This window comes from Pongo abelii, chromosome 15 (genome assembly GCF_028885655.2).
Source record: "Pongo abelii isolate AG06213 chromosome 15, NHGRI_mPonAbe1-v2.0_pri, whole genome shotgun sequence".
Taxonomy (NCBI): domain Eukaryota; kingdom Metazoa; phylum Chordata; class Mammalia; order Primates; family Hominidae; genus Pongo; species Pongo abelii.
The window spans coordinates 99,265,860-99,337,948 of NC_072000.2; the positions used below are offsets into that span (position 1 = coordinate 99,265,860).

General features: G+C 47.7%; 1 long non-coding RNA gene across 1 annotated transcript; it reads right to left on the reverse strand.

Annotated features, from left to right (window-relative positions):
• Positions 1 to 28,755: 28,755 nt before the first annotated feature.
• LOC129049971 (uncharacterized) lies at positions 28,756 to 46,776 on the reverse strand. The gene is made up of 4 exons (XR_008513447.2): positions 46,654 to 46,776; positions 29,910 to 30,129; positions 29,713 to 29,766; positions 28,756 to 29,001 (listed from the first exon to the last, which is right to left on the reverse strand). It is a non-coding gene; the product is annotated as an uncharacterized LOC129049971 (long non-coding RNA).
• Between the last annotated feature and the right edge of the window lie 25,313 nt (positions 46,777 to 72,089).

Below are 72,089 nucleotides of genomic sequence, written 5' to 3' on the forward strand. Positions count from 1 at the left end.
CCTCCTGTGCTCCTGACCTCACTATCTCAGGAGATAGCTTCGTCTACTCTTGGATAACTTTACTGTTAGAAAGTAATTCTTTAGATCGACTCTAAAATGACTCTCAGTAGCATTTCTAGCAACTTTTGGCTACCCAGAGAATGCTGCACCCAGTTCAACCTTCTCAGGACTGGTCTTTGACTATTTTAAATACATTACTTTTGGGATTTCTTTTTTTTTTTTTTTTTTTTAACATATGAGTTTTCTCTTCTTGAAGTTAATCATTTCCAGATATTCCTCCAGCTGCCCTCATGTGATTCCATCTCAAGTCCCTGGCTCCCTCTTCTCTGCACCTTTCCAGGCTGCCAGTGCTTTTCTTTTTTCTTTTTTTTTGAGACAGAGTATCACCAGGCTGGAGTGCAGTGGTGAGATCTCACTGCAACCTCTGCCTCCCAGGTTCAAGCTTTTCTCTTGCCTCAGCCTCCCGAGTAGCTGGGACTATAGGCACGCGCCACCGCACCTAGCTTATTTTTGTATTTTCAGTAGAGATTAGGTTTCACCATGTTGGCCCGGATGATCTCAATCTCTTGACTTCATGATCCACCTTGGCCTCCCAAAGTGTTGGGATTACAGGCGTGAGCCACCAGGCCTGGCCCAGTGCTTCTCTTAAATAGCAGAGCTCAGACTTGGAGACAATTCTCCAAGAATAATAAAAACAAGGTTGAGTGGGAGAAAATAACCTCCTTCATTTAAAATGTTGTATATCCATTTATGCAACCTGAGCAGGCATTAGCTCCCTTAGCCGATACCTTAAAACCAGAATCACCTTGAATTAACTGTTGGCCAAAACCATTTTTCTACACGCAAGTTATTACCAAATTCTAACTTCTTATCTTGTCTTTGAGTGGTTCAGACAACTGGCTTCTTTTCAGCTGGTAGACTTTCTCTCCAACTGTTCACTTCCCTTCATTCATAAACTCAATACATATTTATTAAGTAATTACTGTGTAGCAGACCTTAGAGTTATAGGAGACGACACACCCCATTGCAGCCCATTCTCCATGGCGAAGATTCATGAATTTTGCTTCCAGAAAATTAAATGAATCTGAATCAATTTATTAATTCATCCATTTTACAAGCATATATTGAAACTCTACTGTGGGCAGATACTTCCTCCACTCCCTTTTGTCCACTCCCGTGGGTGAGGAGCAGTAGAGGAGAGGGAGGGGGAGCAGAGCCTGGGCTTTTGGTGAAAGTCACATTCACTGACCAGAACCCAGAGCCAGCTCCCAAGCCTGAGAGTCTCCCAGCAAGACGCCTTCCTCTGTGGCCCCAAGAATGTGACACCCAGACCCTTGCTGGCCCTTCCACCACTTCAAGGGGCACTGCTGAACCCTGCGAGAGCAGGGAAAGCCTTGTCAGTGTCTCTGGGAGAGAAGTTGTGCTCAAATCTGAGACTTCCCTTCCAGCCTCTCTGCCACTTAGCACAGGAGGTTGGAGCTGCCAGGGACAACGTCCCATAGGACACACGTGGAAAATGAGGTGTGTAAACACCATGCAGTGAGGCTGGGGCAGGGGGCCTCAGCTCACTTTTCCCCCCAAGTCAAAGCTTCCTGCGTGGAGGTTGTGGAAGGGCCAGGGGTGGGATACGGATGTGGGCCTCCCTCTTGGGCTGGACATGGACAGCAGCCCTGAAGAGCCAGAGTGGTCCAGGAAAGTGAAGGGCTCCCACAGGAGATGGTGAGCTCTGAGCATGGGAGAAGACCTCACAGAAGTGGGAAAGACCAGCAACAGGAAGCTACTGCACAAGGACAGTGACCAGAATCCCAGGCGCGGGCTCTGGGACACACTGGGGAGGACTGAGCAGGTGGCCAGGCAGATCAGAGAGTAACGTGTTGGAAGAGACACAGTCACCTCTTGTCTAGGAAAAGTTCTGCTTGGACCCACTCTCTCCTGCTACCCTATGCAGCCCCTCTGTGGCCCAGGCCACCTGTGGTCAGCTCTCCATGCATCGTTCTCGGCAGCTTAGCACCTTGCTGCGAAAGGGCAGGACACAGGTCTGCAAAACTGCCTGGCAGCTTGTAAGAAATGCAGAACCTCAGGCCTCACACTGGACCTACCAAATCAGAATTTGCATTTTGTTTTGTTTTGTTTTGTTTGGGACGGAGTCTTGCTCTGTCGACCAGGCTGGAGTGCAGTGGCGTGACCTCGGCTCACTGCAGCTTCCACCTCTTGGGTTCAAGTGATTCTCCTGCCTCAGCCTCCTGAGTAGCTGGGATCATAGGCATGTGCCACTATGCCTGGCTAATTTTTGTATTTTTAGTAGAGACCGGGTTTCACTATGTTGGCCAGGCTGGTCTCAAACTTCTGACCTCAGGTGATCTTCCCACCTCGACCTCCCAGAGTGCTAGGATTACAGGCATGAGCCACCACATCCGGCCAAAATTTGCATTTTCACAAGATCCCAGGTGTGCACTGAAGTCTGAAAAACTCTGCACTGGAATGTCAGTTCTGGGAGGGTCGGGAGCAGGTCTGTCTCATTCACATCATGCGTGTTAAAGTTGGAGAAGTACTGGGCTAGCAGCAACTGTACCTGCGTGACTTGGGCATGGCATTCAAACTCTTTGTGCCTCCATGACCTCATCTATAAAATGAGAGTGATGACAATAGCTCATGTCTCAGTGGAGTTGTTGGGATGATTAAATGAGTTGATATATAAGAAGAGTTGGCTCCCGGTAATCATTATATAAGTGCTAACTATTACCAGTACCTCCAGCCCACCCTGCTGCGTTTTTCTAAACCTTCCTGGCCACAGAGCTAATAGACTCATGGTTTGGCTTTGATTAGGTGCCTATTTGGTTTTGGCATCCATTGTTTCTTTTTGTTTGTATCCATATATTACAATGATATAACATACAACTAAGGAAATTATAGGGCCGAGTGCAGAGGGTGGTACATTGCCCACCCCTTTACCAACCAGCTCTTCTCTTCCTTATGTGCTCATACTCTTTACTAGTTAATGCGTTTGTCAAATATTTATTGAGCAACTATTGCATGCTGGGCATCATTACAAGTGCCTGACTTACAGCAATGAACAAAGCAGAATCCCTACTCCTTATCCTTATGAATTTTCGAGTCTTAACAAAAGGAGACAGAAACAAAGGTATAACAGATAAACAGACAAGATAATTTAGTGTAGACTCAGGGTGATATGCTGCTATTTTTCACTCATACATCAGATGTATTTTGTGTGTTGTTGCAAAGCCTTCACCTTACCACCCTTTTTAATGTCTTCAGAATACTTTATAAACAAACACGATAAGATTTATGAAGCCCAGTGAGTGTCAGGGCTAGTGATAGATTTCAGGCTATCCACGTGACGTCACTTGAACACAGAGGTCTCTGGGGCTGGACATCTTAGAGAGTGTGTAGCTGCCCCTTGCCTTCTCAGCTTTCCATATCAGACAGTTCGGGTTGGTTTTTTTTATCCCTTCTCAGAGCACACACGAGGTTATCTTTGTTCTCTCTCACACATACAGACACGCAAATGTCAGGAAAGAAAATTATGAATTAATGTGCTCCCAGAGCAGCAGTCAACCAGTCAGGGTTAGGGGTTGATGTCTCAGTACCCCAGCACCCCATCCTTTGTGGTTTTTGTTTGTTTGTTTGTTTTTGAGATAGAGTCTCACTCTGTAACCCAGGCTGGAGTGCAATGTCTCGATCTCGGCTCACTGCAATCTCCCTCTCCCAGCTTCAAGCGACTCTCCTACCTCAGCCTCCCAAGTAGCTGGGATTACAGGCATGCACCACCACGCCCGGCTAATTTTTTTGTGTTTTTAGTAGAGACGGGTTTCACCATGTTGGCCAGTTTGGTCTCAAACTCCCGACCTCGGGTGATCCACCCGCCTCAGTCTCCCAAAGTGCTGGGATTACAGGCGTGAGCCACTGCACCCGGCCCCATCCTTTGTTAAGGGCAGTCCTCAGTGCAAATTCTACTCTGCCACCAGAGTCCCCAGCACGATCCAAAACGGTAACTGGTTGATAACACACACTTTTATAGGCCATCTTCCCTTCCCAGCCTCCCTTTCCCACTTCCCCACTGGTGTTCCCTGGAATCACCTCCCAGAGAAACAACAGGGTTTGCTTCTAAGGCAACCTGTGCTAAGATGCCTCCCTCAGAGATAATTGTGAGGGTTGAATGGGGGTGTCTGGGACAGTGCTGGCATTGCTTTTACTTTGAGGGACAAAGAGGAAAGTCAAACAGCCTTTCCCAAGGTGTTTTTTTTTTTTTTTTTCTCTCTCTCTCTCTCTCTCTCTCTCTCTCTTAGGCTGCCAAGATCCCAAACTCTCTAATCAGGCAGTGGTGTATAGGTTAAGGTTTATTATACATTTTACTGGTATGAAAGATGTGTAGCACACAATTTACAAATAATAAAACATACAGTACTCTATTGTAAATGCCACGCAGCCAGTTAATTCTCATAGAATGCTTCCATTGATTTTTGTTGAACTCACATATCTACGGCCAGTCTATGGTTACAATTGAAGCATGAGTGTACTTCTGTCAGGAATGTTGGATGATGTTTTCATTTATGTTAACAAGGAAGACAAAAGTGAAACAATGAAGACTTCACTCGTTCATTAACTAATGATATGAACAACTTCTTTGCTGACTCAGGTAATAGTTTTCAAAGGCTGGGAGATTTCTTAGATTTGGGGGCTATTCACAATGTAACAGCTGTAGCCATGACACACGTAAGTTTGTTCTACTTCACATTTCTGACGTCTAGACGATCAACACAGCAATATAAATTAAGCCCTGATTTGTAGCATTTGCCAATTTTTATGGAGTAAATAGTCCCACTGTGGCTGATTTCAGGCTATCCACGTGATGTTACTTGAACACAGAGTTGGGAAGAGAGGCGCTGTAGCACATCCTTACATATTTCCATCATATAGAGACAATAAGTCACTGTCTCTATAGCTTAGGTACTAGTAAAAGCTTAAGTACTAGCAAAATAATTAGAAAATGATGAGTTCTGAGTATTTATTACCTTTGGGGTTTCTTTTAAGTCACTAAGCTATTTTTTAAGGAAAGTTTTAGGTTCACAGCAAAATTTCACAGAAAGTAGAGATTTCCCATATACCTGCCCTCCCCACACATGTATAGACTCCCCAAGTTCCAGGCCAGAGTAGAACATTTGTTACCATTCATGACCCTCCACTGATACATCATGATCACCCAAATTCCATCCTTTATCATACAGTTCACTCTTGGTGGTTTACATTCCATGGGTTTTGGCAAATGTTTGATAACGTGTATCCACCATTGTAGTATCATACAAGAGTTCCCCTGGTACCTTTGTTTCTACTATAAGTTGTTTACTTGTAAATTTACATGATTTAATTGTTAATGTTGACTTTGTTTAACGACTGGCTTGCAAAGTTCCTAAAATTTTAACAGTTGGTTCTCAGGGGCCAGTGACTGCTGGCTTCAGGACACCCCTGCCACTGGGTCTCCTTGGGGAACCTGAGGTCCCCAGGCTAACCTGTAAGGCAGTTTCATCTCTTCCAGGCAAAGCTGGAGCTGCTCTAGCAGCTCTAAACTCAGAAGACCCACCTTCTAACTGGGTGGGACTAGGTCTCACCCTTTCCATTTGCATCCTTCCCTGTGGAAGGCAGGACTCTCTATTCTACGTCTTTCCACCAGAGCTGCAAGCCATGAGGTGCCTGTTAAGAACGTCTAGCTTAGGTATGGGCACAAGACCTGGGACCCCACATAGGCAGCTGCACACATGGTCTAGCGACAAGGGTGGCTTCTCCAGCCTTTTATTCCTGCAGGGTGTGGATGTTCAGGTAACTGCTATCATGCTTTTGGATGGGAGGCCCTGAGAAGTTTACAATAAAAATCAAAGACAATTTTCCACTGAGGAGGAGTCATTTTCACTGGAGAGCCATGGCCTAAAGTTTCTCAGTCCATGGGCTTAACTAGCACAGCTATTATTTATTGCCCTCCAGAGAGATTTGCCCAAAGTGTGCTGCCTTAAAGAGACAGCCAGTCAGGTACAGTGGCTCACGCCTGTAATCCCAGCACTTTGGGAGGCCAAGGCAGGTGGATCACTTAAGGTCAGGAGTTCGAGATCAGCCTGGGCAATATTGGAAACCCCGCCTCTAATAAAAATACAAAAATTAGTAGGGCATGGTGGTGGGTGTCTGTAATCTCAGCTACTCAGAGGCTGAGGCACGAGAATCACTTGAACTTGGGAGGCAGAGGTTGCAGTGAGCCAAGATTGTGCCACCACACTCCAGCCTGGGTGACAGAGTGAAACACTGTATCAAACAAACAAACAAACAAACAATAATAATAATGATAAAACCTAAAACAAATAAAAAAGAGACAGCCACACTGAGCTTAACTTGGCTGGACGCGTAAGAGAACCTCCTGAACACTCTGATGTCCCAGGTTCCCAGTGTTGGGGACTGGGGATTCAAAGACAGTAGATCTCATAGCCTTCGTGGATGGGCAATTCCAGAACAGGGAGATTTGTCACACCACAGTGGGAAGCACAGAAGAGGCACCAACCCAGACCAATCCTGAAATAAGGAAAACATCCTGGAGAAAGAAACCTATTTACTTATTTAACAAGCGATCATGTAGCATTTGCAACATGTTATGTACTATTCTAAATACTTTACAAATATTGATACATCTAAACCTCATAAGTAGGTGCTATTAAACCTATTTTATAAATGAATAACTGAAGCCCCAGAAGGGTATGTAACAGGATTTGAATCCGGGCAGTCTGGATCCAGGGTCAGGGCTCCAAACTATGATGCTATCCTATCCATGAAGGCAGCTGAGAAGACGGAGCAGTCAGGGACTGACTTCTGGCTGGGACAGCAGGTGTGGGGAGATAGGAGGGAGTGATGAGAATTCAGACTGGAGTGATCAGTGGGGGCCAGATTTTACACACACACACCTGTGCACAATGCACACACATGAACATGCACACACATGCACAAACACACGTGCACAATCATGCATGCACATGCACACATACAACTGTGCACATGCATATACACATGAACACACAAATACATGCAACATGAAACACACATCATGAGGTTTCCACTTTAGAATACTCAGTCTAGTGGTTTGCGGGGGAACATGGGGAAGTTGCTTCTCTCTGGATCACGGCTTCCTCATCTGAAAAATGGGGGACCTGATTTTCCCGTAATGAATGGGAAAATTCTTTGTAAACTGTAAAGCTAAAAGCATGTAAGCCATGTTTTCAAACCCCATGTCCTTGTCAAAAGATTAAAATATGAAAGTTACCAACATAGCTCGCAACAGCCTATGTCAGCACAGGGAGGTGGTGGTAAAATGTGTGTGTGTATCTGCGTGTAGCAAATGAAGAAACTGGGTCCCAAAAAAGGATAAGAAGAATGTCTAGGGGCACCCAATAAGTTTGTGTCTGATCTGGCATTTAAATCCGGGTCTTTTCGACTCAAGGCCTCATTGGGTACCTGCGTGATATCTACAGTGTTTTTAAGCAAGAGCCAAGGTTAAACACATTTTTCCCAGGCCATTCGTCTCCAGTGACCACGTGACCTACCCACTCCAAGGGCAGAGCTAGTGAACACTTCCAGCAGATCTCACAGGACAACAATCTAAAATCCATTAGCCACAGGCACCCTTTGTCCTCTTCAAAATAAAGGGATGTGCATTATTCATAGCTTGACAAGTGGTAAAATGCCCTTGGCCTATTCCTTCTTCCTGCACCCCTTCTTGCCTTTTCTGTTCCTACTTGCAAGAGAGCTTTTCCCCAGAGTGAGTACACTGACATCAGAACAAGGGAGGCAGCTCAGCAGAGGCTTGGATACTGGCCCGGATGTCTGGGTTCCATTCCTGGCCCCACCACTTCTAAGCTATTAAATAGGCAGAAACTAATTGCCCTTGGGTAACCAATGAAAAATGCCTAGCCCAGTGCCGGGGAAGAGGGTGTGCTCAATATGTGCTGAGAAATGAAAAGTGTTGGGGGCAGGTGTGGAGCCATGGCCCTCTGCGGTGGGACAGCTGTGCAAAGGGGGCAATGAATATTAGCGTCATCCAACTTCCAAGAAACAGATGCTGCAGGAAACAGAGCCAAAGAGGTGACCCTGTGATCCACAGGTCCCGATGCTTGGATGGTGACAGAATGGACAGAACAGCAGCCATGGGTTTGGAAAGGTCAGTGGAGCCGGAAAGACCTGGGCTCGAGTTCCAGCTCTGTGACCTCACCAAACTCACATAGCCTCTCTGAGCATCAGTTTCCTCTTCCAGGAAATTGAGATAATTGCATTGACTTCTGAACTGTTATGAGAGCTGCAGGCTCCATGGAAAGGCAGAGCGCACAGTAGATGCTCAATAAACAGCAGTTGCTGCAGTTGCTGCTGTTGATGGGACATTTCTCCCAACTGAGGCAGAAAACCTACCCAGCCAGATCCCAGGAAAACTCCAGACTGCCTGCAGGGAAGAAAAGCTTCCAGCGCCTCCCCTCCAGCCGGCCCTTGAGGCTTCACTTACCTTTCTGAAAATTAAATTAAAATTCAACAGTAGCGCCATTGTGGCTTATGCATAGTCTTTAATATCCACCGCTGACAGGATGGAATTAGCTGCATTTTTTTGTTTGGGTTTTTATTTCTTGCTCCAACTTTCATTCTCCCCCACAGGGTGTAAGCTGGTGTTTAATCCCATCCCCAGAGCACTGGGCCACTCTTAAGTAGGACGGGCGGGCGGGCGGGCGGCCTTGGCCCCCAGGCAGACCAAGGTGAGTGCTGGGTGGACGTGGGTGGAGGGCACCTTCTGTTGATCTTCCCCTGCCATCCAAGTTGGCCAACACAGGTTCTGCAGGCACAAGAGAATCAGTGCAGAATTATCGCTAAGCCTCCAGATCATCATCCTCATTAGAGGTAACCGGAGCCCAGCTGGCCTGAACATAGCTCTAAACCCCACTAAGACGGGACGCGCTCGGGAAGAATATGCTGAATGTAATTTAATCATCCTGGAAACAAGTCTGCATTCTTTTTTGTCTTTGGCCCAAAGGAGAGGTAATTCCCGATGCAGTCAGAGAAGTGGAACCATGCCGACTCGAGAGAAAGGCCTGGATTGGGTGGACAAGAAGGCTTGGTAGAATTTAGAGGCTCTGCTCTGCTTCTTCTGGATGAAATAAACTCCCAATCACCCACACCCAAATCAAGGCCTCTGCCAGCTTTTCAGAACCTTCCAGAACTTTCCAGAAACTTCATATGAATTAGTGAACGGAGTCTCTTTCTCCAGGTTGATGAAGCCTGCACTCTCATGGCATAGCAAGTGGAGAAGAGGCTGATTCCAACCCCACACCGCTCCCTTCAGGGCAGCCCGAGGTAGAAGGCTCCCTGCCTCCCCTCCCACAGCAGCCGCCTCTGTAGATTGCCCCATCCCTCCCTTGGCGGATGGTTTCCTGAGCTCTGAACATCTGCCATCGCCATCTGCAAGCCTGCCTTGCCAGCTTACCTTTCACCCATCCTCACCTGTGCACTTTCTCTGCTCCAGCCCCACCAGCCATCCCTGCCTGCACCCACACGCCAGGTGGTCCCAGCACAGGGATAACCTTAGGTCCCATGCAAATGGTGCTTCGCAGCTTACAAAACACTTCTGCATCCTTCACCTCTCTGGATTCTCCCACAGCCCCACGAGACAGGCAGGATGGAATTATGATGCCTGTTTCTCCGATGGGAAGATGGAGACTCAGAGATGCGAAATGGCTTTATTCAAACCATATGGCCGCTCAGGACTAGGGCTGGGCTGGGAACCCCGGCCTTCTGGCTCTGAGTCCAGGCACCCATCCTGCTTCCACCAAGGCTTTAGAGGCTGAATGGTGTCCCCCAACCACGCCCCCATTCCCTAAATTTATCTACTGAAGTTCTAACCCCCAGGACTGTATTTGGAGATAGGGTCTTTAAAGAGGTGTGTATTAGTCCATTTTCACGCTGCTGATAAAGACATACCCGAGACCGGGTAATTTATAAAGAACAGAGGTTTAATGGATTTACAGTTCCACATGGCTGGGGAGGCCTCACAATCATGGTGGAAGGTGAAAGCCGTGTCTCACATGACGGCAGGCAAGAGAGAGAATGAAAGCCAAGTGAAAGGGGAAACCCCTTAAAAACCATCAGATCTCATGAAACTTTTTCACTAACCTAGAAAAGTATGGGGGAAACCACCCCCATGATTCAGTGATCTCCCCCTGGGTCCCTCCCACAACACATGAGAATTATGGGAGCTGCAATTCAAGATGAGATTTGAGTGGGGACACAGTTAAACCATATCAAGGTGATTAAGTTAACATGAGGTCATTAGGGCGGGCTGTAATCCAATCTGACTGTTGTCCTTATAAGAAGAGGAGATTAGGACAGGCAGACATACACACACACACACACACACACACACACACACACGAGAACACATGAGGACAGAGGGAGAAGGCAACCACCTGCAAGCCAAGGAGAGAGGCCTGAGAAGGAACCAGCCCTGCTGACACCTTGATTCTGACTTCCAGCCTCTGCAACTGTGAGCAAACGCATCTCTGCTGTTTGGCCCTCCCCTCCTCCACCCTGGGGCTGAGGTACTCTGTTAGGGCTGTTCTGGCAGACTAACCGAAAGGCCCTGTCCACTCAGCCCCTAGCCCTCTGTGCAGCCTGCACTGTTTCCACCTGCCCCCACCACCCTTGCCTGCTCTCAGCATCCCCTTGCGGCTTAGCAGGCACCTGCTGCCCACCCAGTGGGACTGAGATCTGGGACTGTGGTGGTGTGGTTATCAGTGAGGCACACATGTGAGAGTGCTTGGGGCTCCTTGAGCCAACTTTTAGGATCTTTAGGATCTTCCTTCTCATAAACTTGTCTTGTCGTTATAACTGATGCTATGATATCAGCTTCGTGTATTTCAGGAACACTAGAAATCCTTGCATCTGGGGAACATGCTTTTGGAAGAACTTTTTGTATATTTTGTATATAACTTATATGCGCAAATGTGCACGTGGACGCACTTCATAAATTGTTATAAAACATAAGTGCATCTATTGAAAATTACATATATATGCCAAGATGCAAGGTAACTGTATTTTCACCCTATATATAAGCTAGCTTTTTTTCTGAAACAGTCTCACTCTGTCACTCAGGCTGGAGTACAGTGGTGAGATCTCAGCTCACTGCAGCCTCAACCTCCTAAGATCAAGTGATCCTCCCACCTAACCCTCCTGAGTAGCCGCGACTATAGATGTGTGCCACCATACCCAGCTACTTTTTGTACTTTTTGTAGAGATGGGGTCTTGCTATGTTGCCCAGGCTGGTCTCGAACTGCTGGGCTCAAGCAATCCGCCCAGCTTGGCCTCCCAAAGTGCCGGGATTACAGGCATGCACACCACACCCAGCCCCTAAACTAGCTTTTTTATTCAGCCTATATTTATCATCAGAATGTGGACATATCAAAGAAAGGCATTTCCTTCTAATCTTCTTTTCCAGAAACCTATAGAAATGCCACCCAAAGAGGCTAAATGACTATAATATTGATCACATCCTGACCTTGATATTTACAACATCCTCCTTTAACATGTTTTGAGGCCTGCATGCACCACCCTTACATTGAGCAGAAATCTTCAAAAACCAGCAAGCTCACTTTCAGCAGCCACTTTTCTTGAATGGTCCCTCTCATGTGGGTGTGTCCCCCATGGCCCTGAGCACTTGGGGAAGAGTAAACAGCAGGTGCTTCATAAAGACGGATGCTGTTCTCCAGGCCTGTGTCTGGCCTGCCAGGTCACTTGGGCAACCCTGGGGAAATCCACTGGTGCCTCCAAGCAACAGCCCAAGACGGAGGAGGTGCCCTGGCTTCATCCGCCGCCTGTTCTTCCCTGCAACATCCCACAAGCAAGCAGAGACGCTGGCTGGGAATGCACACGCTGAGGCTGGCAGAGCAGAGGCCTCCGCAGACAGAAGTTGGGGGTTGGACGGGTCCAGCCTGCAGCCACAGCAGCTCTCGAAGGGCTTGCCTGACTCTCATCCAGCTCAGAGGGGGCATCCCAGGCTAGCCGGGGCCACTTCTGGCCTCCAGACTGTGGCTGCTGGGCCACCCACACTGGCACATAGGCCCCGGAGATGAGGGGCTCAAGTAGAATCCCACCCAAGAGAAGTCAACAGAGCCACCCAGGCTTTTAGGACCTGGGATGGGCTGGCAGGGCTGTGGGGGAGAGTGGCACAGTGGGCAGGGGCTCGCTCAGCCTGAGGAACAGGACAGGCTTCGCAGAGGAGCCACGTCTTGAAATAAACCCTGAGGGTAAACGAGAGCCCCCATAAACAGGGGTGGGCCATGTACTTGACACTATTTCAGCAGCTCCCCTCGTCCTCTGGGCTCCTGAAGCCCTGAGATCGGGGTTGAGGCCTGGCTCCCTGCAGACATGGCTGTGACCTTAGCAGAGCCCCCTCCTCTCTGGGCCTCCAAGAGAGGGAGGGAAGCAGAGCCAGTGCCCCACCCACTACCTAGGCTTGTGATCCCAGCAATGTGAGCGGGTTGGTGAGGTTTGTGGGAGGCTGTGGAGGGCGGCCGCTCAGGGAACAGCAGGACAGCGACCCTCCTGAGAGTGAACGCAGGAAATGAGAAAACACCTCTCCCTGGGTGAGAAGCTCTCCTCCACAAGCAGCGGGCCAAGAATGTGCTGATGGCATGGGAACCCGGTCCCTGGCAGCGCCCAGGCCCTGGTGAACTGGCTCTCTCCAACAGCAGCGTCTGTCCTGCATATCTGCGTGCCCTTCCTTCCCACACAACCTGTGACCATACCTGAGACGGATACACAACACCGAGCCGCAGACTATTGAATTAGGCTGCCCTGGCGTGACTGTTTTGGCAGCATATTCCCCCATGATCCTTATCAGCTATAATCAAATCTGGAGAGTGGCTAGAATGCTGATACCTTCCTCACCCTGTGTACTCCTGGAACGACGCAGGCAAGAGCTTCCCCTGCTTGTCAGGTCGCTGTGGCTCCACTTCACACAGCCTTGTGTTTCAACAAGGGGATCCCCCAAATGCCAATCGGTTAAGCAATACTCTTATGTTTGCTGGGAGAGATCCTCCTAAGCCATGACAAGGTTTCATGTCTAGTGGGATGATGACAAGAGGACAGGATGGACTGTGGCTTCTGCCAAGCCCTGTGAGGAAGGTGCATGGGTAGGCACCAGGTGGGCTCCAAATGAGACCTGTTTGTGCCCCCAACACAATGTGTTCATTTGCTTCTTCACTAAACAAATGGGGGTTGCACACTTACCATGGGGTACGGCAGGAATAAGACAAGGACCCTGCCCTCCAAGGGCCCACAGACGAGGGGTGGCAGCTCTCCAGCTCACAGTTGCAGGTACATTACAGCATGCATTATAAATGTGCTGTGGGAGCACAGTCAGGACACCCAAGCTAGGCTGGGTGAGGTGGTAAATGGAGGACTTCCTGGAAGAAGCTACATGTTAGATGAATCAGAAGCAGGGAAGTGAGGGGTGGGTTTTTGTTTCAAGAGCTCCAACTCGGGCTTTCAAGGAGTCCTAGTAGGAGGATTTGAATTAGCACCAGATGCTTGAGAATGGGAAGTCACACTCTTGGGCATAGGTGAAAGGAAGGAAGGAAGGAAGGAAGGAAGGAAGGAAGGGAGGGAGGGAGGGAGGGAGAGAGGGAGAGAGGGAGGGAATTCACAGCTCCAGTTCCAGACCTCATCACAAGGAGAGTGGCTCCCTCCTTGCCAGAAATGGGGACACAGGGAGGATGAGGAGGTGGCCTTGAGGGAGAGGCTCAGCCAGACTGCAGCTACGTGAGAGTGGGTTCTCGGACCCAGCCGGAAACAGTGCAGGTCTTCAAGTGCCCTGCTTGACTCTGAGCTGTCTGTGGTGGTGCCGATGGCAGAGGCTGGGCTGGCTCTTGCTTCACACCTGACAGTGGCCTGGAGTGCTCCCTAGGGATGGCCCAAGCTATGTCCCAGCGCTTCAGCCATGAAGGAGGCAGGTTGCTGAGGGTCCACACATTGCCTTCAGAGATCATAACCCCAGGAGTTCACCCTGTAGAAGGAGGAGGCAGGCGAGAAACAGGGAAATACAAAACCTAACAGGCAAACAAGGTAAGCTCGGGGTTTCAAGTGCTCTAAAGGCAATAAAGCAAGATGGAATAAAGAAGTGTGGATAGAGAGGCCGAAGAGGCTGAATGAATGGATGGGTGGGTGGGTGTGTGCGTGGGTAGATGGATGGACAGACGGACATTATTAATCGAATCCAAGTATGAGCAATACATTTCCTGGCACCTGCTAACTCTGATTGAGGCCATGCGTTGGAAAGCTTAGAAGACAATTCTCGGAGGTTCACTGCCTGTGCCTTGTCCCAGCCGTGCCCCTCATGCTCTGGGTCCCATGGGGCAAGGCTTCACATCCTTGTGCCTCAGTTATCCTCATCTGTGAAATGGAGGTGGTCATAGTACCTACCTCATAGAGTCAGTACATATGCGTACTCACTATGTAAATACTTAGAGGAGCCTGGTTACATGGAGTAACATGAAGGTGCTTGGTGATGCTGCCCTGGGTTGAGAAGGATTCTGAGGTTACAACGGCCCCAATGAGGCAGGGGCCAGGAGGAGTGGGGATATGCTCTCTGAATCCCCATCCAGGTCCAGTCCACCTCTAGGGACTCTGCTCTGAGCTTCTGGCTGTGGGAAGCTCTCAGGTTGCCTGGTCCTGGCTGTTCCACCACCCACCTCCCGGCTTTCCCTCGGCTCTCTTGGTCTCTTTCATTCATTCTTTCCTTGGGCCACAGTGAGCAGCAGCGTGAGGTCTGGGCAAAGGCGGGGGCTGTGGATCAGAGGGGAGGGATGGAAGAGTCGCAGGCTGGGGCGCACCTTTTGAGTCTGTGAAGGGCACGAGAGAAAGGCCATTCACAGGAGGCTGGCCTGGGAGTCACGGCCCATCCAGCCAGGCTGTGCATCACAGGAGGTCCATGGAAAAGCCACCCTGCTCCCTGGGGCTCTGCTTCAGTCACTGAACAATGAGGGGCAGACATCTCTTCAAAAAGGAGACCCCCATAATGAGAGAGAAGTGGACTTTCCCTGGTTGGGTCTTGGGGCCTGGAGACCCGACCCCTGGAGCCCCTCTGGGGACTTCTAAGCCAGAAGAGAACTGTCCTGAAACCATCAGGGGAGGGCACCTCCTGAGGACCTCCACCCACAGCAGTCCAGTATTGGGGATCTGAGATTTCTGAAGGGGAGGCAGTTTCTTGCCCGGACTGAGGAAGTTCTGAGGGCAGAGGTGAGCAGTCAGGGAGGGATGGTGGTCTTAGCACTGTGGAGGGAGAATGACCCAGGGCTCAGCCACCTTGCACTGCAAACCCAGAGCCACCACCCACTCGCTGCAACCCCGGGCTGGCATGTGTCTCTCGGAGCCTCTGCCTCCCTGTCTTCAGGAGGCAGCAGTGGCCATGGTGGCTGGTGGTGCTGGTCAGGCAGGGCAGGCAGAATTAGGGGCTCAGTGGGAGCTGGGGGAGGGCAGGCTGTCCCGGCTCCCATAGATGCCAGTGGGGCCTGGAGGCCTGTTGACCACCTCGGAAGGACCCCCAGGCACCCCGGGTTGAGCTCTCCAGAGGCCCCACGGGTCCCCAGTTCCTGGGGCCTGTAACCCCCTCTCCAGCCCCTGTCCCTTCCTTCCCCTGGTGAGGCCAGGCCTCTCCCTCTCCTGGAGCACATCTTCTCTGCTTTCCACCCACCACACCAGACCCTGCCCACCCTTCTCAGCCCGGCTCAAGCCTCACTTCTTCCCGGCAGGCTTCTAATCACCCAGCCACCTTTCCCTCCATGAACGTGCCCATCACCCTGCCTTCCCCACCTTCCTTATGTGGTCACCTCCCCTCCTCCTTTCAAGGACAAGTTCCAAGGTCACAGCGGAGTCATGGGTCCCTTAGCTTGGGCATCTGGCCCCCAATCTTGGCGTTGCAGTCCTGCAGCACCTGACACTACGCTGCTCTGTCCCCGGCACCAGAGTTCAGCCCTGGCTTCACTGCCGCCGAGCCCATGTGACCTCTGAGACTGACCTGTACAATGGGCATGGGAGTGCCAGCACCTCCCTCCTATGAGGATTCGCTGTGATAAAGGACCCAGCCCTGTGCCCCGGATTCGCTGTGATAAAGGACCCAGCCCTGTGCCCCACCTGTGATAAGTGCTTGTTAATGACATCATGGGTTACTACATTGCAGTATTTAACACTTATTTGCATACTGTTCACCTGTGCCTAGTGCAGCACCACAGGCTCCCAGGAGGACAGCCACGGCACCCACACTCCTCATGGGCTCCTGCAGGGAATTTGAAACAGCTTTCTCCTGTGTTAGATTAAACCCTGAAAGGCCCTTTTTGATCCTTACCTCTCTCTCTGAGACAAGTAGACCAGGGATTATTTATTCCTGTTTCACACACACACACACACACACACACAAACACACACACAAATGCAGGCTCAGAGAGCTCAGGTCGCTTGCCCAAGGTCATGCAGCTCAAATCAGCAGAGCCAGGGCTCAAATGTGGGCTCCCCAAGGCTCCAAGCCTGGGGTCTTTTCCTCGATGCTCTCCCTGCCTTAAGTTTCCCCTGAAAAGGAGTCGGCAGAGTCAAAATACAGGGCTGACACTGACAAGCCCGATGCTGATTATGGTGCCTATAACTGGAAAGAGACCCTCTTTCCATTTGAAAGTACCCCGGCCTATTCTACAAGTGAGGAAGACACATCCAGGGAGGCCATAACGTCACATGATGGTGTCCTGGCCATGAGCTTCTGCAAAATCCACATCTGTCACTGTGTTTTCAGGACCATCATCACACCTAGGTCTTAAAACCCACCAACTGCAAAGCAAGGCTCAGCAAAGGGTAGCAAGGGTGCGTGTGTGGGGTTGGGATATATATGTAGATGTGGGTGTGATGTGTGTTTGTAGTGTATGTGGGTGGCATAGATGTGGTATTTATTTAATTTTTCTTTTTTTGAGATGGAGTTTTGCTCTTGTTGCCCAGCCTGGAATGCAATCTCAGCTCACTGCAACCTCTGCCTTTCGGGTTCAAGTGATTCTCCTGCCTCAGCCTCCCTAGTAGCTGGGACTACAGGTGCCCACCACTACGCTTGGCTAACTTTTTTTTTTTTTTTTGTATTTTTAGTAGAGATGGGGTTTCACCATGTTGACCAGGCTGGTCTTGAACTCCTGATCTCAGGTGATCTGCCCACTTGGGCCTCCCAGGTGTGGTGTTTGTAAGTTGTGCATGTGTGTGGTTTGTGGGTGTGGTGTGTGTGATGTGTGTGATTTGTGTGGTGTGTGGGTGTCTACGTGTGTGTGGTGTGTACATGTATGTGTGTGTGATGTGTGTATGGTGTGTGTGTTCTGTGGTGTGTACGTGTGTGTGATGTGTGTGGGTATGTATGTGTGTGGTGTGTATAGGTGTGTACATGGGTGTGTGGTGTGTGGGAATGTGTATGTGTGTGATGTTTGTAGTGTGTGGTTTGTGTGGGTGTGTACATGTGTGTGGTGTGTAGTGTGTGCATGTGTGTGTATGAGGGTGCATGTGTGCATCTGTGTATGTGTGTACATGTGTGTGGTGTGTGTGTAGTGTGTGCATGGGGGTGGATGTGGGGGGCGTATGTGTGTGGTATGTGGGGAGATGTATGTGTGTGGTGTGTATGTGTGTTTGTGTGGTGTGTGTGGTGTGTGGTGTGGTGTGTGTGTGGTGTGTACATGTGTGTGATGTATGTGCATGTGGTGTGTGTGGGTGTATACATGTGTGGAGTGTGGGTGTGTACTGTGTATGTGCTGTGTGTAGGTGTGTATGTGTGTGGGGGTGTGTGCATGTGTGTGGTGTGAGTGGGTATGTGTGTGGTGTGTAGGGTGTGTATGTGTATGTGGTGTGTAGGGGTGTGTGTACATGTGTGAGGTATGTGTGTGGTGTATACATGTGTGTATGTGTGGGGATGTGGTATGTGTAGGTATGTGTGGGGATGTGGTATGTGTAGGTATGTGTGTAGTGTGTGTGGGTGTGTGGTGTGTGGGTGTGTATGTGTATCTTTGTGGTGTGGGTGTGTACCTGTGTATGTGCTGTGTATGGGTGTGTATGTGTGTGGTGTGTGTGGGTGCGGTGTGTGGGTTGTGTGCATGTGTGTGGTGTGTGGGTGTGTACATGTGTGTGGTGTGTGGGGATGTGCACATATGTGTGTGGTGTGTGGTGCCTGTGTGTAGTATGTGGTAAGTGGGTGTGTACATGTGTGTGAGATGTGTGATGTGTACATGTATGTGATGTGTATGGTGTGTGGTGTGTGGGTGTGTATATGTGTTTGTGGTGTGTGTGGGTATGTATGTGTGTGTTTGTGGTATGTGCTGTGTGTGGTGTGTGTGGGTGTGTACGTGTGTGTGGTGTGTGTGGTGCCTGTGTGTAGTGTGTTGGTATGTGGGTGTGTACGTGTGTGGTGTGTGTGAGATGTGTGGTGTGTACATGTATGTGATGTGTATGCTATGTTGTGTGTGGGGGTGTATATATGTGTTTGTGGTGTGTGGGGGTTTGTCTGTGTGGTGTGTTTGTGGTATGTGATGTGTGTGGTGTGTGTGGGTGTGTGTGGTGTGTGAGGGTATGTATATGTGTGTGTGGCATGTGTTTGTGGTATGTGGTGTGTGTGAGGTGTGTGTGACTTGTATGTGTGTGGTGTGTGTATGTACACGTGTGTATGTGTGGGCGTGTACATGTGTGGTATAGTGGTGTGTGTGGGCGTGTATGTGTGTGTGGTGTGTGTGGATGTGTAGTGTGTATGGTGTGTGTACGCATTCATGCAAGCATACGTCTCCACGCCTGTCGCTCAGTGCTTTTCTGCTAACGGTGACAGAGTCAGGGAGGAATTTTCTGTGACTAATTAGGTTTTAACTTGCCAGAGAGAAAGTGGACATGGGCAGCCCATTGTATAAGAGTGAAACAAAGTTTGAACTAGAGTGAACTTAATTTCCTTTGCACTGAAAGGAAAGAAAGATTAATGAAATATCCCCAAATCCATCCTGTTAGTTTTTATTAAATCAGCAAATGAAATTTAACCTCCAATTCTGCTATAACGTCCTTTCCTGCAGATTGGGTTTCAGCAAGCCTAAGTGAAATAGACACATTCCCTCTAGAACAACATTTCGATATGAAAATTGCATTATTGCCGTCAACATCAGGTTACCTGAGGAACAAGCCACTTGGAAAACAATTAATTCCACAAAGAGCAGAATGACACATACGTTGCCTCAAATTTACAAGAGCCACAATGTTCTGATTACAATATTTGTGTAAGTTCACTTCTTACCTCTTTGCTAATGCTAATAAAAAACCAGTTGGAATTTATGTCATAGCAGCGGCAATACTTTTATCTTCAAACGGGGTGAGAAAAGGGAGGGGAAGAGGATGGTTATCCACCACGCACCTATTTATTGTGTGCCAGGTGCTGGTTCTCTCCGCGTGTCGTTCTCATAACGCCTCAAGGTAACAAAACTTACCCGTTACAAGGATGAAGAAACAGAGGCTTAGGAAAGCAAAGGGCACACTAAGGTCAAAGAGATGCTGTTCAAGCCCATTTGCTCACGTGCAGCCGTTTCCTGGCTTTCTAGCAAGGAGATGTGTGTGTCGCTTTATTCGTTCATTGAACAAATGCTGACCAGCGGAGCGTCGCTCTGGGCCGGGCACCCTGATGGTGTTGGGAACCCCAAGCATCCGTGTTGATTCCTCATTTCATTTGACCCTCACCGCGGCCCCATGAGAGGGGGTGCTAACGCCATTTAAAGAGTTTCAGAGGAGGGTGGCGACTAGTCCAGGGTCACACAGAGTAAGTGCTGAGGCTGGAGCTGAGAGCCAGGGCTTCAGCCTGGAAGTCCAGGGCACCCAGGGCCAGGCCACCCGATGTCCCCGTACTCGTGTGTTCTGCGGGCACCGTAGTAAGGAGGGGAGCAGAACACTCTCAGGCCAGCCTCAAAAGTGGTTTTCAAGTGAGTTACGGAAAATCTGTTTTTGTCTCCGTTTTCTGATGTTACTGAATTGAAGTAACAATCCAGTATCAATCCAGTAATGTGAATAAGATTAAAAAGGTGGCTTGGGAATTATCATTTCTGTGAGACTGAGACAGACGTGTCTTCTGTGGGCCTGTGGGAGCCTGTGGGAGAACCTACCAGACTCAGATCTCAGCTCAGAAAAGGGTTGCATCAGCCAGAGCTGCCTTAGGGAGAGATGAGTTGCTTGTCCCTGGGGGAAAACAAATGGAGACGAAGGGACCATTTGGAGGGGAGGCTGTGATGGAGATGCAGCTCATGCTGCTGCCATTCAATGACTCTGTACGTTAGGCTACTTCATGTCCACATCTTCTCTGGAGGTGGCTTCAGTGAGCCTGAGGGTGCCAGCACAGTGCAGCCTGGAGACTGCATCTGAGAGAGGATGCTTCTCACTTGCCTTCTGCCTGGGATGGAGAGTAGGCTGGGCTGGAGTGTGAATCCTGCCCTGCCACTTACTCTCTGGGAGCCTTGGCCATCTCACCTTGGAATTGGGGACAATGTTTGGTCCGTCCTCACTGGGCCTTGTCAGGGTTAAAGGAGAGGGTGAGTGCAAGCACTTAGCACAGGCACACAGTAGATGCTCAATAAATGTGAACTGTGATTATCGGCCAGTTGTTAAGATTTTCTTCCTTCAAAGCATGAAAATGCATGCAAAACTCCTGAGCTGGAATCCAGGATGTGAATTCCTTGCCGGAGGGACTCCAGAGAACTGCTCTCAAGGGGGACTCGGAATGTCCATCAGAGTGGAAATTCACAGGGGACCCTGCAGGTTTCCAAGTACCCACATTTTGGGCCCCATCAGAACCCTATTAGCTACATAAAATATTCAAAGCAATAGCCAAGAGGGAGGCCCCTTTGCCAAGGTTCCCCAAGCTTGTCCTCTGGAATTGATTACTTGAATCCTTTCAGAAACGCAGAAATAAAACGATGCCAGGGCAGATGGACAAGCTGCAGATCAGCTCATGTTTCTAATCCAGCAGCCCCCCTTCCCCCTCCCACCCCGGAACAAAGTCTTCTCCAGTTTTTAGTAAACTTAACTTGACAATCGTCAAAGGGAATCAAATAGCGCAGAAACGAAGCCTCTAAAAGATGTCAGAAGAAGTCAGAATCAGTAGAAATCTACTATGCGTCCCACCCACCCCCTCCCCTGAATTAGTATTTAAATCTCTTAGGAACAGGCTAGAGGGTCTGGATGATTTAACTTGCCGGCAAGAATGCATTTAGGAAGGGCACTCGTGTTTATTTTGGGTATTACCTTCTCACCTCTTTAGTGTAATCCCCCCAAGACTTAATCCGAAGGGTTATTGGGAAGACAACAATTAGCAGCAACGGCTCCTCACCCCAAATCCCCAAATCTGAGGGAGAAACCCCTGGAAGGGAGATAATTAGCTGAAGGTGCTGCTCCGGTATCTGCATGCTGAAGAGGGGGAGCTGGCCCCCAGACCACCAACAAGACTGAGGGGGCTCTTAACAGCTTGCCCCAGCATGTGTCCCCAAACATGCCCTTGCTTTATCAGAAGAGCCCCTGCCAGCTAAGTAGATTTTCCCCACCTCCTCTGCTCCTAAATAACCCCAGTTGGGGACTTCTCTCCACACAATGCCTCTTTACAGCACAAAGATGTAGCACAGACCAGGCCGAGGTGCATCCACAATGTCTGGGCACGGCTGGCTTGCTAAGGCTGCATCCCGCTAAGGGCTTCACCTCCTCTGGTCACATACAGTGGGACCAGATTCTTGGGTCCAGGTCCTACTGAGGATGGGGGTGGTGGAGGCACAATTCATCGTCATTGATCGTCTCCCACATGCCAAGCCCTGAGCTGGGCAATGTATAAATGTAATGTAATTCCATGTGAAGACCCCCCTCCCATACCGCTGCAGCTGCAGCCGACCACCTCATCTCTATTTGGATGCCCTGAGGCAAGGACAGGGCAGCTCAGTGTGGCCACTCACGGCGGAAGGGCGCTCAGCTCAGCCAGGACAGGGAAACTAGTGCATAAAGGTGGGGCATTTGCACAGTTCCCATCTTGCACAGCTACTGCCTGCCAGTGCCTCTCCAGGCTGGGGTTTCCTCATGGCCAAATAGCAGTGGATGGATGCATATACTGGGACCCCAGGAAAAGAGGCTTTCCCTTCCTGGGTTCCATTGCCATGCTTAGAAGGGACTCTTTGGAGACAGTAACTCTAGCGCTGTTTTCTTTTTTTTTCTTTTAGATGGAGTCTTGCTCTGTTGTACGTCAGTTGGAGTGCAGTGGTACAATCTCAGCTCACTGCAACCTCTGCCTCCTGGGTTCAAGCAATTCTTCCACCTCAGTCTCCCAAGTAGCTGGGACTACAGGTGTCCACCACCATGCCAGGCTAATTTTTTGTATTTTTAGTAGAGATGGGGTTTCACCATGTTGGCCAGGCTGGTCTCAAACTCCCGACCTCAGGTGATCTGCCCGCCTTGGCCTCCCAAAGTGCTGGGATTACAGGTGTAAGCCACCATGCCCGGCCTACTGCTGTTTTCTTTTTGCAACGAAACAGAATGTCTGCAGCCTGCTTGGGTTGAGCAATTTTCTCTCTGACCATGATACTAAGGGACTGGTCTGCTAGAAACCAACACGGTGAACTGAAAAGGATGCAGATCAGAGCTGGGCCCCAAAATGGTGCCTCTGCCAGACCTGGCTGGGTGATGGGGATAGGTCACCTATCATCTCTAAGCCACAGTTTCCCCATTTGTCAGGCTGAGTGATAACCTGGCTGGCACATTTGGATACATGAGTGGGACTCAATGAATGAGTTTCCCTTCCTCATCTGTGAGTTGAGGTCAATACATGTTCGGGAAAGGTTTTAACCAGAAAGATCTTGGATGGCAGTTTCTTGGTCTGACGGAGACATAGTCCCCCTTCCGAACAGCTTTTTGATCTTGTGAAAAGTGACCCAGCCCCATATTACACACACATACTGGGTTCTAGAAAGGGAACCTTGAAAAATTTCAACACTAAATGTTCCCTGGAGGCTAGACCTGAGTCTGGGACCTGCCTCAAGGCTGTTGCCCTGTGACCTTGGGTGAGGCACTGACCTTCTCTGCTCCTCTGTTTCCCGGGAGACAGCCCTGGGCTAATGACCCCCACTTCCAATGGGACCAGAGGAGCAGGTAACACACACATGCTGTGAGACCACAAGGCCATTATCAGCAACGGCGGCTTCATGTAGCAGGGTGAGGTCAACTGGGCAGAGAGAGAAGCTTACTCGTGTGTGAAAAGCTTCAGTACTGCACATGGAACAAGCCCAGGGCCAGGCATCCCAAGCAGTAGACCCTATGACCTCAGCCATGTCACCGTCTCCGGGCCTTCATCTTCTCATGTTTCCATGAGGGTATTCGATGGGACAGTCCCATTCTAAGAATCTGTTTTGGAGGTGGCTAGACTGTGTCCTGCCAATCCCTGGGGTCGTCCTGTAAGGACAGGCATTCTTGAGTTTGTAGATTGATTCTGTAGGTCTCAAGCAGGCCTCTCTCTCAAATAGGTAGATCTTGGGCTTCATTCATTCATGGGCTTTCTGCTTAACATGTATGTAAAGAACAAACTTAAAAGGGAATTGTTCTAGAAAGCAGACTGGCCGTGGCTTCTTGGCCAGCAACCAGGGTGAGATGAGCTTGCAGGAGCCACCTAGAGCAGCTCATCCTGTGATACAACCATAACTGTGTGGCCAACTATCTGTTCTCATGCATGAAGCTCTCTTGCATTTCATGGGAAGTGCTGAGACCCCACTTTGTAGGAAGGTGTCACGGAACTGCAAAGAGAGGCAGGACTTTGCAGCCTGACAGCCTGGGTCAGATCCCACTTGCACCCCTTGCCCATTGTATCTGAACTTGGACCAGACCCTTGGCCTCTCTGAGCCTCAGTTTTCTCATCTGCACAACTGGGGATCATGACACCTACCTCTCAGGTTGTTTGGAAGACTAGAGGGCAGAAGGTGCAAAGTAAAAGCACCTGCAGAAAGGAGAAGAAGGGGCCCCATCACTAACTTTCCCTTCTAACCTGCCACCAACGCATCCAGCTCTTCTGATGTTTTCCATCTTCTCAGGAATGCTGAGCAGGTTTGATCTCGGGGATAGCAGAGACCAGCACTAGGCTGTCCCTTTATTCACTGCCTCTTGTATTCATTGAGTGGCTATTATTGAGCACTTACTGTGTACTCTGTCTAGTGCCAGGTCCTGGGGATAGAGAAATGGAGAAGCCCCACGCCTTGCTTTCAAATGCTTATTATCTAGGGAGGAGATAGATGTCAACAATCACTGAGTGTGCAGGTGGTGGGGGACACACATCACAAGAGCCCACAGAAGCACAGGGAGGGCCACCCTTCTATAAAGCAGAGGGTTTGGGTGCCAGGATCCGAGGAACCTCTCCACCTGCTGAATGGAGAGCAGTAGCCAAAGGAATTCTCCTGAGTCCTGTGTTTGGGGATCTTTGCCTAAGTTAATGCTGCATGCAGATGGAAGGGTCCTCACCGGCCCACCCTGCCACTCTCCTGCAGAGGGCCTCAACTTCCCACATGGGTCTTCCTCAGGAAAGCCCTGACCCCATACTCTAGGACACACCATAAGCCCCAGCAATGCACAAGCTGCACACCTCATACGAAGGCTATCCTCCTCTGCCCCTCCAGTTAGTGTTTGGTGGGAGCGTGCAGAAGCCCCCAAGATCCCCCACCAGAACCCTCAATCTACAGACCCCAAAGAAAGGCGCTTCTAAAGGCAGATACCACTTCACAATCCCCCACAAACCTCCCCTCTCCTGCTGCCTTCCAGCTTTCTTCCTTCCCCCTGCAAACACACACACACAGACACACACATACACACAGAGACACACAAACATACACACAGACACACACATATGCACAGAGATGCAGAGACACACACAGACACACACAGACACACAAACATACACACAGACACACACATATGCACAGAGATGCAGAGACACACAGACACACACATACACACAGAGACACACAAAAATACACACAGACACACACATACAGAGATGCAGAGACACAAACATACACAGACACACAGAGACACACACATACACACACAGACAGACACACATAGACACACACATACAAACACTGTCTCACACGCATGCCTCCCCTTTCAGCAGTCTGTCTTTCACACGATTGAGTGTTATTTCACAGAAAAAGGGAATTCTGGAAGAAAGGGCCAAGATTGCCTGTGGATTGGCGGGTAACTCCTGGTGAGTCACCAGACCTCAGAAAGACAGCTCATGAAACTGTCTGCCAAGGAGGTGGAGAACCGGCCCCCAGAGGCTCATCCGATCCTTTCCCTCCCTCCTCTGCAATGAAATATCAGGGAAAGGGCAGTGGGGTGAATTATGTGAATAGATGCGGTATTTTATGAAATACAAGAAGAAAAATGCTCTAAAACCCATAATCATAAACACAGCATATGGAAAAAGGAAAGTACTAGTTTTGAGTTAGAAGCATCTTTTATCTACTTCCACTCCCTCCCCTTTCTGGTCAATATTAGATACATAATCAGAGAAATGCTTAAATTTCACCAAAGGCTTGCTTGAGTTGGAAGCTTGATTTTTTTTTTTTTTTAAGAAGAAATTCCCCACCATCCATTCTACTGCAAGGATTTTCTTTCTCAAGTGCTTTCACCTGTCAAAAGCCCTCTGTCTAGATACTTAGCAGATCCCTCCACTCTCTCATTCTGCAAGGCAGAGGGAAGAGGAGGCTACATTGAGTGAGTGTCTACCATAAACCAGGCTCAGACACAGACATCTGGCATCTCCTGCCGGCCTCTCAGAGGGGCTGCGAGGACAGTGGGCTGCCCACGGGCTCTCGGGTTCAGAGAGGCAGTGAGCCTGGCTGAAGGGCACCAGCTAGGAAATGGCAGAGCCAGATTCTGCACATCCCCAAAGCCCAAGACACCTCCCTACCTCCCAGACTTCATTTGAGCATATGCGCCCTGCCGAAAAGCAGAGAAATGCGATGCGGGATGTTTTCCCCACAAAAAACCCAGGTTCAAACTCAGGTGCTCTCATGCTTCCGTATTTGTTATTCTGCTCCTAGAGACAGCCACGAGAAAAGACTGCTTGGTCACATTTTTCTATTTGACATATTCCCTCCCTCTCTTTCTCCCTCTCTCCCTTCCTTCTTTCTTCCTTTTCTTTATTTCTCCCTCCCTTCTTCTCTCCCTTTCCCTCCCTCTCTTCCTCCCCCTTTCCCTCTGTTGATTATTAGTCTCTTTCTTATTTGTTGAGATCAGACATATACCATAACATGCACACATCTTTCTGCTTGTATGAATTTTTACATTAACTGTCATGCATTGCATAAGAACATCTCAGTCAATGAGTGACTGCGTATACAACAGTGGTCCCATAAGATCGTAACACTATGTTTTCACTGTACCTTTTCTGTATTTAGATAGGTTTAGATACACAAATACTTACCACCATGTCACAATTGCCTATGCTACTCAGTGCAGTAACATGCTGTACAGGTATGTGGCCTAGGAGAAATAGGCTGTACCATATAGCCTAGGTGTGTAGTAGGCTGTACCATCTAGGTTGATGTAAGTACACTCTATGATGTTTGCACAACAAAATCATCTTTGGGTGATGCATGACTGTACAGGCATCCATAAAGTCACCGCTCAGATCAAGCTATAGGATATTTCCAGGCTCTCTCACACCCCTTCCCAGTCATCCCTTCCCGGTTTCCCACCCCTCGCCTCCCCAAGTTAGATAAGGACTATCCTGATGGTTAACACTGTCAATGGGTTTCACTGGTTCTTTTTTTTGAGACGGAGTCTTGCTCTGTCACCCAGGCTGGAGTGCAGTGGCACGATCTCAGCTCACTGCAAGCTCCGTCTCCTGGGTTCATGCCATTCTCCTGCCTCAGCCTCCTGAGTAGCTGGGACTACAGGCGCCCGCCACCACGCCCAGCTAATTTTTTGTATTTTTAGTAGAGACGGGGTTTCACCGTGTTAGCCAGGATGGTCTCGATCTCCTGATCTCGTGATCTGCCCGCCTCGGCCTCCCAAGTGCTGGGATTACAGGCGTGAGCCATCGCGCCCGGCTTCACTGGTTCTTAAGCTTCATCTAAATAGAGTTGGGCTTCCTCTGCTCATCTTTGTGTCTGTGAAATTACTCCTTCTTTTTGCATGCATCAGTATATTGCTCTGATTTATTGCTGTGTAGTTTTTCCATTGGGCAACTGTGTAGGGATTGCTTGGTGATAAGTGAGTAAATAATTAATGAGTTTTTAAACTCTGAATGGACATTTGCTTGTTTCCAGTTTTTAGCTAATGTATGCAATGTTGCTATGAGCATTATTGCACCTGCCTTTCAACGGGTATAAACACTCATTTCACTTGGGTATATGCTGAGAGTAGAATTACTAGGTCATGATGTATAGGATGCTTTTATTGATTACTGTTATTCTTATTCCAGCAGTGATACACATTTTTGTAAAGAGTTAAATAAAGAAAAGTTACGCTGGGCACAGTGGCTCATGCCTATAATCCCAGCACTTTGGGGAGGCTGAGGCAGGTGGATCGCCTGAGGTCAGGAGTTTGAGACCAGCCTGGACAACATGGGGAAACCCCCATTTCTAATAAAAATACAAAAATTAGCCAGGTGTGATGACATGCACCTGTGATCCCAGCTACTTGGAAGGCTGAGGCATGAGAATTGCCTGAACCTGGGAGGTGCAGGTTGCAGTGAGCCGAGATCGTGCCACTGCACTCCAGCCTGGGCAACACAGCAAGACTCCGTCTCAAACAAAAAAGAAAAAGAAAAATTAAACCCCACCTCCCCTAGACCCATCCTTCCTGGGTATAATCTAATATGCTTCTCTACATGTTCATGCAACATACATGTACACATGTTCAACACATATGGTGTTTTTGCATTTCTTTCTTTTTCTTTTTCAAAAACAAAAATGAAATCAGTCTCAAACACTACTTGGTGACTTGCCTTTTTTTTTTGCTTAAGCTTTGCATATGTTGGCCATTACCAGACTGATCCATATACATCTACTAACTCTGTTTAATAACTATATAATGTCCCAGAATATGGATATACAATTATTTGTTCAATCAGCATCCTCTTTTGATGGAAGTAATTTCCAGGTTTTTCATCTTGACACACAATTCCACAATGAAAATTTTGAGACAGATGTCATTTAGTACCACTGGGGCTTTTTCTTGCAAAGCGTAGATTACGAGCATTGCCATTTCTGGGCCAAAGGATATGTGTGTTTTAAGATGTAATATATCCAGGCCAGACACGAAAGGACAAATACTGTATGATTCCACTTATATGAGGCAGCTAGAATAGCCCAATTTATAGAGACAGAAAGTAGAAAAGTGTTTGCCAGGGGCGGGTAGTGGACGGGAACTGGGAGTTGGTGTTTAGTGGGGACAGAGCTTCTATTTGGGAAGATGAAAACGTTCTGGAGGCAGATGGTGATGATGGTTGCACAACATTGTGAATGCACTTAATGCTGCTGAATCGTACACTTAAAAGTGGTTAAAATTGTACATTTTGTGTTGTGTATATTTTACCACAATAAAAAATTTAATAATAAACATAAACATTTAACATATCCAGCGATGACTTTCTTTTTTTTTAAATTTTTATTTATGAGACAGAGTGTCGCTCCATTACCCAGGTTGGAGTGCAGTGGTGTGATTTTGGCTCACTGCAACCTCCACCTCCTGGTTTCAAGTGATTCTCATTCCTCAGCCTCCCAAGTAGCTGGGATTACAACAGGCATGTGCCACCACACAGGGCTAATTTTCTGTAATTGTTGTAGAGACGAGGTTTCACCATGTTGGACAGGCTGGTCTCAAACTCCTGACCTCAAGTGATCCACCTGCCATGGTCTCCTGAAATGTTAGCATTACAGGTGTGAGCCACTGCACCTGGCCCCAGCAATGACTTTCTAAAGTCATTTCTTTACTGAGTTTAGCAGACACTGTGGTGTCCCAGCCCTGTCTCTTCAGCGCTGCTGGTTCCACTATATTCCAGCAGCATCCTACTGCAAGCACCGGAGACTGTCCACCTGAGGGCTTCCTCATAGCCCACCTGGTGGAGCAGACAGGGGTCCTGGGGAAAGGATGCTTCTGGGAGCAGCCCTCCACCCATAAGGGAAGAGAGATAGAAGGAAATGCCCCCACTTCTTTGCCCCTCAGATGGGAAACAGTTTGCCTTCTCCTGAGGTCCCCAGTGAGATTGAGCTTCGAAAGCTGTGATGATAACTTACTAGGTCATGAACCTTCTGTTGCTTTTCTTGCCTTCTCCCTCTCACTTCCCCACCCACTGCCTTAGCTGTACTTCCTGGGATCATTTCCCAAACCAACTGCAATGCTCACATCCTAGTCTCAGGGTCAGCCTCTGGGAGACCCAACCCAAGACACCAGCTATTGAACAGCTGCCATGGCCCCAACACTGTACTGTGTCTTGTGGAGAAGACACAAGTGTGTCAGCTCACTGTACAGCCAGGTGCAGAAACAAGATGCCCATGGCTTGCCAGGAAGCCCCTCCACCCCATATCAGGGAGCAAGTTCAGGCTGAAAGAGTCCAGGGAAGAGAATAACCTCAGAGGTGGCCATATCTTGGATATCCTGGAAGAGACTTGTGCCGGGCAGCACCTATGGTGGGAAGAGATGGGGGGAAAGAGAGAAGGTGAACCGATCAGGAGGCCTGGCACATGCAAAGGTCTGGGAACTGGAACATGCAAGCTCTACGTAGCGTTAAGGGATGTCTTGGATTCAGCCATGGGCTTGTGACTTACCTCTGCTTTGCAGAAGCTTGAAGGGTGGGGGCAAATCACTTGGAGGCTTGGAGCCTGTATGCTCTTCTCTATAAAACAGAGGCAAAATGGTGCCCACCACTGGAGTTTCTGGGAAGATCTAGCAAGTTGGCGTGCATGGATGTGCTTTGCAAAGTGTGATGCAGATGGTAGTCATTTGGGTACGTGCTTCCTTGAGAGGGTGGACATCTGTATCTAGGGGCTTAAAAGGCTGCCATAAGCCCCCTATTCTAACCCCCCACCCCACCATACACACACACACTGCTCAGAGCCATTTGGAGTAGTAGGATTCTTGAAATAAGAGAGGTCACAAAAGGCTGCCATTTCTAGTGATCTTTGTGCTATAATGAATAGTAAGGTTGCATTTTTAATGACCTTGCCAACATGACCAGGATGCCCCTAAGCAACACAGAAAAAGGATTTCTTACTAATTTTATTCTCCCCCAATCTATGGACTGCCTGCAAAGTGCCTCGCATGGTGCTTGGGCTACAGGAGACATGGAAATAAAGAGCCGCACACAAGCCATGAGTAGCTCACGTTCTGCTTGGAGATGTAGACTGTAAACAGCTGGGTGACTTTGAGTAAGCCATCTCACTGCTATGAGCCTCAGCTTTCTCATCCACGAAATGGGGAGAACTCCATCAGTCTCACACAGCTACTCAAAAGATTGAATCAAGCTGATAGATGTGAAAGAATCCATCAGACCCTTGCCTGGGAGCCCAGGAAATAAGAATTATGATAGCCCACTCTGTGCTCACAGTCACAGAAGCACATGACAGACACGCTGAACCCAGAGCTTCAGTCTTTTGTAGACAGCATTTGCAGGGTATCTTCCAGGCTTTACCTTGTGCAGGTAGGTGCTTTGCAGACATTATGGTTGGAAACACTCAAGATAACAAGCTGTGGCCTAGTCAGTTCTATGTTATTGATAAGGAAGCTGGGGCCCAGAAGGGTGGAGTGACTTGCCCAAAGCCACACAGTTCACAGGTTGCTGGAGCCAGGATTCCAGCCCATGTCCATCTGATTCTAAGGCCCACGCCTGCCCATGTGCTGCTATTAAAGTCTCCTGTGTGCAGTGTCAAAGCCCTGACATGATCACTCCAGAGGAAGATCACTGTTGAGCCCTCCCTTCTCCTCTCATCCTCATACTCTGGGTTGACAACTGGGGGCTCAGAAAGCATCAAGTTCTAGAATGCTGGAGTTAGGAGGCCGCAGGAGAGTCTAAATAAACCAATCCAACCATTATATAAGAAAATGTTCTAAAATTGATTGTGGTGATGGTTATACAACTTTTTATTATACTCTGAATTTTTATTCTACTTTTTATTATACTTTGAATATGAATTTTATACTTTAAATGGGTGAATTGTATGGTTTGTGAATTACATTTCAATAAATCTTTTAAAAGATTAAAAAAAAATCTACTACATGCTGGGAGCTCTTCCTCACACACACCATGGCAGCAACAGACTCCATCGGGCTCCTTCCCTGCCCTAAAGCAGCTGACAAGGAACTTGGAACGAGCAAGCAGATCAGAGCTTTGAGAGTCACCAAGACATTTTGCAAAAAGAAAGAAGGGAAGAGGAGGAGGGGATCCATCCTGCTTGAGGGCTGGGGGCTGGCTTTTTGCAGAAGCTGGTTTAGCAGGTTGCTGAGGGATGGGCAGGCAGGACCTCAGCAGGCTTCAGGGACACTAGGCAGTGCAGGAAGACGGGCTCATATGAGCAGGACACAGAAGAGGGCTGTGAGGCTGTTTCCCCCTGTGGCGGGACTGGGAAGGGAGGGAAGGAAGAAATCTGGAACAAGAGAACAACATCAGATGCGCTATGGAGTTTGGACTACATTGTGTTGAGTTGAAGGGAGCTTCCGCAGTTGAGCAGGAGGCAGGAGGACAGAGACAGCTGGCCTCAGGGACAGAAAGGTCAGCTAGAACATTTCTCTCCATTCCCTTGCCCAAACTACTCCCTGGGACAGAAGGGATGGTGCAAGGCAGAGAAGGGGATGAGGTTGAAGTGGTTAGCAGCAGGAGCGAAGTTCAAAATATTTAGCAGCTGGAATGATGTGGACATTGACCAACCAGGTGGACATCAGCTTTAACCAGCCGACATAGAGATGCTGGTATGAGCTGACTGGACGCTAGCTCTGATTGGCTTTAGAGGGCAGCATTGACTTAGGGTACCAAAATGGTTTCCCAGGACCTTAACACTTTTTCCCTTGATGAGATTAATCTAGAAGAGTCCCGCTGTCTTAGAAATGTCCACTCTGTCCCAAGTGAACAATGCCCTCTTTATAACATCTGTTGAAGGGCTCTCTGACCTGGTACTGCCAGAGAAGATGCCCAAAGGCTGGGCGGTGAGGGGCACACCTGTTCACACCTGCAATAGCATCACCTTAAGCAGCTGGGAGCAAACCAATCAGGGGCCACCCGATGACAAAAATGAAACATGTTGGGTGACTCGTCTTTGTTAGTGTTTGAAAATCCGTCAAAGGTTTTTAATTAAAGTTAAGAGGATCTTTGAGGAGCTTGGGCCTTCCCAGTCTGTATGAATGTGGGATTAGTTCTGGGTGGTGGGTGGTGGGTGGTGGGTATGAGGTCTTATTTAGGAGATTGTCTGAGAACCTAGCACATTGACTTTTCCTGGGCTCAGTTTCTATGAGGATTTCTAACCCCCCAGTGGGCTTAATCTTTGCTATTTACTTTGCTGTGAATACCCAAAGTCACCAGTTTAAGTTCTTTTAATTTTTCTCTTTAGAACTCAGGTCTCCCAACCTCTAGTCAAAAAGTATTTGTGTTACCCCCTAAGGCCTCCTCTTGTTTTTTAAGAAAACGGCCAATGATCCTTGGAATGGCTGACATTTTTTCTAACATTTGCTTACATTTTTAACATATTTTTACTCTGTCCTGACTTCCTAGTTCCAAAAGGCATCTGAATTCCTGTGGTTCTATCCGACTGGCCTGGTAGCAGCACCTGATTTTATAGATAGGCCCAGCTTTAGAAAACCCAACACAGTGAAATGAAGACATTGGAATTTAGAAAACAGAATCCTTGAGCATTGAAAGAAAACTTGCATTGTAAAAGGATTTTCTCCTTCAACAAAGCTTTCTTCTGGATTAGCAGGCCCACTGCTGCATGAAGGGTCTGGTCAACCAAAGCACGTTCTTTGCATCTACTGTGTGTCAAGCACTGAATGAGGCATTAGGAAGAGCTATAAGATAATGCTATGGTGTGGAACAAGCTATCATAGGAGCAAGGACATGGGAGAGCAGGGAACAGAACAGTTAATCAACTACTGCTTCAGAACACATGATTCTCAACTAGTCTCCCTGTCTTCCTTCTCTAAGCCCCATATTCCTATGGCACAGACCTTAACACTGTTACCTTGAGTGAGAATTGGTTGGTAGAGGTATCTCAAGAACAGTAGTAAACGTTTCTCTCTAATCCCTTCGTCCTTAGCTCAGTGACCAGCACATAGTAGGTGCTCAATAAATGTTTGGTGAATCAATAAATCAACAAGCTAGTGATAAGACTAGGGCAGGTGGTGGCACCAGAATCTAAACCTCTGCCATCTGGGTTCTGGGGAGACTATTACAGCATGAGCCAGCAGAAAACAAATTCAACTTCTAAAAATTCAAATTTCATGGAACATTTTCAGGCCCTGGGTGTTCTAAAAATTAGAACTTGGTGTTAGATGGAGGGGGAAACTGCGATGATCAGTCCTGGTGTGGGCTGGAGACAGGAAAGTGACAGGAAAGGCCACTTATGGAATGATTGAGTGGTTGGCTGATTCAACCAGGAGTTTGTTGGAAGAGCTCTGGAATTTTCCCACTGGAGAATGCAGGCTGAATAGAATGGGGTTCAGCAGCAATTGAAGATGGCATCTGAAACCCCATTTGGATTTTGCTTTTACTCTGAGGTTTGAAAACCATTAGCATGTGCTCACTGGTTCCCAGGGCTCTCCCAGTGCAGCTCCCCAAATTTCATGCTGTTCCAGAACCACAGAGCATTCAGGCTGGAAGGGTCTTCAGTAGGGTGGCCAACCATCCTAGTTTGCCCAAGACTGTCCTGGTCTTAGCACTGAAAATTTCACGTCCTGGAAAAACTGAGACAGTCACTTTAGTTTTAGAGACCATCAACGGACCCAGACAGACCAATGTTCAGGCCTCAGGACTTCCACCTCCTGGCAACGTGATTTCAGGTAAGGTGTTTTGTCCTTCTAAGCTTTGGTTTCTTCCTCTTTAAAACAGGGAGTGTAACAGAGCCTTCCTAGGCACTGCATGTATATCAGTTGGCACAGAACTTGGCCCCTATGAAGCAGTCAATAAATGATAGTTGCTATTATTATTGTAGTAATTATTATCATTGTCCTCCTCATCATTATTATATTCCAAATGCCTCATCTCACAGATGAAGCCCAGAAACAAAACTGGTTGGTCAAGGTCTCCAAGTGGGGCTTAGTGGAAAAGCCGGGACTCAAAGCAATACCTGTGACTCCTAATCTAGTGCTCTTCCTTAAACCAGACCAATGGAGTCATGGGCTCCATCTGAGCAGCTTTCAGGCCAATGTCAGCCACTCTCCAGGACACATGCTTGTTCCGTGTTCAAGGGCAAAAGCCATTGCAACCATTGGAGCTCTTCATTCATAAGCAACAAAAACAGGTTCTTGCAAACCAAGAAGAAAGAGAGTTTATGGGAAGAACATCGGGTCTCCAGGGACCACATGGCAAGCTGAGGAGCCAATTTGGAATAGATGATAGATGGGTCAGGCAGGGCAGGATGGCACTGCTGGCAGCAGGGACATACAATTTTTGCACCAAGGTGCTGCCACGAGAATGAGTGAACTCCAAAGTTGCTCTGCCCTTGAGATGACCTGAGATTCCAAGGTCCAGGACAGAAAGTGCAGCTGACTGGACTGCTTGGCAGGAGTGGGCAGGGAAAGATGCATGGGACAGAAGGGGCCTCAGGGTCTCCTCTGTTTCTGCAGTGGGAGGGCAAACCCTAGGACTTGGTCCCCTATCAAGACTGCATTCTAAGGAGGTGCCCCAAAAAGAAATCAGAGTGCAATGAGGCAGGGAAAATGAGTGTTAGGTGGGTGGCCATAAACAACAACTGTCTACTCTAGGTATGAGCTTGGTGAAAGTTGTTCTGCAACTCAGTCTAGAGCAATTAGATTCTGGCCTGAACTCAGTCCCATTTCCAGAAGGGACCTGCCCGAGGGATGGGATGTATTCACGTCAAATAATCCTCCGCCCTGCTTTCTTCTCTTGCTACCACTTTCCCTCTCCAATGTGACACTTTTTCTCCCAAGGGCCACTTCCTTTGCTCTCCCAGCCTGATTTGACTTCCTCAAATGGGGACGCCTTTGCCAAGGAAGCCCATTTTTTGGCTGGACTAAGATCACAGCTGGCTGCAACCTTTGAATTGCATAAAACCCAAGTCAAGCTCTCTCCTTGGAACAAAGTTCCTGCAATTTGGTGAAACCACTGTAATGAAACAGTAGTAAACATCCAAGAAGCTCTCGGTGTGAACAGGGACCAGAAGGCTGTTTTTCTCCAAATGGGTCCATTTTTACTTTGTTTTTTTTTTTTCAAAACGTTCATAGTGATGATTTGCTGAAAACCTGGACTACATCGTGTTGTTTTGAAGTCCAGGCTGTCTTCAATTTTTTTTTTCTTTTCCCCCCTCTGATTTAACTTGTTGGGCGCCTCTGGAGTCTGGTATTAATAATAAATATTATTGCCGTGCATCCTTATTTTTCCCTTAATTTAATTAGAGAAAATGTAATAGCCCTTATGAAAACAATATACGAGTTTTCAAACCTAATTAACATGATACCAAGTGCGCAGGTCACGAAAATTGTTGTTTTCTCTGGAAAGCTTCCATGCAAATAGATAAAAACAAAACTGCATTTAATTCCACAGCCTCGGCTAACAGGCAAATCAGAGATGACGGGCTCTCGCCCCAGGGCTCTGTCTGCCTTGTAATAAATACTTTCCTTTTGTCACGATTCAAGGGAGAGCCAGAGCGATAGGAGAACCCTATCAAGTATTCCGAGGTGGAGTCAAGTCAGCCATGACCGGGGTTCAGCCGTCCCCGCTTTAGGATGTTGAAGCCGAGAGGCAGCCCAGTTGGAAGGGAGCCTGGCCTTCCAGAGAAGGCCCCTGCGCCGCCTGTGCTGCTTTGTGTGGCGCACTCCCTCCTTCGCTCCGGTCAAGGCTGGTCTTTCCCAGAGGCAGGGCCGCCCTCCATCCTCCTCCAGTGGGTTTCTCTGGGCACGGGCCGCTGGCCCATCACCAGCCAGAGCCAGGGCGCTAGACTCCAGGCTTTCTCCTCTGCAACTTGCCGAGCTTGGAACGGGCTTTTCTGGGTGTTCTCCAAGGCTGAGCAGGCGGAGCCGCCAGGGAGAGGTCTCCCCCTAAGTTTGCGGTGTGGGATCTGCTAGGGTCCTCCCCAGCCTCCCCACCATGGGCATTTAACCTCGGCATTTAACCTCACTCACTTCTCAGAAGACGCCTCTCCTTCATTCCTTTCAGCAGCATGCCCCATGCCCCATGCCCCACGCCCCAGAAACTTACCCCACTTTCCTTTCCTGGGTGAGACCCAGGCCCCCTCCCCTGGAGACCTGGGCGCTTCTCCCACCTCTGGGAGGCTAGTGTGGAAAATGGAGGTAGCAAGAGTATCCACCCATACTATAATAAGTGGGGGAAGGCTTAGCATGCAGTAGCGCTTTATAAATGTCACTTCCATGTTTTTCTCCGGGTCTGACAACTTCCACTCATTTTATGCAGAGTCTGAATGTGTGCTGGGAAAAGCCCCCACCCCACCTCCTTTCTTCACTATCAAAAACAGCCCCTGGGTCCCTTCCTCACAAAGGCTTTTGGAGAAGTAGCTGGACCTTTGCATTCAGGTGGTGTCCAGACCAGGGCCCTGTAGGTGTAAAGCGGGAGCCCAGGACAGAGGCTTCAGAACCCAGGGAAGAACCAGCGTTGCTGGCACACATGGGGAGGGGTGGGGTAGGAGACCCAGAAAACTAGACCCAAGCAGGAGAGAGCACGGGCCAGGCTGGGGGATCCCATCAAGACACCGAGCTTGCAAGTGACCAAGAAGAGGGTCTCTCCCAAGCCTGCTGACCCCAAACACGGGGCGGCCTCCCTTGTTCATTGTCCTTAGACATATGACTGACTGTCTAATTATGAGACATTGAATCAGAAAAGAGTTTCGTTGACAGCCAAACACGACTATGTTATCATGGTATTTATTATTATTATTTAAACGGTGGTTATTATATTTACTTATTAATAAAAGCAATTAATAATAATAATGCACGTATGTGTTACAAATGCATGTAAATGCACCACATTTTAAATAAAATGTAAATAAATAAAATGCAATTTTTGATAAAAATATATTACCTTGTAAATGTATCACAAATGTTTTAACACATGATGAAGACAAGTTTGGTCACTCTTAGCAAGTCTGAAGCTTCTTTTAACTGAATTGTATGTGTTTGTGTGTGAGTGTGTGCGGTTGTATGTGATACAGAGAAAAAAACACCCATGAACTGAAGAAAAAAGGACACCCATGAACTGACTTTTCATAAACAGACAAGATTAAATATACATGTTTTCTCCCCTCTGTTTCTCTCTCTCAAACACCTGAAATGACAATCAAAGGAATAACGAAGATACGGACCCACAAAAAGTAAGAGAATTATACAGATGGGGGAAAGTAGGTCCCAGAGTTGACCAAAAATAATTGGATGAGCAATAGTGACTGACTTGGCAGAGCAGTGCTGCCGGGGTGTGGAGGTGGAGAAGGCCAGCTTTAACAATCAAGCAGATGCAGAAACTAGGCTCCCAAAGACTCAGACATTGAAGATTAACAGATTCCTCAGGGGGCTGGGGGCAAAGCATGCCTTGAAATAAGAAGCTTGGTCCAAAAGCCTGACCAAGAGTGGCTGGAACCCCAGCTTCTCCACCAATGTGCTCCACCAGGCGGCTCCTGCCACATATGCAGGAGGGTCCTGAAGCCTCTGTTCTGGCAGAAGAGTAAGGGTTAATCTCAGAAGAAACAGTGAGAGAGGGAAGAGACCCAATACCACCAGGGACAGCCAAGGGCAGGGTGGGCATCATATTGAAAATGTGGGATTGAGGTTGGGCACGGTGACTCACACCTGCAATCCCAGCACTTTAGGAGGCCAGGGCAGGTGGATCACTTGAGGCCAGGAGTTGGAAACCAGCCTGACTAACATGGTGAAACCCCGTCTCTACTCAAAATACAAAAATTAGCCAGGTGTGCTGGCACACACCTGTAGTCCCAGCTACTCAGGAGGCTGAGGCTGGAGAATCACTTGAACCCAGGAGGTGGAAGTTGCAGGGAGCCGAGATCACACTATGACACTCCAGCCTGGGTGACAGAATGAGACTGTGCCAAGAAAGAAAAGAAAAGAAAAGAAAAGAGATAAAGAGAAAGGAAGGAAGGAAAGAAGGAAGGAAGGAAAGAAGAAAGGAAAGAAGGAAGGAAGGAAGGAAAGGATTGAATAAGAATTAGTGCCCTAAATGGTGGGACCCCTGTCCCTCTCTCCTTCAGGCTCCTAGAATGCTGCAAGCCAGGTTTATCCTCCACAAGTGTGAGCTTGGATGAGACTCCTCCAGGAAACTGACTATTCTGAGAAAAAATAATGATGGCTACTCACACGCAAGGGTCCCTCAATGAAACAGCCATAAGTCTAAAGAAGCCCACCAGTCAACAAGCCCCACCCCTGCATCCAAAGCTTCTAGTCAGCTTGTTAGTGCTTTGTCCTTACATATGAACATACGGCCAAGGATCACCAGGCATTTGAGGAAAGCACTAGAACCAGCCAATGAACCAGTGAACAGGACAAAGGGATGTATAGGAAATAGAGATTTCGATAACACAGATTCATATCCTTAGAGACATAAGAGGAAATATTGCATCCAAGCACAGGGTATCATTTAGAGAGTTCTTGGAAAGTAAAACCTACTTAAAATAAAAATTCAGTAAAGTATTGGAAGATATAATCGAGGTAATCTTCTGGGAAATATCACAGAAAGACAAAGACCTGGAAAATAGAAAAGCCAAAGAAATTAGAGCATCAGTGCAGGAAGCTCAATATCAAATTATTAGGATTTTCACAATATAAGATAATTAAAAGAGAAATAAAGAAATACCAAATAATGTGATTAAGTTTTGCGAATATAACCAAATGAGTTTCTGGATTAAAATGGCCCACTGAAGACCTAGCTCAGGTAGGACTAGAAGACCCTCACCAAGACACATCATAAATAAATTTTAGAAAATCAGGGATAAAGAGATCTTATATGTTGTCAGAGGAAAGATGGGGGAAGGTCATATACAAAGAATCACAAATCACAATGGCACTGAATTTCTCAATAATTGGAAGGTAAAAGATGATAAAACAACGCCTTCAACATTCCAAGAGAAATTACTTCCAAACAAAAATTATATATCCAGACGAATTATCAACTGAGTGTGAGCATAGACTAAAGACATTTTTAGATATGGACACTGTCAAAAATGTACTTTCATTAACTATGTCTAAGGAACCTACTGAAGGATGTGCTCCACCAAAACGAAGGAGTAAGTAATAAAAGAGGAAGGCACGTGTCTTAATCTGCTCAGGCTACCATGTCAAAATACTATAAACTGGATGGTTTAAACAATAACTGTATTTCTCACAGTTTTGGAGGCTGGAAAATCCAAGATCAAGGCATCTGCTAATTTGGTGTCTAGTGAGGGCTTTCTTCCTGACTGGCAGACAGTCAACTTCTCACTGTGTCCTCACGCGATGTTTCTTTGATATGTGCACATGGAAAAGAGAAGAGAGAGGAAGAGGGAGAGAGAGAGAGACAAAGAGGGAGAGAGAGAGAGAGAGAGAAAGAGAAAGAGAGAGAGAGAGAGATCGAGAGAGAGATCTCACTCTTCTTATAAGGCCACCAATCCTATAGGATTAGAACCTCATCCTTATGACCTCATTTTACCTTCTAAAAGCCCTGTCTCCAAATATAGTCACATTTGGTGTTAGGGTTTCAACATATGAATTTGGGAGGAACACAATTCAGTCCAAGCAACATGGAATCCATGAAATAGGTAATTTAACACAGAGAGAGACTAAGCACATTTTCAGGATAACAGCTGAATGATAGGTCTAGAGAAAAACCAGCCCAAGAGCTGAGGATGGAAGGCCTCTGCAATTAATAAGAAAACTGATCAATTACCCAATGTATTTGATTGTATCAAGAGAAAGTTCAAACTTCTGGCAAAAAGTTTGGGATATATAGAAAAAGACAATGAAAAATAAATAATTAGCTACTCAATAAATAATAATTAATATTAGGAAGGAAATTCAATTATAGTATGCTGTGTGGCTTAACAGTGAACAAAATTTATGTATTTTTTTCACCTATGATCATAACACTGTCAGAGCATTGAGGTTTGCTCTACATAAAGCATCACCCCTTCACTCCCAGGAAGAGTGTCCCCTTCTTCTGTGCTCCCACCTCACTGTGCTCCCATCTCTCCCAGCTCAAAACATATGACTGTGTTCCTGTCTACATGTCAGCCCCCAGCTCCCCTCCTTGCCAAGACTGCCCCTGTAGGGCACACATTTGGTGATGGAGACAAAGATTAGATACAGTAAAGGAGAGTGTTGTAGCAGATTAGAAGTTGTGAGAAAAAGAACACTCAGGACAGGGTGAGGGGAGGCTTGGGCATGGGAAGACAGATCAGTCTGTAGTATTAATCAGGGTGGTCAGAAAAGGTCTCTGAGAAAGTGAGCATAATGGTTCATTTTATGTGTCAACTTGCCTGGGCCATGGGGTGCCCAGATTAAATATGGCTTCTGTGTGTGTCTGTGATGGTGTCTCTGGATGAGATCAACATTTGAATCAGTGGGCTCAGTCAGGTAGATTGCCTTCCCCAATGTGCGTGAGCATGATCCAACATTGAGCACCCAAGGAAAGAGCTGGCAGAGCAAAGGACAGAGGAGAGAGGGATTCCCCTTCACCTTTTTTTTTTTCCTGCCTGTTTGACCTGGGGCATCTCACCCCAGCTGACTCTCAGGCTGGGATTTACACCAATGGTTCCTCTATTTCTCAGGCCTCCAGACTCCAACTGAATTATACTATCGGTTTTCCTGGATCTCCAGCTCGCAGAATGTGGGGCTTCTCAGCCCCATAATTGCATGAGCCAATTCCTCATAATAAATCTCTTCCTATATATTTCCAATTGGTCTGTTTCCCTGGAGAGCCCTGGCTAATGCAATGAGCTTTGCACAGACTCAAGACAAGCTGCTTACTGAGGGAAAAGAGTTGCCGGCAGAGGGAAGGGCTAGGACCAAAGCCCTAAGCAGTGGGAAAGAAGAAGGAATGAGGATACAGAAATAATAAGGTCAAAGTCATGAAGGGACTTTTAGCCCATGGGTAAGAACTTTGACTTTAACTCAGAGGGAACTAGGGAGTCATTGAAGGTCTCTGAGCAGAGGATGGACCTGGTCTGATTTATGACTACAGAGGGACCAATTAGATGCTGTTGCAGCAATCCAGATAAGAGATGATGGGGGCTTGGCCGAGGTGGCCACACTGCGGTGGAAAGAAAGGGTTGGATTCTGGATGTATTTTGAAAGAATGAATGAAGGAACAAAACTAGTTCATATGAGATTCTATTTGACATTAGATTTTCTTCAGAAATCTGGACAGCAATAACTTCAGTTCCTTTCCTTTTTCCTTCCTTCCTTCCTTCTTTCCTTCTTCCTTCCTTCCTTCTTTCCTTCTTCCTTCCTTCCTTCCTTTCTTTCTTTCTTTCTTTCTGGAGTGCAGAGGCACAATCACAGCTCACTGCAGCCTCAACCTGCCACACCCAGCAATTGCATGTCACCAGGCCCAGATAATTGTTTTATTGTTTTTTGTAGAGATGGGATCTTACTATGTTGCCCAGGCTGGTCTCAAACTCCTGTGCTCAAGCCATTCTCCTGCCTCGGCCTCACAAAGTGCTGCGATTATAGGTGTGAGCCACCCGGCCCAGCCTTAACCTCGTTTTAAATTTCGGACTGGGGATAGCTGTTTTCTTTGACACTCATGTTCTGTTTCCTTCTGGGCCTCAGAGTTTGAGAGTCTCTTCAATCTAATCAACCTGGTCCATCATCTTCTTGAGAAAGCAACACCCAGAAGGGGAGAGGACTTGTTCTAGGACCCCTGAGCTGAGCCTGAAGCCAGGACCTCCCACACCTCTGCTACCGCCTCTCACACACATCTCCAGAGGGTGTCATCTGTAATTCTGAAGCCAGAGTCCTCCCGGGCCCTCCTGGAGCCTGCCCCAGGGCCCAGTGATGGCATAAGGGCTGGGCAGTGGCCCTTGGTCCTGACATGAGTGTGGCATTTGATTGGCTCTAGTCCCAGGTCTGACAACATGCGGAAGAGCAGGAAGAATAGAGAGGAGCCGCCACTTCCAGAGGGCCTGGCTGTGTGCTGGGCTCCATACCACACACCTGCCCATCCATCCCTTTCAATTTGTGCAACCAACCTCCTTTCCAGATGAAGAAACTCAGGCTGATGGAGACCAGGCAATTCCCTACAGTGATCCACAAGTAGACAGGGTTGGAGCTGGAATGAAACCCAGGTCCACTGATTACAAAGCTCATGTGCTCTCCCGAGAGCTTAGGGGAGGTCTGCCTTTGGGTGAAGTCCCCACCCTGGGGTTCACCCCAACCTGACACGGAGGCTGCCGAACAGTCAGGGATCTAACCTGAAGCACAGCCTTGGCCTGCGTGGTTTAGGGAAAACCAAATGATAGGCAAGAATTGCCATGCGATTCCCAAGAGCTGCCTGTCACTTAGACCTGCCAGTTCATTTCCTGGAGGTGTCAAAACTGGGAGTCCTGTGAATGGGGGACATTCCGAGTCCCTGGGAGGGAGGGACGCTGGTCTAGCTTTGCTTCCCTACATGCTCCTCTGGCTTTCAAACACCCTGGCTTCCCAGCCCTCCGTGCCTCTGAAGCAGCATGCAGGCAGTGCACACTCATACAAACACCACATACGGCTCCCACAAAGATGGTCATATGGGCTGCAGCTGGGACTCACAAGTTCCTTTCTATGTGGTCTGAAAAGCAGCCGGAATCATCCATGCCCTGCTTCTCCCACTGACCTTAAATTGGTAAGGGAGGGGAAATAGCAGATCCAAGTCAAATTTTTCTTTTCAAGATAAAACACGGAAGCTTTGGAGCCTGAGGATCAGAATCTGAGGACCCGGCTCTCCCTTTTCCTTTGGCAATTTCTTTTAGCTCTCGGAGCTTCAGGTTCCTCTCTTGTACAAAGAAGGCTTGAGGGGCTGTTGTAAAGATTCCTAATAGAATGCAAAGTCTCCAGCAAAGTGCATGGCACATGGATGCTCATCCTTAGGTCTGGGCATGCTGGAACCTTAGGTGAGGAACTAAAATTTTGTTATGGAAGGACAAGAGTCTTCTAATTTCTTGCCACCCAAGATCAAACTTTTTTTTAACCTACCTTGCATTGGAATAATACACTTTAATCAACATGTATTGTATGTTGTACATGTTGTCCCTGTAAGCCTATGCATTAGGCATCATTATTTCTATTTTATTTTATTATTTATTTATTTATTTTTATTTTTATTTATTTATTTATTTTTTGAGATAGGGTCTCCCTCTGGAGCGCAGGCTGGAGTGCAGTGGCACCATCGTGGTTCACTGTAGCATTGATCTCCTGGGCTCAAGAGATCCTCCCGCCTCAGCCTCCCTAGTGCTGGGACTACAGGTGTGTGCCACCACGCCTGGCTAATTTTTTTATATACTTTTTTTTATTGATGGGGTCCACTATGTTGCCCAGGCTGATCTGGAACTCCTGGGCTCAAGAGATCCTCCTGCCTCAGCCTCCAAAAGTGCTGGGATTACAGACATGAGCCACCGCACCCAGCCTCTTTTTATTTTAAAGAAAGGGACAGACCGGTGTGGTGGCTCATGCCTGTAACTCCAGCACTTTGGGAGGCCAAGGCGGGTGGATCACCTGAGGTCAGGAGTTTGAGACCAGCCTGATCAACATGGAGAAACCCCGTCTCTATTGAAAATACAAAATTAGCCGGGTGTGGCGATGCATGCCTGTAATCCCAGCTCTTTGGGAGGCTGAGGCAGGAGAATCGCTTGAATCCGGGAGGTAGAGGTTTTGGTGAGCCAAGATCACGCCATTGCACTCCAGCCTGTGCAACAAAAGCAAAACACCACCAAGAAAGAAAGAGAGCGAGAGAGAGAGAGGGAGGGAGGGAGGGAAGGAAGGAAGGAAGGAAGGAAGGAAGGAAGGAAGGAAGGAAGGAAGGAAGGAAGGAAGGGAGGGAGGGAGGGAGGGAGGGAGGGAAGGGAAGGAAGGAAGGGAAGGAAGGAAGGAACACTATGGCGCAGAGAGGTTTAAAGTCACACAACACGTTGATGGCAAAGGAGGTGACTTCAAACCCAAAGCACAGGGCTGCCTTGCAGTAAGAACTGCCTGCATTTGCTGAGTGAAGACTCAAAGCCAGACCTCTAAGAAGGATGATGATTATAACATGGAGGGGGCAAAGTGGGAGGCAATACCAATAGCTACAACTTATTGAGCACAAAGCCTCTCCTGAGGCTTTCTGTTCGTTTCTTCCTTTCAGTCCTCCCAGCAACCTCATTCAGCAGGCAGCACAGGGAGGATCGGGACGAGATGCTGGTATATCTGGGCTCCCTCCCTACTCTTTCACGTTCTAGCTGCATGACCATGGGTGACGCACTTCTCCTTTCCGTGCGTCAGTTTCCCGACCTGGAAAATTGAGCTAATCATTATACCCCGCTCTGAGGGTTCGGAGGAGCCCTTGAGTTATCCATGGAGTGCTATGGCTGCGTCTGAACTGGAGTGAGCGCTCCACAGACTGAGGCTCACAGACAATTGCCAAATCTGGTCCACTCATCAGTGAGAACTCTTGTCAAATAAATAAAAAGGCTCATGAGCCATCACTGAGCATTTGTTGTAGATGAGGCGGTGCAACAGGTAGGCGAAGAGATGCAAATGGAATGCTTCTCAGCGGCATTCACTTGCCTCCCAACTGCTAGGGACCACATTGTGTTCCCCCAAAGTGCATATGTTGCAGCCCTAACCCCCAATGTGACTATATTTGGAGATAAGGGCTTTCAGGAGGCAACTAAAGTTAAATGAGGTCATAACAGTAGGGCCCTGATCCAACAAGACTGATCGTTTCAGAAGTAAAGGAACAGAGAGAGAGAGAGAGAGAGAGATCTTCCCCCACTTGTGAGTACACAGCTAGAAGGCACCATCCACAATCTAGGAAGTGAGTTCTCACCAGAGACCAAATGACACCTTGATCTTGGACTTTCTAGCTTCCAAAACCGTGAGAAAATAAATCTCTGTGGTTTAAGCCGTCCAGTATATGGTAGACGGTTATGGCAGCCCAGGTGGGGTTAATACACCGACACAGTCAGATCTGGCAGCAAAGTAGATACTGGATGGGCAACAGCAGTGTGTGACCCCAAAAGCCAGGCAATGCTTAGTGACAATGAAAACATGAGACATATTGCTAAGGGAAGGTGTGGAAATAAACTTGAGACAAAATGTTCAATGAAAAGGCAAGCGATGGAACAATTCAGAAAGCATAACCCATTCACGAAAACCAAAATACCATGCCAAAATACCACGCACACAAATAGAAAACAATGCTGTGTATTTCTTTTCTTTTTTTTTTGAGGCAGAATCTCACTCTGTCGCCCAAGCTGAAGTGCAGTGGCGTGATCTTGGCTCACTGCAAGCTCCACCTACCAGGTTCACGCCATTCTCCTGCCTCAGCCTCCCAAGTAGCTGGGACTACAGGCACCTGCCACCATGCCCTGCTAATTTTTTTTGTGTTTTTAGTAGAGACAGGGTTTCGTCATGTTAGCCAGGATTGTCTCGATCTCCTGACCTCATGATCCACCCGCCTCGTCCTCCCAAAGTGCTGGGATTACAGGCGTGAGCCACCGTGCCCAGCCAACGATGCCGTGTATTTCTGTTGGATCTTGTTTAAGTGAGTAATGTACAGAAAAAGGTCAGCAAAACTAGAATCCTAGAACTAGTGTCCTGGAGTACTTCTGACGAGATGGATAGAGAGAGGGGATCAAGAAGGACTTTAGCTTTATTTGCCTTTTGACATTGAGAATATATTCATGTATTATGTTACATGAGGACTGCAAAAGTAATAAAAATTTACCAAAAAAAAAAAAAAAAAACGGCGGAGAAGCAGAAGAAGGACCGTCTGCTCTGAAGTGAGCTTTGCCTCCATCACACACATAAAAGCCTCTGGCGTAATTTTCTAATGCCTCTTCACCCCACACCCCGTTACATCTCTTAAATGAAAGACTCTTTTGGAAACAGGAAGAACTGCAAAGAGGATGAGAGGGTGGTGAGATCCATTAGATAGTCTGAAGAGAGGAGAGGAGGGCAGCAGCAAATGAGAGCAAGCGATAAGGAAGAGAGGACATCTGATCAAAGGCTCTCATGTACGTAAGAGGCATTCATATCTGACGCACGTGCTCCCATTGAAATTTCCCTGCAGCCCTGCTGAGGGTTAACCCACTTTGCAGACATCCAGTCCCTCCAGCCCATGGGCCCTTCAGACTGCCTTCTGCTAGCTCTCTCTGAAGGGCCCTGTAAGCTGCCTCCTGCTACCTCTCTCTGAAGCACAGATTCCTCCACAGGATGCAGCCTGGGTTCCGGGGCAGATGCACAGGGATGCTCTTGGAGGGCTCACCTCTTCCTGAGTCACTCCTGAGTCACATATCACAATCCTACTTGTGGGCTGGGCCCAGGGAGGAGAGTGAAATCACCCAGAGGCTAGGCAAAGCTATATGTCACAATCCCACCTGCAGGCAGGCCCAAGGATGAGTCACAATCCCACACATGTCCCAGGTCCAGTCTCTCACCTGAGTCAGTCAGTCCTTGCCCTGAGCCTGGTACTGCAGGAGCCACTACAGCCCTCTGTCCTCTGCCTGCTGCTTCATGCCGTGGGCGATTGGGTGGCTTCTGTGTCTGTGCAATGCTAACCTGCCTCACTCTGCAGGCCCAGTGCTAGAGAGGAGGTGGACACCTTTGAGCAGAGCCAATGACAGCCTCACTGACCGAGGTGTGTCATCTCCTAAGGAGACTGATGGGGGCAGAGCTTCTTCGGGTATAAAGGACCCAGTCCAAAGACAGGTACCAAAAGCTAGTCTCTTCTAAGGGTGTTTAAAAACCAAAAAGGAATTGGGAAACCTATAGTGTCCTTTGCACAAGAAACGGCTGATAATGTTTTTAAAGGCAAAGGAGGGGGGTGAATATAAAAGAAAACAAAAAGATATTTTCTTGATGCTGCTGTTTATTTTAATTGCAATCAAGGGATGCACGTGGTGGAAGAAAGGTAGGTATAGCAAAGGATATTCACTAGAATTAAGTCTCCTCTCCACCCCAGGAGTAAATGTCATGGCCAGTCTCTTGTCTCCATACACACACACACATCTGCTTTCTCACACATCTGGAAGTAGACTCTACACACCATTCGGCATTTTGTTTATTTTTCAATGGACAATATATAAAGAAAATAAAGAAGAAAATAGTTTCCCACTCCAAGTCTTCTGAAGACCTGGCCAGACCTCCATCTAAGAAGAATCATCTGAGTTGCTCGAGTGCACTATAAAGAGTACGAAGAAGGGGTAAGGATCGTCTGCAGAGGCCCCTAGGACAAGCGTGTGGAAGAGGAACCCTGGGTCTCCAGGAAGAATTCCAAGACATGGCTGGCAGGCAACAGCACTATTACCAAAAAAAGATGTAAAATGCATGGAGGAAGGGGGTTGGTTCTGCATGGGAGCATCAGAAAGCTGGGGCTGTGACATGCTGCCCTGTCAGGCTGGGGGACACTGACGGGAGGCCCGCCTGGGTTCACGCAGATATGGAATCACAGTTTTACAACACAGTGGCAGGAGCTGGTACAGAAGGAAGTCTAAGGCTTTTCAGGTTTGAGAACGACATCGCATATGACGCTTCAGCACAAGCCAAGGCAGTCTCTCCTAACCAGACATATTCATATTTCACCAGAAAATGTTCTAATAATTTTTGGTTCTCAAACCTCTTTGAATCTCAGAAATACATAGAAGGGGTTGTGGACTTCAATAATGGACCCACTTCAAAAAGAAACATATTAAATCGACTAGGAAGGAATGGGATTCAAGAAGAAATTAGTAAACATGTTGCTAAATCTAAATCAACATTGTTTGTATAAAACTAAAAAAATTATGGTTTGATGGAGTTTTTTTTTAAATACAGGAAGGAACTACAATACTTGGCAAATATCAGAGAAAATGGGGAGGCAGAAGACCAGAGTTAAAACCTTCTAACATCATTGTGTTGTCTTGCAGGATGACAGGAACAGTTTTTTACTCAGAAGTTAAGCATTCAAGTTGGATAAAGTAAGGCTGAACACTAAATTGTAAAAGAACACAATATATAACTTCCAAACAATTAAAAAGGAGAAAGAAAGTAATCAAGGCTTGATTTAATGTAATAAAGCAGGACAAGTGAGACATAGTGGAAAATCATAGTAAACAGGATATACAGAGCCAGATGGCAGAAGTCTGCCCAGCCATATGAATAAATATAAATGGATCAAACTCATCCACTAAAAAACTGAGATTTTTTTCAAGCCTGGGCAACAAAGCGAGATCCAATCTCTTCAAAAAAAAAAAAAAAGAAAGAAAATTAGCCAGGTGTGGCACACACCTGTGGTCCCAGCTACTCAGGGAGCTGAGGAGAAGGATCACTTGAGCCTGGGAGGTCAAGGCTGTAGTGAGCCGTGACTGGACCACTGCACTCCAGCCTGAGACAGAGCAAGACTCTGTCTCAAAAAAAAAAAAGACTGAGTTTTTTTCAGATTGCACTTTTAAAAACCTAACCTAATTATATGATGTTTAACAGATATATCTAAATTATGATGCCGTAGGAATAAAGAAAATAAAGGTACAGAGAAAGATATCCAAGGCAAATAAATACTAACCTAAGGAGATCTTGGGTCACAACATTAATATCAGATAAAGTAATCTTGAAGGTGTTATTTAACTCTGTCTCAGTTAATAGAAAAAGGCCAATTAGCCATATGAAAAAATCTCAACTTATAAAATAAATGAACATCAATATATTCGTCCCAGGCTGCACATTGCAAGGAAAATTGTCTGCTAATGTATCTGTATTGTCCACTAGACTCTAAGCTCCTGGGAGGAAACAAGCCATGTCTTATTAGTAGTCACTTAGCCCAGGTCTGACTTAGGGGATTCTTAATAAATGTTTATTGAATAAACCAGTGGTTCTCAAGCCTGGCTGCACATCAGAATCTTCTGGGAGTTTTAAAAAATACTGAGGCTTGGGCCCCACCCCAGACCAATTAAAAGAGAATCTCTAGGGTGGGACTTCAGTATAGTATATATATATTTTAAAAGCTCCCCTGGTGATTCTGATATTTGGCCAGGGCTGAGAGCCGCTGGAATAAATAAATGACTGAATGACCAAATGAATGAGTGTCTCTTTGATTTACAAAAGAATTCATTGCAGGATTCCTTTTAAAAGCACATTCCCATGGTGCATTTCAATGTAATTTGATTTTAAGAAATTTGATTTACACCCAATATTGCTGGGGCAATCTATTTTGTAAAGCAAGGAACATCTGTATTATCTATCCATTTCTTTTTTTTTTTTTTTTTATGGATTTCGAAATATTCTGTTTCTCCATTTAGAACTGGGCTGGAGACTTGAGCAAAGATTGGATCATTTCCTGTTCTCCGAAAAAATGCTTTCTCCCACTCTGGCATTCAGAGACCATTTCCCGGCAATGTTAAGCATGTGATTACTTAATGAGACACTTAAAGCAGTTTTGAGAAGTATAAAAACGTCTTGGTCTGGGCTTCCTACTCCTGATGTTACATAAATGACACCAAGAATTCAACTCAATCCTGTCCCCACGTATTTGGTCTCTCCTGTGTGCCTGGTGCTGTGTTAGGTGCTAGGAGCAGACAGGGAGATAAAAGTCTACTTAGAGCAAACAGAAGGCAGAAAGCAGGATAAAAGGATGTCCAAGGCCGGGCGCAGTGGTTCTCGTCTGTCACTCAAACACTTTGGGAGGCCAAGGCAGGTGGATCACTTGAAACCAGGAGCTCGAGACCAGCCTGGACAACATGGTGAAACCCACCTCCACAAAAAATACAAAAATTAGCCAGACGTGGTGGCATGCCTGTAGTCCTCCCAAAAAAGGACGTCCATGTGTAAGGTGAGGTGACAGAGATGCGCTTTCCCAAGCAGCATCAATACGTAGACAGATCCCTATGTTCTGATTAAGTCTCAGGTGGGCTGGCAGGAGAAACATCTCACAGAGGAAAGAGCCCTGGAGCTCCGTCTTAAAGGGCGTGAAGGATTTCTACCACGGAGAAGTTGCAGGAAGCTCGTTGAAGCACAGGGAGCAGCACGAAGACTCTGGGAAACTGCAGCAGAGGAAGGGTGATCTGTGGGAATATTTCCTGGTGCCTTTCTTGAGACTCCCTGGTGGCCGCCTTGCTCCCAGGGCCCCGGCCGCCAGCCACATGGGACATCGACTACTCCTTCCCTCCAATCTCTGCTTTCACCAGTGTATTATCTGCTCCCTAGGGCTGCCATAACAAAGCACCACAAACTGGGTGGCTTAAAACAATAATTTATTCTCTCACCGTTCTGAAGGCTGGAAGTCCAAAATCAAGGTGTTGCCAGGGCCCAGCTCCCTCTGGATCCATAGGAGAATTATTCCCTGCTTCTCGGAGTTGCTGCTGCTGACGGTGATCTCTGACCTTCCCTGGCCTGTGGCGGCTTCATTCCGTCTTCTGTATTCACATGGTGTCTTCTCCCTGGGTGTTCTCACATCCCCTTCCCTCTTTCTGTGTGTCTCTGTGTGCACGTTTCCCCTTTTTATAAGAACGCCAGTCATATTGGATTAGGGCTCGCCCTAACAGCCTCATTTTAACTTGATATTTTTCTGCAAAGACCCTGTCTCCAAATAAAGTCCTGTTGTGAGGTGCTGAGGGTTAGGACTTCGGCATATCTTGTTGGAGTACACAGTTTAACCCATAGCAATCATAAAGTCTGAAAGATGACCCAGTTTTATTCTCACTTCTTTCCTTTTCCCAAATTTTTCTCTGCCTCCAAGGAATTAGGATTTCTCCTTCCCCCCCACAAAAAACTCTCAGTCTTCTACCTCTTTCTCCCTCCTCCCTCCTTCCCACCCACCTTCACTGCCCACAGGATCCCTTCAACAACTCTGGACAGATTGGGCAACTCAGTCTCATCTGCAGCCTGGGTTTCACACAAGGTACCGCCTGTCTTGCTGTCTTTCCCTCCTGGTTCCCATAGCTTGGTGGGCACAGTGCACCTTTCCCTCCAGCAGGGATTGGAAACAGTACTTCCTGTGGTGATCAGCTTCTCCACTGGGCCAGCTGCTTCCACTGCAAGCTGTCCTTCCGTGTAGCCCTTTCATGTTTTTGCCCTCACCTCTGGGACCATTCCATAGGCTTCCAAATCCTCAATTTCACCCCCTGTCAATAGCAGCATCTCAGAGGTAACCCCAGAGCTTCCCCCACAACCCCTCTGTCCTCTTCTTTCCTCTCTGAGATAATCCGAGCAAAGTCCAGTCTTAACTTGTCGGCCTCTGTCCTTCACCAGGATCTCGGCTCCGCCTTCATCTGTCTCCTGGTACATTCTTGAGTGTCTGCAGCCAAGGCTGTATTTCTTCTCTGCTTCCCGCTTCCTTTTCCCATCACCTCAGCTTGCTCCCTGCCCTCTCCCTTCATTCCTCTGTCTGTTATTTACATAAAGTTCCTTTCCACGTTCTTCATCCTATGGAGAGATTCCCTGTCGAGGCTCCAAGGGTTAACGCACCTTCTGGAACACGGCTTGTGATGCTCGATCTTTGCTCGGTCACCTCCAGCTGTCTCAAGGGGTGCATCCCCCTGCTGGGGGACGTGCCTGGGTGGAAATTCCACTCAGCCAAGGTGGCAAGGGTCCTCTTTAGTGATAAAGAGCTTGGCGTTGGCATCAGACAGACCGGGGTTTGGATTCTCACTGTCAATTGTGTGACGTTGGGCAAATTCCTTAACTATCTAAGAGCTGACTTCCTAATCTGTGCAAGCAGGGAAAGGTAGCACCTACATCATAAGTGTGGGAGATTAGTCAGGTCCCAGCAGGAGATGCCTGGCTATTTTGCAATAGCACAGTTCTAGGATCATTCATTAAGAGTTTATATACAAAGGGGCTGTATACAAAGGGTCTATTTACAAAGTGGCGGGTCGGGTCGCAGCTGTAACTACCCCAGGCCCTAAGAAATGAGGATGGGGCAGGCAGCAAGGAGGTAACTAGAATCCCAAATAACTGGCTGGTGACTCTATAGAGTCACCATCTTGAGAGATGGGAAGCCCAGGCCAGGGCAGGCGCCAGTGGGTGCGTAGCCTAATCTCTTCCCCTCCCACCCATCTGCCTCCTGTTGCTGCGTCCCACTAGCTGAACATCTCAGGAGGCCAGAGGCAAGGGGTTCCTGGCCATGGATCCATGGAGGTCAGCCGACAGGGCATTGGGGTGCAGGGAGGGTAAAAAGACTTGGGGAGGCAAATGGATGAATCAGCAGTTTTGTAAATCAAATAAGGTAAGGCATGTAAAACCCAGCACCTGGTACCTATTAAGTTAATAAATATGTTAGCAACTTTTCCTCTCCTGCTCCTCCTCCTCCTCCTCCTCACTATTTCTACTCACGTCAAACCAAACATGGTCTTTCCCAACTTTTCTCTCACCAATTCTAGCTTTCCAGCAAAAGGAACTGCCAGAAACCTCTTCCCCTTGGATTGTTGACAAGTGTCTGCCAACTCTCAGTCCTATTCAGAGACCCACCCAATGGTTCTACTCTGGCCTCAGCCAGTTGGACCAGGGATGGGCACTCTGCCCTCATAGACAAAGAACCACCCAATGGGTCCACCTCGGCCTTACCTGATTGGACCAGGGGTGTGTGTCTATGAGGCTGTTGGATGGTGATTGGCCAACCCCACCAACTCTCTCTCAGAGGACCTGCCTGTGATATGTTCAGAGGCAGCACTGAGGTAACACAGTAGAGATGGGAAGACCTGGGGTGCCCTCAAACACCAGAGCTACTACTTTCTCCCAAAAGCTGGTCCAGCTCTCCCTGAGGGCTGGTGTGACAGCACGGAACTTTTCCTCATCCTCCTACAATAACCCACGTCAGTGAGCCTGTCCGGGTCAGCTGTGACTTCAAAGCACTGAACTAACACAGCATTCGAACAAGAATTCCCAAATTCTTCTCAAACACGTGTCCACGTTGGCCTCATGGCAGAGAAGCAGGAGGCCCAGCCACAGCCCAGGTGCTGCTCCTGAGGAAGGGGCTGATGGCTCCCGACATGGAACACACTCCTCTCCCTGGCTCGTCAAGGTACAAGGGGGTAAAATGAGGCCCCTTCAATGTGTAAGGACCTCTCTTGACAATGTAGTTACTTGGTTTGTTATTCTTATAATCAAAGGGACCCACTAATACGTTGAAGGAATTTATGCAAAACAAATATTGAACAAATATTTAAGCTACACTGAACCAAGTGGAGAGCAGAGCAACCAGCTCAGGCATATTTATTCACCCTCACTGGGCAATTTTCCATACATTTTTATAATTAAGTACTATTATTTTCATCTCCAGAGCCCAAATATTTTACTCTCTGACACATCTGTTGGACATTTGATGTATGTTTTCTCCTTTCCCTTTCTGAATGGAAAGCTGGTCACGTGTAGTCCAGCCTGCTCTTTGTTTTTGAGGAGAACACTGAGTCCCCACAGGCCTGGTAGGTATATTGCACATTACCTGCGTTAGAGGCAGAGAAGAGAACAGACTGAGGGCCCAGGACTCCTGATCCAGTGTTTCTGCCAATATCCCATGCTATCCTTTTTATCTGCAGGCAAGATGTCCCCAGCTATGCGATCTTGGACTCCTGAGCCTGCTCAGGCTTTCAGAATGGGTAGCAAGGCCACCACCTCCTGGAAGCCCCTCCTGTTGACCTCTCTAGATTTGGGGTTGCACAGTGCTTTGTCGTTAATGCTTCTTTCTTTTAGCATCATCAAATGTCTTCATGCCTTTTACCTTCTATTGGACTCCAAGTCCTCTGAGGTCAAGACCTGGGGAAAATCACCTTTATATTTCCCTATAGTACCCAGCTCAGAGCCAATGTGTGTTTATTGGGTGGATGAGTGAATAAATGATGGAAAGAGTGAAAACAGCAATGACTCTGCTGGAAAGAAAGTAGCCAGCTTAGAACTGGTAAAATTGGTAGCCAGCCATGATATGAAAGGCAATGCAGGGTGGAGGTGAAGGGCACGCATTCTTGAGTCACAGGGATCTAGATTCTAACCTCCACCACTCACTCGTGGTGTGATCTTAGGCAATTTTCTTAATCTCCCTGTGCCTCTGTTTACTTGGGTGCAAATGAAGATAATGTGACTCTTTCCTTTGTGTTGTGAGAATTAAGTGAGAGAATGCAAGTAAAGCACTAGCCTCTTTCCTGGCACATAGTAAGTGCTCAGTAAACACTCATCATTAGCCCATTGTCACTGTTGGAAGTTGGCTATCATCTCCACCTCAAACGCTTTGTTTCTTCTCTGGGAAAACAAGAACCTACCTTCTTCTAACACTTCATTTTTTTTCTATGTTTCACTGGAAGCTTGGGCACTGATTAAATCTAGTTCCTCTCCTTTCAATTCTTCTTGAAGGTGTTACCCACCTTCTAGCTCAAATTCAGAATCTTTTTCTTTTTGTATCTGCAGTAAAGCCAGTGGTACATGCTTACTGGGCCTTCACCTTGCTCCTGGAGCCTCCGCATCCTGGTTAGGGCTGGGAAGAGGGGAAAAAGACTGAGGCCCTTCCTTGCCTTACAAACAAAATTTAAAGGAAAACTCAGGAAATAAAGATTAAAAAACTCAGGAATAAAGATAAATTATATATATACACACACATATGTATAGTGGTAAAATATGCATAATATGAACTTTGTCATTTAAATTTTTAAGCGTATAATTCAGTGGCATTAAGAACATTCACAGTGCTTTGCAACCACCCCCACTGTCTATTTCTAGAACCTTTCATCTTCCCAAAGAGAAATTCTGTACCCATTAAACAATAACTCCTGAGGGAAATATGTTAATGCACTATTTTTAAATTTTATTTATTTCAATAGTTTTGGGGCTACAGGTGGTTTTTGGTTACATAGATAAGTGGAGATGTCTAAGATTTTAGTGTACTCATCACCCAAGCAGCGTACATTGTATTCAATATGTAGCATTTTATCCCTCACCCTCCTCCCAACCTTCCCCTGAAATCCCCAAAGTCCATTATATCATTCTTATGCTTTTGCATCCTCATAGCTTAGCTCCCACTTATAAGTGAGAACATACAATATTTGGTTCTCCATTCCTGAGTTACTTCACTTAGAATAATGGCCTCCAGTTCCATCCATGTTGCTGTAAAAGACATTATTTTGTTCTTTTTTATGGCTGAGTAGTATTCTATGGCGTATATATACTACATTTTCTTTAGCCACTTGGTTGACAGGCACTTAGGTTGGTTCCATATGTTTGCAGTTGCAAATTGTTATGCACTATTTTTTAAAATTTGAAATGAATGCAAAAATTTATGATGAACAAAATATTACAATTTTAAAGAAAGACAGTATCAGTTAGCTAAAATTAATTAAAGATTCTTTAAGATTGTCATTTGGCCAAGAGAAATTGACAAACGTGGCGATTCTCTCCATTGAAACTGAAAATGAGATGAAGAAAGAAATTGATTTTTTAAAAACATAACTGATGGCTGGGCGCGGTGGTTCACTCCTGTAATTCCAGCACTTTGGGAGGCCAGTGCAGGTAGATCACGAGGTCAGGAGTTCAAGACCAGCCTGGCCAGCATAGTGAAACCCTGTCTCTATTAAAAATACAAAAATTGGCCGGGCATGGTGGCTCATGCCTGTAATCCCAGCACTTTGGGAGGCCAAGGTGGGCGGATCACGAAATCAGGAGACAGAGACCATCCTGGCTAACACTATGAAACCCCGTCTCTACTAAAAATACAAAAAAAAAAAAAAAATTAGCCAGGTGTGGTGGCGGGCGCCTGTAGTCCCAGCTACTTGGGAGGCTGAGGCAGGAGAATGGCGTGAACCCAGGAGGCGGAGCCTGCAGTGAGCCAAGATCATGCCACTGCACTCCAGCCTGGGTGACAGAGCAAGACTCTGTCTCAAAAAAAAAAAAAAAAAAAAAAAAATTAGCCTAGCATGGTGTCACACACTTGTAGTCCCAGCTCCTGGGGAGGCTGAAGCAAGAGAATCGCTTGAACCTGGGAGGCAGAGGTTGTGGTAAGCCAAGATCGCGCCACTGCGCTCCAGCCTGGGCAACAAAGCAAGACACCATCCAAAAAAATATATATATATAACTGATAAGTTTGCTTTTATTAATGCCAGGAAAGTAAAACTATGTTAAATTCTGTTGAAATAGCAATAAAATATTTAAACTCAAAATAATGTTATGAGTTTGAATACACTTACTTTTCAATCTCTCGAAAAATTTTTTCAACTGTTTTAATGTTCTGGTGGAAAAATAACAATTTAAAACTGCATAAAAACATGTACAGAGAGACATGCATTTTTCTTTCTGCCTTGGGCTACAATATGGCTCAGCATAGCTATGTAATTGATCCTTTAAGTATAAAAGTTTTACGTTTTGCTTATGAAGTTTTGGCATTAATTTTGATTTTAAAATTTTATATTAAAATATTATTTATGTTTATTAATGGATTTTTGGGTTGCTCTATTGACTTTTATACCTAAAAGGAGGGCCTCACTCATTACACCTTACTCCTGGCCCTGCCTCCTTGAGCATGAGCCTAGCTCTAACGGGGAGGAGGTGTCTGCTTGGGAAGACAGGCTTCACACACACATGCCTCTCCAGAAGTATACACAAGGGGAAAAAGGAAGATCCCACTACCATGCCTTTCCTCTCAGCCAAGGACACGCTCTGCAGGACCCAGTGCAAAATGAAAAATGCCAGGCCCTTGTTCAAAAGTTATTAAGAACTTCAAGATGGCAGTAGCAAAGCATGAGACCAAGCCCTAGGCCCTTCTGAGCTTAGGAGACCTCCTGCAACTGTCTGGGTCATCACCCGGGAAGCTGGTTCTGATCTTGGCCCCACTGTCTCTACAGCTCAATGCTGCAGAGACTTCCCACACCTAATGAGACCTCCCCACCCTTCCTACAAAACATCCTGCCCAAAGCTCCTCCGCTAGAAGCTGACCCTGGTCTGGCAGCTCCTTGCTGTATTTTCTTTCCTGAGCAGCGAGCGTGTGTCTGTGCCTCCCTCTCCAGACAAAAGCAATCCAGAGGTGGGACCATTTGCTCATATATTAGTCCATTCTCATGCTGCTAGAAATAACTACCTGAGACTGAGTAATTTATGAAGAAAGGAGGTTTAATGGACTCACAGTTCTGCAGGGTATACAGGAGGTATGGCTGGGGAAGCCTCAGGAAACTTACAATCATGGCAGAAGGAGAAGGGGAAGCAAGCACATCTTACCACGGTAGAGCAAGAGAGCATGTGAAGGGAGAGGTGCTACACATTTTTAAACAACCAGATCTCATGAGAACTCACTATCAGGAGAACAGCAAGGGGGAAATCTGCCCCCATGATCCAATCACCTTTCACCAGGCCCCTTCCCTAACACTGGGGATCACAATACAACATGAGATGTGGGTGGAGACACAGAGCCAAAGCATATCAGCTCACGTGGCCATGTGTTCATTCTTTCATTCATACACTAAGCATGCATGGAATATCTACATGCCAAGCATAGGGCAAGGCATTTGGGACCCAGAAAAGAACAGCACCAAAGCCCTGTTGTTGAGAACCCAGGTTAGAACAGAGTCGATTACAGTGCAGGTGCCTTCACAGGGCTGACGGCATAGAGCAGGTGGTGAACATATCTGTCTGGAGTGTGAGTTACCTTTGACTCCTCCCTCCTCTTCATTCAGGCTGTGTGACCTCTGTGGCCTATGACCTTGCAAGGGAAGGCAGGCTTCAGTTCTCTTCTTTCTGACTCTCCTGGTCATCCTGTCTCAGAGCCAGGCATGCAACCCCTCCATCTGCCAGCCCTGAGACCTCACGCAAGTCAGTCAGCTTTCAGGGCCTCAGTGTCTTCCCTTTCAAAATGGAAAGCCGTTTTCCCTCACAGCTCACAGGCATCTATGAAGCAAATCAGCTAAGTCCTTGTAAAGTTCATATCCATGTGAGGGAGTGATATTGTGAGTGAATTGATCACTCCGTAGATGCAGCACCAAGAGCCACTTTTGCACAGATAACTGGTTATCTAATAGTCATTTGGCAAATGTTTGCTGAGCACCTACTGTGCACCTAGCCTGCTGACATCTGTGGCATCCTAAGGTTTATCAAGCATTTTCATACATCCCATTTTTTATTCTTCTAGAAGGAGATGACTGATACTAAGCCCATTTTTACAAACAAAGAAACTGAGCCTCAGTCACGTTGAACCCAAAGTCACTTGGCTATTTGGGGGCACTCTGAGATTTACACATATCTCAGACTCTATCTGTTATATCTCGGTTATATCTCAAGGCTCCACAGGGGCCTGCCACCCACCTCCCCCTACCCCCAGTCTGGCCTTGGAAGGGGATTCCAGGCAGGAAGGAATTTCCGTGGGCCTCTTCCTGCCTGGTCCAGTGCCCCTACCTATGCCCCTGGGACTCTGGGGTCACCTCTTATGCTCCTCACTCTAGTAGCACAGCAGTGGCATCTGGCAGGAAGAGCTTTGGAAAAGGCAGGCCTGGCCTCCAGCCCCACCTGCACTTGGCTGACCTTGACCTTCACCTCCCCCTGCTCCTCTGCACAGTGGGAAATAGGTCTTATGGCACAGGGCTGTGGTGAGGGCTACACGGGAAGGGGAGGGGGTCTATATGCAAAAGGACCTGGCAAGGAGGTTTCTGTTCTATTCTTAATAACAGAAGTCTCATCTTTACCCTGGTCTCATCCATCAGTGGGGTGGGGACTGCATGGCCACTTAGCAAAGTAAGTCCCTCTGAAGCAGGTCCCCGCTTCTGCCTGCAAGCTGGGTTAGAGGAATCACCATTGCAATCTGCTCTAGAGTCACCCTAGCAGTTTTCTGATTTACGGGTACCTGTGCCTCCTTTCTGTGTTCCCAGGGGTGTGCTGGGCTCAGCAGAGCATCCAAGGGAAGTCCTAGTTACTATCCTTGGAAACTTGCAGCCTGCGAGAGGAGGCAGGAGCAAGCTGACCTGACCAGCAAGGATCTGACCAGTAAGCAGTTCACACAGCCTGAATGAAGATGCTCTTGGGAAGCAATCTCTGCCTTTTCCGTCCATGTTAGAAACTGCTGACAAACTTCACCCCACCCTCCTGAGGGATGCATGCTCTTTGGGTAGTGTGTGCTCTAAAAGGCTTCCTGGAGGAGGAAGAGGTTGAGAGAGACGGGGTTTAGTGACTTCCTCCATCCTGACTCTTCGGGGCTACATCCACTTCTCTTTTGAATCAAACTTTACCTCTTTCATCTCTTCACCAAACTATTCTTTATCCTCCAAGGTTCAGCTCAAGGTCATCTCCTCCAGGAAGCCTTCCTGAATGCTCACAGGCTGAGTTTGAGGTCCTCTCCTCTGTGCTACTACAGCATCCTCTGTTATATCTATAATCGTAATTTTAAAAGTAATCATAGTTATTGCCTGTTTGGTACTTATTTTATGCTGTGTTCCTCACCTCACTGCATCCTGCTAATTTCCAAAGTGATGGAGGAACTTTTCCTAATATCTCTGTTTTGCAGATGAAGAAACAGAGAGTTAGTACATGGCAGACCTGAGCTTTAAACTCAGTGGCTGATCCGAAGGCCTCTCTCTGGACCAGCACCGGCAGTCTGTGAGAACCTGGACCCTGCCCTCTTCACATTCGCATTCCCAGTCCTCAGCACAGGGCCTGGTCTGCAGTGCAAGCTCAGAAAATGATCTCTGGATTAAAATGTTCTCTAATGTTCTGCCCATCATGTACTGAGCACAGGTGGGAGCTTGGTGCCTGGAGATACTAGAATCATCTAATCTTCACCAAGGTTAGCATTCCCATTTCACAGAGGCATTAATGGAGAGTCAGAGAGACCAATGCAGAGTAGCCAGCGCATGGCGTGCCCTCCATGCCTCTACAGTTTTTCCTGCTGACACACTTCCTCCCCACCCTCCTGAGTACAGCACATTCTTTGGGCAATGTGCACTCTGGGAAGGTTTCCTGGTGGAGAAAGAGCTTGAGAGGTGATGAAGGTTCATTTCTCCCCCCGGAGATGCCGAGGCATCGAGGAGGAACACCTCCTTGCAGCATTCCATTCCATTTCATTTTTTCACCCCCCCTCTCTGGGGTTTAGCTGTTGCACACAAGCCTTCATTTACTGTCTCATCTGCAAAATGGGAGCAACAATATTACTAACCCCACAGGCTTGTTCCAATGCAATAATGAAATAATGGGAAATGAAACTGCTTTGTAAACTGTCAAATGCCATACCAATGTCAATTGCTGTTACGTCGGCCCCAGTGGCCGACTTTGCTTCCTGAAGCAGTGCTGTCTGGGCATCCCCATCTTGCCTAGTTTCACAGAAGCCAGCTTGGAGTCGGGTCTCTGGTCATACTGCTGTTGTCTTGTAATCACATGGTCCTGAGTTCTGTCCCCTCCGTGCACTGTCCCTCTTGGTCCTTCTAATGGGACTTCTATGAAGACTGTTGAGAAACGGTTCATTTTCTCAGGGCTGCTTTCTTGGGTGTGGTGAAATATACATAGACTAACATTTGCCATTTTAACCATTGTGAAGTGTGCCGTTCAGTGGCATTAAGTGCATTCACACAGTTGTGCAACCATCACCACCATCCTTCTCCAGAGCTTCTTCATCTTCCCAAACCAAAATTCTGTACCCATTAAAACAATAACTCCCTATTTTTCCTTATTCCCAGCCCTGGGCAACCACCATTGTACTTTCTGTCTCTATGATGTTGACTACTCTACGTACTTTATATAAGTGGAATCATGCAGTGTTTGATCTTTTGTGTCTGGCTTCTTTCACTCAGCATAATGTCTTTAAGGTCCATTCATGTTGTAGCGTGGGTCAACATTTCCTTCCTTTTTTTTTTTTTTTTTTTGAGACGTGGTTTGGCTCTTGTTGCCCAGGCTGGAGTGCAATGGTACGACCTCAGCTCACTGCAATCTCTGCCTCCCAGGTTCAAGTGATTCTCCTGCCTCAGCCTCCCAAGTAGCTGGGATTACAGGCACTCGCCACCATGCCCAGCTAATTTTGATATTTTTTGTAGAGATGGGGTTCTGCCACAATGGCCAGGCTGGTCTTGGACTCCTGACCTCAAGTGATCTGCCCACCTCGGCCTCCAAAGTGCTGGGATTATAGAAGTGAGCCATCACGCCTGGCCAAAATTTCCTTCCTTTTTAAGGCTGAATAGTATTCCTTTGTGTGGATACACCTTTTGGCTATTCTGAATAATGCTGCTATGAATATTGGTGACATATACCAGTTTGAATCCCTGCTTTTGATGCTTTTGGTTATATATCCAAAAGTGGAATTGCTGGATCAAATGACAGTTCTATGTTTAATTTTTCAATGAGCCACCATACTCTTTTTTAAACCAGCCGTAGCATTTTACATTCTTTGGGATTCCATTTTACCAACTCCTCTGCCTATGTACTGAGCACCTATTTCGTGATCAGCGTGACCTCTGTTGAAAGCCTAGATAACAAATAACATTTAAAAATAAGAAAGACTAAAGGGAGGAGACACTCAGTGACTTACAGAAAACACAGGAGGAGCAGACAGAAGTTCAAGGCAGTAATGCTGAGCCTGTAACAGAGGCAACGTGCAGAACTTGTTGCATGATGGAGCTTTTGCATGTACTTGTAATCATGGATAATTTTATTACGTCTTACCAGATGCCTGTTAAATCCTTCATATAAAAAGCAATGATTTTTCTTTTGCCAAAGGACTTGAGAAATGCCTATTCTGAAACCATGAATACCAGGGATACCAAGCAGACAGCAAAACCCCCAATGCAAACGTGTCTAGCTTTCCCAATAAAGAATATTATAGGAACAGAGGATTTTTTTACATGCTCATAAAATGATTATACTTGTTCTGAGAATTTCCTGGTTTGAGTATGACTGTTACAGACTTATTTCATAAGTTGATTTATTTTTTAACAGTATCTGCAGGGACCTGTGTTTTAATTCCAGTTGGCTTTTTAGTTTTTTTGTTTTCCTTTTCCCATATCACATCTGAAAAGTTTCTTTCCAGCATGCTGCATTTAGAAGTGGCTAGAATTGTAAAAGGTCCTTGGTACTTCGAAACCCTGTTCATGTTCTCAGCTGCTAACATTCCGGTTTGAGATTGTCCTTGCCTTGAATATTCATTGGCCATTTCTGTTGTTGCATTTACCAAAATAAAATCTACTTCAGCTTGTTTCTCTCTGGGAAAGGGCTGGTGAGCAGCTTTCTGACAGTTGTATATTAAATGCAGGTGGCTTCATGAATGCACTTTCTGTCTGGCTCAGAACATTAACCATAACCCACAGTTTCTTCCAAAGGAACTGGAATGAATTAAATTGTTTAATAAAACCTTACTTACCTGGATAAACTCATTTCTATTTTGCATTCGGATTCCCTAATGCATCTTTCCAGATTGTTATTTGTAAAATAAAAAGCTAGACGTGTTTACTTAGAAAGCCAAACATCGGACTCTAATCCTGGTTCCTATCCAATTTCTTTGCAACATCTTTTTTTCACATTTCCTACTACATTATGAACCGTTGCATATTTCATTTAGCACGAATTGATCACTCCCACCCCAGGTCCAAATTAAGATTCACTTAGGCATTGCATTTTCTTTTTCTGCATATGTTTCTCTCTACGGCACCTCTGAAATCTGTACTGTTTCAGACAGAAAGGAGCCCAAAGTTGCATATTTGCAAATTCATTTTAAAGGAATGTCCTTGCGAGAAGGCCTTGTCTGACTTCTGGATGAAGTTCTTCAGAATTATCAAGGGTCCCTGTAAGGAGCTGCTTATAGGGATGTTGTTATACTCCTTATAAAATCATTCTAGAGCCAACATGGTAGACTAAGCTGATCGTTTAGTTCATACAGAAAGCTGGACCTGAAGGATCAATCATCTTTCTCTGTAACCTTGGCAAAGCAGTTTCTGGCACGTAGTAGGCCCTAAGTGAGTGCTGGCTAAATTGACTATTGAATGAATAAACAGTGAGGATAACTGACTTCTTTTTATTTCCCCTTCTTCCCTTTTCCAGAAACTCACTCCCAAATTTTATGCTCAAATACAATTAGCTATATTCGTGCAGATATTCGATCTAATTGCACCCTCTCTTTCTTCTGAAAACTTTAAAATTTCTAGACGATTTTATTATTCACCTCTCTTGACATAAAGTACTAAAGATAAGGTCCTTCTAATAGCCAATATTCACTGAGCACATACTTCTTCTGATGTCACCTTCCTTAATCTGCTCACTAACCCTGTGTGCCAGGAATCAGTTCTCTATGTAATAGATGAGGAAACCTAAACATTTTTGTCCTTGATTTTTTTGAGCAAGCTGGTAGCTAACATGTTTATAGTGTTTACTGTGTGCCACGCACTGTGCTGATTATCTGACTTAATACACACACATACACACAAAAATTCACGAGGAAGGTATCCTTGGCATCCCCATTCTGTGGATGAAAAAATTGAGACTTAGGAAATTAAATAATTAGCTGAAGCACACACAGCTGAGAAGTGGCAGAGACCAGCTATGAACCCAGGACTCCTACCTCCCAGGCCGGTGCACCCAACGTGATTCCTAAGTGTAGTGCAAGATCACCAATTCAGCCGCATTTTCATTCAGATGCAAATGGTTCCTTCTCATAACTGCAGCAGCTGCCTACGGACCACTGACCGGGCTCAGGATAAAATGAAGTGGATATTATTGCAGAACAAAGTGGCTGATAGACCAGACATCACTGCAGCAAGGAATATGACTGCAGGCTGCACGAGCTCAGCTTTGCTGTGTGTGTCAGTGGCTGCTCAATGGAAGAGAAAGGGTGCTGGCTGGGCTGGAGGGCCGCCACGCAGTTCTGACCTCAGGCAAGTGCCTTCCACACTTTGAGAATCATCTCCCGATGACAGGCATTGGGCTGGATGTCACCCACGCTCATGGCAGCTTGGACAACCTTCTCTCCCCACTCCGGGCCTGGCCATTTGCAGGTGAGTCATTCTGAAGGCCCCCCTGCCCCCATCTGCAGGCCTGCTGCACACAAGTCCTTCATGTCAAACTGCTTGAAAAACTCGACAGGAACATCGGAGATGAGGTGCTTGAGGTTTATCAAGTTTTCAAGATTACACCTCCATAAACCCTTTACAAGGCCGCTCAGCACCAGCCCTCAGAGCCTCCCCGGGCATCGCTGCCACCTCTGGCAGGTGCCAGCAGAGGCTCAGGAAGCCAGACAGCCCCCCACCCACCCACCCACCGATCAGACCGACAATGGCATTGTTAGGAGGAGGGGGAGAAAGAACAGCACTGGTTACCTTATAATCAAATTTTCGCTGCGCTCTCTGACAGGTTTTTAAGTCACTTAAGGGATCTATTTATATGTGAAAGCATCAGCATCGTGCAGTAAATCCAACCACAAGCCAGTCCCATATTTTATTAAGTTTAAGTTCAGTGAAAGTGCAGAGCAAACGAGGGCCCTGTGTCTCTCCGTTACATCTGATTTGCGGTTCCCATAAAAAGGCCCACATGCCGCTGTTTCAGATGTGTTTGGGATTGAAAATAGGATTAATGTGCTAAAGTGTGATTAGAATGGTTAAACACGATTAATTGGAACAGACTTCTGCTGCCAAGGGAGCTCCTCCGAGGCTGGCCCCGCTCCAGGTTACCAAGTGAACAAAGCCGACCAACTGTCCAACCCCTTCCACGTCTCGCCTCACGTGCCTTGCCCCTTGCATTTTCTCATCGCCAGCCTGTCTCAGGGCAGATTAAATGCAGCTGAGAATGTTGGGCTCACTCGGCGGTGGGCGTCCTCCGGGAATAGGCAGGAACCTCGGCCCGGCCTGGCCTTGGCGGTGCCGGCCGAGGGCTGCCGCGCACCGGGGGCAGCGGGCCAGGTGGCTGGGCTGGGGTGGGAGTAATTTGGGGTTTTTTTTTAAATGATCTATTAAACCCCTGAACTTTAATCAAGCTGCTACCACACTGACGGTGCTGATTTACTCGAGGAGCCGAGGGGCCGGGCCAGGCGCAGGCCACTGGGGTTGGCGGGAGGGCCAGGGCCGCCTGTTCAGGTCACCCGTGGCCCCCGGGGGCTTGGTCCTCAGCCAGGGGGCTGGACAGAGGTGAACCTGCCTCCCAAACACAGACGGAGGCTTTCCAGTGGAGTCCAGCCAAGCCTGCCCCAGGCGGCCTGCCCGTGGGATTCCCTTGGGGGGGCCCTCTCGGCGGGGGCTGGCTCCTCCACACTGAAGTCACCAGGAAAATGTGGGGTCTCCCAGGCGGCAGCTGCTCCCGAGTCACCCGTTCCTCTGAGGCCAGGCAGACCGACGTGACTTTCTCAGAAGTCCCTCAGGATAAACATGTTTAAAAGTGGCGTTCCTCATACCAGGGAGCTTGAAAGAGCTTCTTAAACAGTGAAGAAGAAAACTTCTTATAGGCCCGGAACTTTAGAGCAGGCTGCCCCTTTAAAAGGGTCGCCTGGATATTAAAGGGAAACAGGTCCTGGGAGGGACCCATTTCCCCAGGTCCCGGGCTCTGTGCGCCACGCAACTGCTGAAAGTGTGAGGGGCTTTACGGTGGTAAACTCTGTTTTTCTCTCTCCCTTGGGTCCGCTAAATAAGGAGGGGTGTGTATGAGAGAGAATGGCTGTGTCTGTGTGGTGTGCATGTCTGTATGTGTGTGTCTGTGTGGTGTATATGGTGTGTGTGTGTATCTGTGTGGTGCGTGAGTCTGTGTGTGTTCCTGCACACCTATGGATTGTGTGTGTGAGTCTGTGTGTGTGTGTCTGTGTATATGTATCTGTGTGGTGTATGGTGTGTCTCTGTGTGTGTATATCTGTGTGGGGTGTGTGTGGGTCTGTGTATTCATGAATGTCTATGGTGTGTGTGTCTGTTGTGTGCATGTGTCTGAGTGTGTCTGTGTGTGGCTTGTGTGTCCATGTGGTATGTATAGTGTGTGTGTGTCTGTGTGATGTGTATGGTGTATGTGTGTGTCTGTGTGGTATGTATGTGTGTGTGTGTCCGTATGTGAGTCTGTCTGTGTGCATGCATATCTATGGGGTGTGTGTGTCTGTGTGATGTGTATGGTGTATGTGTGCATGTCTGTGTGGTATGTATGCTGTGTTTGTCTCTGTGTGTCCATGTATGTCTGCAGGTGTATGTGTGTGGTTGTGTGGGTGTGTGGTTGTGTGTGTGTGTGGTTGATGGGGAGAGACTGAAAGCAGGAGTTGGGCCTTCCAGAAATGTCAGCTCTTCTAGGCTTCAGCTTCATGCAGGCTGAAATCATCGAGGCGAGAGGAAGGTGGCCATATGAGTTCCTGGTCTAACCCAGTATGCTTGGGAGTACAAGATGCTAGTTGTGACCACACACAGACTCACACATACACACCCCAAACAGATATAGATGCATACACTATACATGCCACATAGACACACACACCATACATACCACACAGTATACACATACACCATACACCATACACATCACACAGACACACACACCCCATAGATATTCATGGACACAGACTCACACACAGACACACACATACGTACCGCACAGACATACGCACATACATACACCATACACATCAACAGACACACACACTATACATACCACATGATCAGGGGTGTAAACAGGAGCTGAGTGGGCGTGAGGACCCTGCAGGAAGGTAGAGGCTCCTGGCGACACTCTAGGCCGCAGTGGGGAAAACCAAGCCCAGAGAGGGAGGGTCGGTCGGAGATAACATGGGAGTGGGGGCAGGTGAGCCGGGCGGAAGCACCACCACTGCTCTTCTCAGGGACTTATCTCCAAGGGTCCCAAGCGGCCTGCGCTTGTTCCATCCCTGCTTTTTTTTATTGTCACTCCTTCCAGAACTCTCCCCTCTTGGATGCATACCACACCCCACATGTCCTCTGCCAGTCCTTCAAGAGCCTGTCCGGCGGTTGCTTCAAGAATGTTTATCCAACAAACCCCCTGCATCTCCAGGGCACGCGCCCCAGGGTCGCGCCAGGCTTGTCATGCATCTCCATTGGCCCCACCTGGCACTGTCAAGATGGCACAGCTGAGGCAGCTACTAGACTAGAGAGCAAGGGTCGGGACATTGGTCCATTTCCCCACCTGGAAAATGGGGACAATATTCCCCCAAATTCAATACTCACAATTTTTACAGAAATTTGGCCACGTCTCAATTCAAGACACATACTTAATTAGGGCATCTTTCTTTCTTTCCTTAAATTATTGTTATTAAAGCAGTGTTGGGTCTCCCAGTGAAAGATGTGTTAGAACTGAGAAAATTCAGAACAGCCACTCTCGTGAGGTCGTTTTGTAGATTAAATGTCAGAAAAACAGCACAAGGGCAGGCACGTGCTGAGCTCTTGTGAACACTGGCCATCACCATTGGAACCGCAGTGAGTCTGGTTGAGCCCCTGTGAACGTCGGCCATCACCATTGGAACCACAGTGAGTCTAGTTCTGCATCTGTTTCCCTCTCACGCTGGGAGCTCTTTGAGGCAGGGGCTGGGGATGGGGGAGTGGCACACCTGTATCCTCTATTCCCACACATGTCTGGGTCCCCACTGGTGACTGGAGGTTTCTCCCTGAGTTTGAAGAGCCTCTGCCCACCCAGCCAGCCAGGGGCCCTGCTCAGGGAATGGATACGGCTGAACTCTGCATCCACTTGTTTGTTTTTCTGAAAAAATATGCATCCTGGAGATGTAAGCTCTGGAAAGCTGTCCACCACCTGGCCAAGGGGACCAGGAAAATTGAGTGTTTATGGGGTTTACACGCAGGAAGTCTTCCTCAGCACCTCGGGGTCCCAGCCCGGGATTCTGCTCAGCCCCCTGCAGGGGTCAGTTCTTTCCACCGAAAGGGACTGGTGTGTCCCCAGGAGACTTTCCTGTGCTCTCTCCCTCCCATCCCCCACTCATCCCAGCACTGCAGGGGGCAGGGGAGGCTCCTCTCAGTGGCACGGTGGCCACACTGGCTGCAGGGTTTTTGTCCACCCTTGGGCAGGCCGAGGCCTCTGTATTTCCCCGGCAGGGACACCCAGTGCTCAGCACGGGGCTGGCACCCCTCCACGTGTGCAGATGAATGCACGATGAGACAGATGGGAAGGGTGAACTTCGCACCTCAGCTGGCCGTCCCCTTCCCAGCCGAGGCTTTTTCTGTAGAAGGTACCAAACTGACAGCCTCATCTAGCTGTGGAGAGACTCCATAGGTCGCTGTCTCCTGATGCCCTGCGCCACAGCCAACCATAAAGGGGTGTCTTGGTTTGAGTTCCCTGAAGTCAAAGCCTGGAGACAAGATGTTGGGCATTGGAGCAGGTGAATGACTAAGGAAGTGATCCCCGGAGCAAGAAGGTATGAGGAGCGTGAGACAGGAGGGGAAGAAGCCAACAAGGTGACCATCACTCTGGTCTCTGCTGTGGGCGACTTGCACCAGGTGCACTGGGGACCCTCGAAGAACCGCGCGGAACATACCACAGATTGTCCCTCAGAGGAGGGGAGGACAGGACATGTCCCCAGTGCTCCCATTCCCGTCCGGTGAGGTCCTCAGGGCAATAACGCCACACTTCCCTGCTGTCCCTGCTTGCAGGCTGTGAAAACTCCCTCACTTTCTAGAAAGTTCTGTGGCAGAAACACTGAGATATAGTGAGTGCATGTGTGGGAAGCCCAGGCATTGGCAGGATGGGTTTGCCCCAGCCACAGGCTAGTCAGAGGAGGCGGTGGCACAGGGCAGGGCCCACCAGCAACTGCCGCAGCTGGGCGGTATTTACCAACCCACTGAGGGTACGTCTTGGGCTTCCCGTTCTGGGCTGTGTTATGACTTTTGTGGGCCGCTTCCTCCAGAAAAAAATAAAATAAAAATTCTATTTTACAACTGTGTTGGTATAAACATGAATATAATCTGGGCTGGATTTTTTAGTAGTATATATGCATCATTACATTTATATTTTTCTTTTTTTTTGAGACGGAGTCTTGCTCTGTTGCCCAGGCTGGAGTACAATGGCATGATTTCGGCTCATTGCAACCTCCGCCTCCCAGTTCAAGCGATTCTCCTGCCTCAGCCTCCCAAGTAGCTTGGATTACAGGCATGCGCCACCACACCCAGCTAATTTTTGTATTTTTATTAGAGAAGGGGTTTTGCCGTGTTTGGCCAGGCTGGCATATTTTTCTTTTTATTAAAAAATTTATAGTTGGGCCTGATGCAGTGGCTCATGCCTGTAACCCTAACACTTTGGGAGGTCAAGGCGGAAAGAATGCTTGAGTCCCAGAATTCAAGACCAGCCTGGACAACATGGCGGGACCCTGTCTCTACAAAAAACTTAAAAAATTAGCCAGGCATGGTGGTGCATGCCGGGAGTTCCAGCTACTTGGGAGGCTGCAGTGGGAGGATTGCTTGTGCCCAGGAGATAGAGGCTGCAGTAAGCTATGATCACACCACTACACTGAAGCCTGGTTGACAGAGCAAGACTCTGTCTCAAAAAAAAAATGCATTTCAAACATTTCCATGGGCCATGGGCACGGTGCCTACTGAGACCAATGGAGAAGGCAGCCCTGTTCCCATTGTGCATAGAATAATCCCAACTCGTGCCACGTGGCCTGCGAGGCTTCTGGTCTCAATGCTGGCCTCCTCTTCTGTGAGCTCTCCTGAGCCTTTCGCCCCTTGGGACTTCAGCATGGAGCCATCTCAGATCTCAGCCTACCTGTCACCTCCCCTCAGAGGCCATCCTTTTATTCTCTCCCACAGCATCCACTTCTGGCCCCTCACAGCACTAGCCACCCCTGCAATTACATGTGAGTTAATCTGCTTGGTTGAATGCCATCTTCCCATCCTGACTGTAAGCAACAAGCAGGCAAGGACGGGGTCTGTGTCATTCACCACCGTGTCACCAAGGCTCAGCAGGTGCATGAAGGGCTGTGCTTCCCAGAGCCCCTTCATGGAGCAAGGACTTGTTCCCAGAGGCTGAGAGAGCCTGCAGCAGACAAGCTTCAGCTGCCTGCGCTTTTGTGGGAGAGCTCCCTTGCCCCAGGCCTCCCCCCTTCCAGGACAGCCTGCATCCAGTGACAGAACAACCTGGGTCTAAAGGCCCAGCCCTCTTGCCCCATCTGGGGCAGCTCTGACAGGTCATCCATCTGCAGAGCTCCCCGTGGTGGGGGCTGGGGCCTCTGTTGGGCCCTCATCACAGCCCGATGTCTCCATCACCCAGTGCTGATCCTAGTGGCACCCCCACCAAACTTCATCTCCATCTCGGATTCTCCCTCCCCAGCATCCCCTGGAAACGATGACCTCTGAAGTTGTGGCCATAGTATAATATGTCAGAATGATGAGGTGGGTCTCTATCAAAAGGAACAGGCATTTATTAGCAGCCTGCTGGCATTTTTCATTTGTATCCGTGGAAGAGATTTTTTAATAGTGTTCCTTGAAGCCCCCTCGGGGCTATCATGAGGGGGCACTGAGGGACTTTATTCTGAAAGGGTGATTCACACACCTCCTCCTCCCCATTTCCATTCAAGCAGCTGTGCTCTATTCCAGTTATGCCCTGGGCATTTTCATCCAATTTCATTTGAAGAAAAGGCTCTGCCATTTTTAAAAAGTTTAAAAACCACTGACTTCAGTAATATAATAATGCTACTGATGATAGTGATAGCAAATATCCACCCAGGGTTTACCTGAGCCGGGCACGCTTGTCGTGAATTTGCTGATTGGGTCCTCGTGTCAATCCCACAAGGTCAGGCCTCACAGTCACCACCCGCATCTTATCATGCAGGAGACTGAGACACAAAGATGTTAAGTGACCTGTCCAAGGTCACACAGCTAAGAGCTGATAGAACTGGCTCTCTACTGATGTTTTATAGCATTTGATCCCGGAAGCTGATGAAGATGCAAGATTCAGGATCACAGTCTCTAGAACACAGCTAGTCACATCTCTCTTGAATCTGTTTACAGGAAAGCACCAGCTTGTTTTTGAAAATAAGAAGCTGGGCAAGCTCCTTCTCTGCTCTTCACTGTTTCTTCTTTCCCTGGGTGGGAGGCAATAAGCACCTTCTCACCGCATTTGAATCAGGGGTGGGAGCAGGGGAGAGGTGGAGAGCAAGGAAGACAGTAATTGAGTTTTTAAAAAAATTATCCCAACAACTCTTTGAGAGTCCATACCCCTTGTTTCACACATGGGGAGACTGGGGAGGTGACTAGCCCAAGGGCATATGGAACACAGTGGCTTGCAGCCTGCAAGCCAGACCAGCCAGGGCTCTGTCCATTTGGCAGATGGCTTCTCTCACGTTCAGAAACCTCCAGAATGAAGATAAGACCTTGGTCCACGGCCCCTGCCTGTGAAGACCCAATCAAAGTAGGGGGGACATTTTTCCTGACTGCACCGCCTGGGCCCTGAGCTCTCAGGAAGCCCAGCGGGATCGTGCTGCCAAACTCCATCAAATCCAGTGTCCTAATGTGGTTTATTCAGTGTTGAACTAAGATCTTGAGGCCTCATCAAGGAAAAAGGCCAAAGTTTCTCAGCTTCCCCAAAGAGAGATGCTTCAGCCTAGTTTGGCCTGTATTCTCCTCAAGGATCCAGGCACAGCAGTGATAACACTTGGGATTCTGCGCAGCAGGCCTCACTCAGCTCCACTGGACTCTACCCAGGTTCTGATTCAGCTCAGAGCTCCACAGCTCAGGGGCTGTGTTAGGGAGCAAGCCTTGGGGGTTCCCAGGGAGGAGGGCCCA